Source organism: Chenopodium quinoa, unplaced genomic scaffold, assembly GCF_001683475.1.
Source record: "Chenopodium quinoa cultivar QQ74 unplaced genomic scaffold, ASM168347v1, whole genome shotgun sequence".
NCBI classification, from domain to species: Eukaryota; Viridiplantae; Streptophyta; class Magnoliopsida; order Caryophyllales; family Amaranthaceae; genus Chenopodium; species Chenopodium quinoa.
The window spans coordinates 6,949-78,473 of NW_018745538.1; the positions used below are offsets into that span (position 1 = coordinate 6,949).

The 71,525-nt window shown below is 34.8% G+C and overlaps 6 protein-coding genes and 1 pseudogene across 10 annotated transcripts; 4 read left to right on the forward strand and 3 right to left on the reverse strand.

Moving 5' to 3' along the window:
* Positions 1 to 2,889: 2,889 nt before the first annotated feature.
* LOC110715994 lies at positions 2,890 to 10,560 on the forward strand. Of its 5 annotated transcripts, XM_021894616.1 has the most exons (9): positions 2,891 to 3,860; positions 4,043 to 4,165; positions 4,744 to 6,891; positions 6,976 to 7,085; positions 7,169 to 7,333; positions 7,739 to 7,824; positions 7,911 to 8,010; positions 8,350 to 8,463; positions 8,835 to 10,560. In XM_021894616.1, the coding sequence occupies exons 1-3, from the start codon at positions 3,315 to 3,317 to the stop codon at positions 5,980 to 5,982; spliced, it is 1,908 nt and encodes a 635-aa protein (XP_021750308.1). In that variant the 5' UTR covers positions 2,891 to 3,314; the 3' UTR covers positions 5,983 to 6,891; positions 6,976 to 7,085; positions 7,169 to 7,333; positions 7,739 to 7,824; positions 7,911 to 8,010; positions 8,350 to 8,463; positions 8,835 to 10,560. The 5 variants fall into 5 exon arrangements, with proteins under 5 accessions (XP_021750310.1, XP_021750308.1, XP_021750307.1 ...); XM_021894615.1 differs by having other exon boundaries at positions 7,911 to 8,463; XM_021894617.1 differs by having other exon boundaries at positions 7,911 to 8,463; positions 10,074 to 10,560.
* Positions 10,561 to 21,365: 10,805 nt separating this feature from the next.
* LOC110716000 (protein FAR1-RELATED SEQUENCE 5-like) lies at positions 21,366 to 24,641 on the forward strand. Its single transcript, XM_021894624.1, has 4 exons — positions 21,366 to 21,519; positions 22,875 to 23,389; positions 23,485 to 23,797; positions 24,384 to 24,641. The coding sequence occupies exons 1-4, from the start codon at positions 21,465 to 21,467 to the stop codon at positions 24,392 to 24,394; spliced, it is 894 nt and encodes a 297-aa protein (XP_021750316.1). The 5' UTR covers positions 21,366 to 21,464; the 3' UTR covers positions 24,395 to 24,641.
* LOC110715989 (protein FAR1-RELATED SEQUENCE 5-like) lies at positions 24,514 to 26,321 on the forward strand. The gene is made up of 2 exons (XM_021894609.1): positions 24,514 to 24,947; positions 25,211 to 26,321. Exons 1-2 carry the CDS (start codon positions 24,514 to 24,516, stop codon positions 26,205 to 26,207), a joined length of 1,431 nt encoding a protein of 476 aa, XP_021750301.1. The 3' UTR covers positions 26,208 to 26,321.
* An 8,570-nt stretch (positions 26,322 to 34,891) lies between these two features.
* Positions 34,892 to 37,506, reverse strand: LOC110716001 (glutamic acid-rich protein-like). The gene is made up of 2 exons (XM_021894625.1): positions 35,987 to 37,506; positions 34,892 to 35,696 (listed from the first exon to the last, which is right to left on the reverse strand). Exons 1-2 carry the CDS (start codon positions 36,064 to 36,066, stop codon positions 35,288 to 35,290), a joined length of 489 nt encoding a protein of 162 aa, XP_021750317.1. The 5' UTR covers positions 36,067 to 37,506; the 3' UTR covers positions 34,892 to 35,287.
* A 1,514-nt stretch (positions 37,507 to 39,020) lies between these two features.
* On the reverse strand, positions 39,021 to 41,099 carry LOC110715990. The gene has a single exon (XM_021894610.1). It carries the CDS (start codon positions 41,097 to 41,099, stop codon positions 39,021 to 39,023), a length of 2,079 nt encoding a protein of 692 aa, XP_021750302.1.
* Positions 41,100 to 46,424: 5,325 nt separating this feature from the next.
* LOC110715991 lies at positions 46,425 to 46,832 on the reverse strand. Its single transcript, XM_021894612.1, has one exon. The coding sequence runs from the start codon at positions 46,830 to 46,832 to the stop codon at positions 46,425 to 46,427; it is 408 nt and encodes a 135-aa protein (XP_021750304.1).
* A 15,285-nt stretch (positions 46,833 to 62,117) lies between these two features.
* On the forward strand, positions 62,118 to 62,916 carry LOC110715992 (annotated as a pseudogene).
* The last annotated feature ends 8,609 nt before the right edge of the window (positions 62,917 to 71,525 follow it).

Here is a 71,525-nt window from a genome sequence, read left to right on the forward strand (position 1 = left end):
AACACCCCCCAAAAAAAAGGAGTGATGTTACAAGGGGGATTCGAATGCCATATTATCTTGTGATGTTAATTTCTTAGCAAATATTTTAGTCTTGCTATTTTGTGATGTTAATCATAAAATAGCAAGACTAAAATGGGTTCTTAGTCACATCACTCCAATTCCAGCTGAAGGGGACCCTTCATTTGAAGACATGCAACAATGGATACACATTGATGAGAAGTGGTTTTTTATAAACCCAGAAACAAGGACATTCTATCTTCTTCCAACAGAAGACAATCCATACAGAGCACAACAGTCCAGAAGGTTTAAGGTGAAGGCTATGTTTATGGGCATGATAGGGAAACCATTGTATGATGCAAATAAACAACTTTTACATGATGGGAAGTATGGTCTATTCCCTTTTATGAAGTATGAGGAAGCAAAGAAAAAGAGTAAAAACAGAGACAAAGCCAGGGGACCATAGAGGCTAAGGCAATCCAGAGTATAAACAAGGAGGAAATAAGGGACATGCTAGTTAATCATGTGTTGCCCACAATACATGCACAATGGCCCCCACAGCTGCCCAAGGACATAACTATTCAATGGGACAATGCTAGGCCTCACCAAATACCACAAGATCCAGAATTTCAAGTAGCATGTCAAGCATATGGATTCAACATACAGTTTGTTTTTCAACCAGCTCAATCACCAGATATGAATGTTCTAGACTAAGGACTCTTCAATGTCATTCAATCACTGCAGTATCAGTCATTCCCTCAGAATTTAGATGATCTTATCAAAGAAGTTGAAATAGCATTCAAAGGATTTGATCCAGAGTTGAACAAATACAGTTGGATTACACTACAGTCATGCATGATTGAGGTATTAACAAGAAAAGGAGGAAACAACTACACACCATCACACATGAAAAAAAGAAGTCTATACAGGCAAGGTATTCTACCAGATTTGCTAGAGGTAGACAAGGAACTAATTGCAGAAGTTGTTAACTATCTTAATTCAATCACAATCCCAAGTACTGGTGCAAATGAATTCCAAATGGAAGTTGATGCAGATTGAAGAATACATGGAAGCAAACTCATACCAGCTAAGGCAAAGACTGCCACACATAACCAGTACAATCTTAACATGTTTTTTTGTTGTTTTTGTTGGTATTGGTTAGGTGTATTTTGGTACATAATTAAGTTACACATTCTTAGACAGTCTTGTATGCTACTTAAGTTTGGTTTTGTAAAAAACACAACCTTTTGTTATTAATGCAAACATAACCTTTTTTTCTCACTAATCATCCATCAGAAAGGGTTACAGTTATCTTTCAAGGCATCAATGAGTTATGGTACCTCAATAGAAACCTCAAACAGAGGTAACTAGAGCAGCCATGACACTCAAATAGCTATCAGATGAGTCCCTTCATCATTTGGATGGGTTTCAATACGATGCAAGTTGTGTGGAGGGGACTCAATGCATCACACAAAGGGGACTCGTCAACAAAATCATACCAGCATTCCACCAACGCACCAGCACAACTAATCAAGTCAACCAATAGACCAATTCATATCCAAACAACAATTCATACCCAAACAACCAACAATTCATACCCAAACAACAAATCCAAACATAACAGGGGACTCATCAATTCATACCCAAACAACCAACACTAGCAGAAATAGCATAACAAAAAACAAGGGTCTCATCAATAGCATAATTAACCACAAATTGGAACAAAAGAAGAAGATTAGGGTATTAGAAATTACGCTGCCCAATTAGTATGGGGGAAGGGACTACTGGGGGTAGTAGATTTGGAGGTAAGCCACCAGTACGTCATCTGGATCCTGTCCCCTTGGTAAGCCGGATCTCAGGCGCTTAGTACCAGCGCTAGGGCCAGACGTACTCCCACCCATCATGGGATGGGAACCGGTGGCTGAAGGACTTCCCCAGCAGTCAGCTCCTGGAACAAAGAAGACCAAGTTTCAGAATTGGCGTCTAGTGGTGGTGAAGCAGCTGGAACAGCCACCACAGCAGCAGATCCACCCTCTTTGGTGGAAACAACCTCCCGATCTAGGCCGAGAGATGGCGGAACAGGCCTTTTAGACCCAGAACACTTTGTCGGCTTCTCATCCTCGTCGCTTGAGATGTATTCAGCAAGCTTCGCCCCTACAATCTTTCTACGAGCAATTACAGAAGCACGACGGAGTGGCTTCATCACACCAGAACCACGACGAGGTATACACGTGGTAGCACCAGGTTTAGGTGGGGATCGTGTGGATCCAGAAGAAAGGGACTCATGGCTTACCAGATCTATAATTTTTGGTTGAGAAGAAGACATTTTAAGGGTGAATTAAGGTGAATCGTAGTTGAAAACCTAGAAAACGAAGAGAGAGAAAGAGGAAAAAACCCAGAATTTTTGAGGAGAAAGAGGAGGCGAAGAGGAGAGAGAGTAAGAGAGTGACAAATTTAAAAAGGTAGGGTTTGGGGAGGTGGGGTTTCTGGAAAAAAATTCCAGAATTTAATTGACTCAACCATTTTTAATCTGAATTGAATGCAGATTCAATGAAGGTAGTTGAGTGATGAAGGAATTTAAAGGAGAATGGGTAAATTTGGTGGGAATAGTTAGGTTAATTAATTAAAACATAAAACTAAGGGTTCGTTTGGCATCGCTGTGGTTTTCTGTTTTTTTGGTTTTTTTTGTATTTTAAAAGTATATTATATATGTCACATAATGAATCAAAAAATATTTAGACTTATTAAAATCATGATAATTTTGAAAACTGACAACAGAAAAGTGGAAACACCTTTTTCTTATTTCCTGTTTTTGGTTTTTAGTTTAAAAAAAAAACAGGAAACTGAAAACTAAAAATGATGTCAAACAAACCCTAAGCAAATGAAATTAGGAGTGTTAATAAGATAGATTAGGAAAAAAGTAAGGGCATATATGTCATTTTACAACCCAAAAGTTACCAAATAAGGGAAAACAAAAAATTTGTTGTAGGTAATTTGAACCACCCAAAATGAAAATTGTTGCAAGTAAAATGAACCGGAGGTAGTATATAATAATTAAAGAAAAAAGAAAAATCAGACTTCATCTCCGTTCTCTCTCATCATCGTACACACTCGAACTTACAAAGTACAAACCCTAATTAGCAAAAACTCACCCTTTCATTAAATCTCCCAAATTCCGATTCCAATTCCAATTCGAAACTTCTTTTCCCCCAAATCACTCTTCAAAACCCTACATTTTCGTTTTTCAATCGAAATTTCGAATCGAACTCAAAAAAAAAGCAATCGGAATCCTATTCAAATTTGAGGTAATAGATCGAATGATGGGTAACACTAGCGAAAACACAGAATCACAAAAATTTCGATTGTATGGGAAGACGAAAATGCCAGAGCTTCAACGTGGAAATTCAGTCAAAACGACGACGAATAAGAAGCAGAAGAATATCGTTGATAATAATCAGAAGAAATCGACTCATTTGGTTGGTAACTACATTCGAACTCGCGCAGCTGTTGCGAGAGAAGCAGAAGCAGTAGCAGTAGTTGGTGTTGTTGAAGAGGAGAGAGAAAAAGTTGTTAAGGATCCTCCGAGAACTAGGTTAGCTGTGAAAAAGGGCAAATTTAAGGAACAAACAACAAACAACAACAAAAGGGTAATCAATAATACTAAGAATAATAGTGGAAAGAAGAAGAAGGTTGTTGATAAGGTTGTACCAGTGGTTGTGATATCGGAGAAGGAAAGTGAGTTAAACGAGAGAGAATCAGAAGTCAGAGAAGAAATGTTGGGAGATGATAGTGGTGGTTTAAGTGCTAATAATAAGGGAACTGGACATGATGATGATGGAAATAAATCCCCTTTTCCTGAAAGGGTAATCTTTTTTAAAACGAATTTCATTTGATTTTGTTAAATGAGTTGATTTTGAATAATGATTTTGTGGTTTTTTGATTGATATATGTTGATTTGAATTGAATTTGTGAATCGAGTCGATTTTATATGAATGATGGTGTGATTTTTTGATCGATGTTTTTGGTTTTGCTGTTGTTTTTGTAGGTTCAAGTGGGTGCTTTTCCTATTTATAAAGTAGAAAGGAAGAAAGGTGGGTTTGGTCAGGTGTTTGTTGGCCGTCTTGTTAACGGTGGGAATGAACGCGCCACCGGGTCTGGGGCTTTGGAGGTATGTATCATGTTAATGGTGTTTTGGAATATCTGTATTTTTTGGCATGTTTATTGTTATTCATGTTGATCAATTTTGGGTTTGTTTTGGATGCACAATGAATACTTTGGCAAAATGGAAAGTGCTTTCTTTTATAAACATTATCTGCTCAATTTGAGTTCTTTTTGTATTTAAGAATAAAAGTAATATCAAGGTTGATTTCAATTGTATGGGAATATCTTGACTTTTTGTATTATAACAATAAGCTACTGAATCACATGATTAATATTTAGCTTCAACTGGGTGGTTCTAGAACAATTGAATTAATATTAGCAAAAGCATCTACAGGCCCGTCCCTGAGGCCGGGCAGGAGGGGCCTAAATTGTTCATATATCCTGGTGAATTTAGGCCGCATATGAGTATTAATCCTAATATTATTAAAAAGTAAAATTATAACACAATATGAAACTAGGCATGCATATGAGTATGTGGCAACGGCAATATACAACCACCATATCCAACCATGTAATGTAATTAAACTAACATTATATCATAGAATGAATCGATGATTGAATGGGTGAATTTATCAAAATTTTCAGGTTTCAGGAAAATATCCAACACTTGCTCCTTGCAGCAAGAGGCCGAGTTGGTCTTGGTCTATTCCCAGAGAAATTATGTTTCACATCTTTTTATTTCTTCGTGCTTCACTTCTTCAGGAGATTGTGAGGTTCGTTTGCAAGGAGTGGAATGCTATAATCTCTGACCCGCACTTTATTAGAGCCCACCTTCTTCAGTCCATGTCATCTCCTGCTACTACTGGTTTCCTTATTCAAGACAATGACCTGGATGATGCTAAGCTAAAACAGGCCTATTATGTTCACCCATATGATCGTGTTGTCAGTATACTTAAGCTTCCATTTGAGGCCTTCATTTTGGCTTCTTGTAACGGACTACTCTTGCTTCAAAATGCCTTCATTCCAAAAGAATTGTCTGTAGTGAATCTTGTAACTAAAGCCAACATCAGTCTCCCTCCCCTGTCCCTCACCCTGCCAAAGGTATGCATTTATCGTAAACCTTCTGCTGTTCTAGCATTTGCACCTTCTTCTGGTCGATACAAAGTCTTTTGTCCTTGTTTCGTCCCCAAATATCCACGTTCACCATATCGTCAACGTGAAAAAAATGATGATCATCTTGCCAGATTTGAAGTTAAGGTTATGGTATGGACAGTAGCTGTTGATGAAACTTGGAGGGCTATTGACATTGACTGTCAAGGCATTACTATGAGTAACAAGGCAAAGCAGACACTACTGAGTCATCCGTTTTCTATTGCAGCGGGGTATGTCTATTGGTTTGATATATGTCACTCTCTTGGTTTTGCCTTGGATATAGATGCTGAAACCATGTATCAATTCGAAGCGCCAGAAGATAGCGTTATCAACAGCAAGGTGAAGACTTACTGTATACCAATGGACACCGGTGGTGCAGGTATAATATATTGGCAAAACCCTAGTAAGTTTTGGAAAGTCTGGGAAATGATAGGACCAAAAACTGGCCCTTGGGGTAGATGTATGAATTTCGATGCAGCTGGTATGTATTTGGCGCTTCAGAGACATTTCAATCCCTCAAAGTTTGGAGTCGCTATACCTCTTTATATGAGCTTGAAAACTGGGGAGTTTTGGTTTTTTGGCTTTGTGGAAACCAAGCATAGCATGTCCTTTGCGTTGGTTTGTTATAATTGGAAGACGGGAAGTGTTTGGTCACCTCCCCCTAGGTGGCGAAGATATTTTGACTTCCCACATCTTCACGTAAACAGCTTGCTATCACTGAAGAATCTCTAGTTGTACGTGGAACGGCGATCACTTTGAAGAAATGAAGTGCAAGTGTTGTGTAGTTCGATGGATACATGCATGTGGATATGGAGACTCAACAAATTTGACGTTGCTGTTTAAGTTAAATATTATTCACCCCCTTCCCCCCCCCCCTCCCCCCAAAAAAAAATTAAAAAATTGTTGTTCAGGTCGCTTGGACCTAATGTTTACAATTTGATGTAGACTTGATTGACATCATCATGTAAGTTATTTGTACTTCTCTTCCCCCATTTGTTGTTACTGATCACTTTGTACTCAACAATTTAATGTATGTGGGAATTGGAGATTAGATTGATGTCTTAATGTATTTTACTGCTTTTCTCATTTCAAGAAGGCCAAAATGGAGGCATTAATAACTAGTAAGTAGAGCGACACAGAACAATTTTACACAGGTGTGCTGGTGTATAGTATGCACATGATTTAATTTCTTGGCCGGTGCTGGCTAGAATGAGTTCTTATATGTCTTCTGCCGCCCTCTATCAGTCCTGGACGATCCAATGTGTTTCAAGGAATGAATCAGTAGGTGGTTCCATTGTCCAGTTGCTGTGAAACTCACTTGGATGAAACACTCTCTTCTTCACTGTCCACAGACTTTACACCTGATTCAGATCATCGCTGCTAAGTATAAGTTCTCCTTCAGATCAGATAGTATGCTCCCAGTAGCTTATTCTTTATCAGCAGCCTGCTGCTTGCAACAGATGGGCAAAACACTAAATTGAGTCTTTCATTCGGAATGAAATTGAAGTGGATTATCTGGAGGTATTAGGGAATATAACAAGCTTTGCTGATTGAGCTACAAGCGGGTTCGCTGAAGGGAATACTTTCTGTCTTTTTATTGGACTTTGGTCAGAAAGGCAACTGGTGAACCAACTGCTCCAGGTGAATAAATATATCTAAGTGTGTTACTTTCATTGTAGTGTTTCTGCATGTTGATTGATTGGATTTGGTGATTCTTTTCTACAGATTAAAAGATGTGCGGAGATGGCTCTTAGATTGCGATATTTCAAGAAACAAGTTTTGACTCCACCAAGTCTTTCTCTTGGAATATTGAAATCAAAGTGGATTATCTGGAGGTATTTTGGGAAACCTTCTTTCTTCTTATTCATTTTTATGGCTCTACTCTTCTCTTGAATACTTGTAGCATTTGTGTTTGAAGGGAATATTACAAGCTTTGCTAATTGAGCTACTAGCGGGTTTGATTTTGTTCTTAGTTGAAACTTGCGCGAGCTAGAAGCTGTTCATTGTGATTTCTGAGATGAATTTAAGCAATGATAAGTTATAGTGCACTTATAAGGAGCTTTCTAAGTATAAACTACAGGAGGTAAGTTAATCATGATTCTATTAGCTCGTTCTTATATAAGGTTTTTTATATTTATTTTTTCTTATAAAATAGATTAAGTACCAAAATATGAGTGTAGTGGTTAAAGTGGCAGGATCATGTGTGTTACTGTGATGATCAAATTGAAGCCAAACAACATAACGTCTATTAATCCTGTAGTCTGTAGATCTAAAAGGAAGTAGTTCAAGGGGTTAGACTTTAGTATAAGAGACTTGATTATCTGATAAATGAAACTAGTATTATCATCATCATCTTATTATCCTTTGCAGCAAACTTCTGGAAAATGTTAATTATTTAATTTGCAGGATCAGGATACATAGTCTGGATCATTATTCTTGTGTTATTTTTATTGGTTAAGTCAATTTGTGTGTTTCTTTTATCCTTCAGGCTGGAGATTTCTTACATTCAGCTCAAAGTAGCGCGGTTCTAGCAAAATGAAGAGTCGTTGGACACACCTTTATTTTTGGAACAAGGTAAATTAATTTGTATCACTATTCATATGTTAATTATATTGGTTAGGTCAAATATCGAAACTTATGTGTTTTTATATGTCCGTCAGGTTGGAGAATTCTTCTATCCAGCTCAAAGAAGTGCGCCTTTTTAGTATGGAGAACTGGAACAACAAAATGCAGAGAATACTTAATTTGGTCATATGCGTTGTACTTTTCATGTCTTCTATCCTTTTTTATACCTTTTCATAAATTTCAATTAATATGTGTTTAGGACAAGTCGATTGATCCATCAAAGTCTGTGTAGCTGGGGGTTCTTTGCAGGCTTGGTACCCATAGAGAAATCTATGGCATTTGAAAGGATCTTGCTTCATGCAACTAGGGATAATGTTTTTATAAGGCAGACTAGAGTAGAGAATCCTGTGATGGATTGTTTTAGACTAACATTTGTTTTATTCATGTTCTATTGTTGATGCTTTTGGACTTACTTCTGTCTTCTTTCAGATTTTATCTAACTCAGTTCTTTGTTACTACTGACATTTCTTACAGTTCAGGAAGAAAGTAAAAGGTAAGAAGAAAATGCCGATGAAGTAGTGGAAGGTGCAGTGGGAAGTCTCTGTCTCAGCTCCGATGTACCCTCTTTACTCTTTTCAGTCAAGAAAGGTAACTTCTTGGAAGATATTTTTTGTGTTATTTATGTATTTAGTTGCATCACATTAAAAATTAGAATATGATGAATAATATATCTCATTGAAAATGAATCAAACAACTTAGCCGCCCCCTCTCTCTCCCTCCTTTCTCTGTTCTTTATTCTCTCCTAGGGTTCCAATTTCATAGCCTTTTTAAGGCAGAAATAGTCTATTTCCGCCGCTTTTCTTCTATCTTTTTTTTTTTTTTTTTTTTTTTGGTGTGTGTGTGTTTTTAATGTGTTTTGGTCCCAATAATTTGATTGGGTTGGTCCCTATTATTAGGGTTCCTCCTATATTCAAGGTCTTGTTGTTTCATCTATGGAAGAGTTTTTCTTTTCTTTTTAGGGTTTTAATAATTGGGAAATGCTCTGGATTCATTTAGAATTGGGGTTTTTCATCAACTTTTCGCTCAGAAGAATTTGTGCTCATTTTGCGAAGGAATTTTTGAAAGCTGTAAAGACATCAATTGAATACCTGCATCGATGCAAAGACATCGAAAATTACTGCCTACGTCAAGACTGAAGCAGTGGGGTATGAGTTGTGCTTTAGAAGGCTTATTAGTAATTGTTTTGACCGTAAGAGTTGTGTATTTTCTCTAATTCTATTGTTTGTAGATTTGTGTTATTATTGTAGAGATGCCGTATGGCTTATTATTAATGATAATGTTTCTTCCTCGTCAAAAAAAAAAAAAAAAAAAAAAGAATCAAATAAGAAACTACATAATGGAAAAACACAAATGTTCACTTGTTTAAATGATTGAAAGAGTATTATTAATCAATTTCACTTTGACTAGCAACAATTATTTATACAAAGAAAAATACTATAACAATTAGTATCTCGTTGAATTCACCTCATTATATAGAGATATTTAAGTATAAGGAAATTGTCCCTCGGAAAATTTGAAAAGTGAAGACATCTTTACCTTTATCTTTACTACTATAAAAGCCAATAGGGGGCGTTTCTCAATGTGCTGCCTCTCTATTCTAGAGAGAGAAGTTCCTTCTAGGGTTTCTCTCTTGGAAGGGGTTTTGTGCTTCTGATTCGAAGCTTCTTGCCTTTAGGGTGGGCTCTTTTCTCTCTTCCTCTTCTCTCCACTTCCTAATCCATTTCTTGGTTCTGCCTTTTCATCAATTGTCGCCCTTTACTTCTCCCGCCCACCTTCCCTGTCCTTTTCTCTCACTGCTGCTGGTTTTATCGGGGGGCTCGCCGGCCGAGGTCGGGTTATAGCCCTTCCTTGTGCGCCAGTGAGTCACCCACCCTAGGCCTCATCAACGTCGGTTTATTGTCGGCCGGAAGAAGCGCGATCTGAATCCATCCGTTTCGTGCGAGTCAAGGTCTAGACTTGGTTGATTGGTTTTAAGGTTGCCGGTTTTTGCAACGGGTTAGGTTTGTGCCGTTATCCTTAAGTCTGATCTGGTGCTTGTTTGGATTTCGCTGGCTTCTGACCGAGTTTTACAACTCGTGTTTTTGGGGATGTTCGTCCTTTTAATTTTATGCTTCTTTCAATGTTTAATCTTTGTTTGGTGAATAAGACCCAGTTGATGATCTCTGAGTTGTTCATAAATAATTTTCATTTTGGGTCAGTTATGGAGCCACCCACCATTGCTTCCTCTGTTGTTCGAGCGCTTCCTGCGGCAAATGTTTTAAGACGGGTCGTCCATGAGTGGACCTACGGGGCTGGCTTTATAGAGCAGTTTCCGACTAAGGACCCAAGGGCTTCGACTGTGGGTTTCCGCCTGATCTCAGTTTTGGTTCATTTGGTGGGTTTGGTATTCATGGTTGTTGTGTTGGGGAAGATGAGTTTGACTCAAGAAGATCTAATCTGTAGTGCAGTTGCTTACTCCATAATATCTACAGCGCCGTTGGTGAAGGAATTATTGAAAGATGCAATGACATCGAAGAATTCACATGGTTTCAAGATTGGAACCACCTTAATGGAGATGAGCGTGAATAGAAACAAGTTTAGGTGTTGTGGGTGTAGTTTCTGCTTCAGTTATGTTCAAATGATGATGTAGATGCCGAGATGGCTATTGTGTGAATGAAATCATCTATCCCTATCAAAAAAAAAAAATAAAATAAAAAGCCAATAGGGGGTTTAAATTGTTGATGTCTACAGTGTTGTTCCTTTTTTGCCCTTGCTGCTTCTACCTTATTACACCGTTGCCTTTCCCCCTTGCAATGGCTATTGTGTGAATTTGTATTGCAATGGCTTGTAGCAATCGCAAGTACTCCCTTTGTTCCCAAAAGTTGTTCCTGTTTGAAATCTTGTGACCAAATCTAAACGGGAACAACAAGGAGTAGAGGGAGTATATAATACTAGTCAAAATTAGCTTAGGTTCAATTGAATAGCAGTGTTCTGTTAAACTTACTCTGGAATTTTAGTACTAGTCTAGATTATTGTCCCTATGTTTGGTTGTTGAATGTCACTTGGAACACCAGACCATAAGTTTTGGTGCTCGGAATGGGTATTGGAATTTTGGATTCTGAAATTTGATTCCCTAAGGCAGTTCAAAAATGTACTACTATACAATGTACCACAAGCCAATATGCTCGTGATTGTGATTTCCGGGGTGTGGGGATAACGAATAAACGAATTATACATTTATTGAATTAGACAGCATGATCCTCCCCCTTTAAAAGGTTACTTTATGTTAGGTTTGGTTATATGTGGTGGTGCTTGTGATCTCGAGTACTGACATACCAAGTATATCTTTTTTTTTTACTTGTATCATCAATTTGATGGTGATATTTGATCTTGAGAGTTGCACCTAGATGTATACATCCCCTATATATGTTGCATAAGTTTTTATTGTATCGACAATGTGATAGTTAATCATGTTCCATGATCAAGTATACTTCTACATGTTTAATGTTTAAATACTGAATTTTAACTTCGCAGAAATCTATTGCTTCTCCTGCACGTGGCATTCTTTCCATTGATGAATCGAATGCAACTTGTGGGAAGAGACTGGCATCAATTGGCTTAGATAACACTGAGAACAATCGTCAGATGTATAGGCAGCTCTTACTGACAACTCCTGGTCTTGGCGAACACATTTCTAGTGTCATTCTGTTTGAGGAAACACTCTACCAGTCTACAACGGATGGCAAGAAATTGTCGACTGCTTACTTGATGAGAATGTCGTGCCTGTCATCAAGGTCGACAAGGTATGACAGTTTGAACGTCTTCCACATTCGATTGTTACTTGTAAATACTGATCAATGACCTCATTTTATGTCCTCACTCTTTGCATTGCAGATGTTGGTTCCTCTGCCAGGCTCAAACAATGAATCTTGGTGCCAAGGGTTAGATGGCCTGGCTTCAAGGTCTGCTGAGTATTATAATCAGGGTGCTCGATTTGCAAAATGGTAAGCCATCTCAGATCCACTAGACCTATGCCTCCATGAGATTAATGGTTGGCGATATTAAATCTTCATTTACATGTCCTGAAACGTCTTTCTGATTAAGAATATGATATTTCTCTTATTATGCAACTTTTCTGTGTTCTGCAAATGACTTATGCTTGTTTGGATGCAATAATGTAGGCGTATTCCATGTGAACCTTTTGCTTTGGCAGTTAAGGAAGCTGCTTGGGGAATCGCTCGTTATGATGCTATCTCTCAGGTTCATACTAAGCTTTCTTTGCTTTATGTTCCATTCTCCATGCTTCAGTTTGAGGTGGAAGTGGTGGCCTGGTGGGTGGTGAATTGGTGATGGTCTGATGGTATATGGTAGATGTCTTTGTTCAACCTTTTGGATCTATTATTCTATATCTGGCGTATCAACTAGCTTCAAGACTAAACAACCTACATACAAACTTTTCAACCTGTACTGAAGAATGGATCAGTTGCTTTCAGGCTGCCACTATGCTCCCTGAATTCTGCTTAAATTGAAATTAACCATCATGGACTCAATTATTATGCAAAATTGACATGGACACCATTGGAAAGGGGTTTAGGTGCCAAAGTATACAGTTAAGATGATACAGCTTAAGAAATAGTAGTTTGGCAAGTTTAGAGATGTAGAGAAATCACCAATTCTTCTTCCCACCACGCTTCCCAACTCTCCTCACCCTTAACACCAATTCCACCTCTATAAAGAAGCCAATCTGTCCAATCACTGAAGTCTTCCACAGTCCTAGACATAACAAATGGAAACATGAATTAGTATAATTAAATTAAGCAAAGTTGTTGATGTCCACAAAAGCTAGATAGCTTTTAAGTCACAAACCCCCCAACTTACTTTTGCCACTCGAAACCGGATGGATTGAACAGGTAGGGAGCAAATAGCCAAGAGAGGGCCATAAACCAACTGCTGATAGAAAGCAGAATGTAGCCTATCACACCACCATCATTATAGCCATAAGCAAGAAAAACAATCAACAAAAGCACAACTTCAAGCCTGCAATGAGAAAGCCATACAGCTCAAAGACTGTTCAAGACACTATACGAGCAACATGACAAGGAGAAAAGGATATACCCTTTGACAAAATGACTCCGGGAATAAAGCCTGTAGTTTTCGCTCAACTTTATATGCCGGACAACAAAACCCCTCCCAGTTGCTTGATACTGTTTTTCTAACAATAATGTTTTTCTATAAATGCCATCTTAAGAGTGAAGAAATTTCTAGATCAATAACCTCATCTCAAGCTTTAAAAAAACAATTCATGTCATAATGACAAATGATATAAATAAAGTTGCCTAAGTAAATACAAAACCATCAAAAGTATTATTTAAAATTAATATAAAAACACTATAATATAAAATCCAGCCAGTCACACACAGCATGATATATCTGCCAGGTAAATGTGGTATTGACACTAGTAGAATTGTCAACCTACCAGATAAAGAAAGATGTACACTGTCAGCACCGTCAACTGCAGAAAAATGAAAGGAAAAAGATAACTCAGTAACAGCAGGTTGCTGCACAACTTGACAGTAGAAGTTCAATGAGGAAAGGGCAAAAGGTCATCTGACATGGAACATTAGAATGACAGTTGGAGATTCATGAAAAGTGAGTACTAAGCCAAAATAAGTAAAGAGGCCAATAGAAACCACATAAGATGCATACATACCATAGAGCTGCAATTTACATGTCATAAACTAAAATTAAATTTATAAAGTACATATCATAAAGTTGTAAGGTACAAGTTTGAAATTTTGAACCTTGATTATGAAACAAATTATACACACACACACACACAAAAGGGCAGCCCGGTGCACATTGGCATCCCCGCGAGGTGAGGGTCCGGGGAAGGGTCCCACCACACACACACACATAACTATAAAATTAAAATATATATCTTAAAAGTATACCAAACAATTATAAGGTAGTTCTGTAAATGTGTCAAAATTATAATAATAATAATAATAATAATAATAATAATAATAATAAATAAATAAATAAATAAATAAATAAAATTATAAATTACAAATTTTGGTACAATTCAGGAGTTCATTTCTTATATCTATAATGTACACGTCCTAAAAGTACAAGGTATATGATAATATACAAATTTGAATTTTAAACCTTGATTAATGAACAAATCACACACACAAATGATGAGTTTGAAATTTTGAAGGTACAGGTCTTAAGAGTATATAAAAATTAATTAAGTTACATGTTTGAAATTCAAACCCTAGTTATTTAACAAAACACATGGACCAAAAGTATGCTATTAGTAAGAGACCCTTAAAAATAACATAAACCTAACCTAATAGACTAGTATAACTAGTGATTCATAAAGTACAACTCCTGATAAGGGTTTGAAATCTTTGAATGTATCTAATCTTGTTAGAAAACCTACCTGAGAATATATCTTCACTGATATTTATAACACGAGAAGCCTTGCTTATACCATCACGTGTTATATTATCGAAAACATCTGGGTGTCCATAATGGCATAATGCAAGATATTTGGTACCAGCTCATCAGTACTAAATACAAGTGTAAAACCATAAACAAAGTCCCTTTTAAAAACAGCTTACTTCAGCGGATTAGACATGAAGGAAGCCAAAGAAGAAACACTGCATAACAATGGCAAAAATGGTCGAATGGAGATCAGTATAATTTTAAACAAGGAAAACTATGGAGTTTGGTGCGTGGGAATTGCAGACCAAGAGGAGAAAGATGTTGTAGATAGTGGGCCACTAGATTAATCAATACTCTATACTTCTAATTTTTTTTATTTCTCGTACTACTACTAACTTCGTATTAGACTATTAGCTATACGAGTCAGACTAATTTAGTTTTATCATCTATTTATTTGTAGACGGAGGCTACTAGGTGAACGTTTCGGAGGTTACTTACCTTGAGTTTTACGCACGATCAAGGTAATTTTCAATGTCCATCATCTTTAGAATCTCGTTAGGAATTATTTGTGTGCCAACTATGTGATGAGTGTATCAGTATGATATTATGGTATTATATTTTTAATACTGTTATATTTTGTGTACTAGTATAAGTATTTTCGAAAATTTAATGATATCGTATGAGTTTGTAGAATAATTAAAATCTTGGAAATTGAATGACTGATTATATGTATTTGATGGCCTCCAATTAATAATTAATATGTCATGCAGAATGACTCTGTTCTAACAATATTGAAATCGAAAATATTGCTACCTAGGATTAAATTAATTTTTGCAATACTTGTGTGCAATGTGAATGGGGAATTTAATCTATTAAAATGTACATTAAATTTAAGAAGGGAGATGAAACCCAAAAGGGTGAAGAACAGGTTGCCCACTAGTAGTTGTGGTTGCTACTAGTTGGTTTAAATTAACGTATATTGTTGTTTAGTCTTCCTCCTAATCAATGGGTATTAGTGAGGGGTGTGCACACTAGGGACATTCTGTTTTATTTATGGCCATTTAGGGTTACGTGTGACCCTCTGTAAAGTAGGTGGTGACAGGGACTAGTCTCGGCTTACTGGCGTTCTCTTTCCCTTTCTTAACTAAAGTAATAAATTGTTATGTGACAATTTAATTTTGGCTTAGTATTATAATGTCGATGAAACTGTGTTGTGTAAAATGTTTTTCGAACTAAAATTATTTATTTTACGGGATGGAGTTGGAATTACTCAGTTCATCTGAATTTGGGAGTTTTCTCTCTTTTCTTGTTTCTGATTTATTTTGCAGGTTGGTAAGAGGGTACTCGGTTACGTGTGAGGAGACGTTAGAATAATCACGTAGCTACGACAATTTAGTTTAATTCCGAACTTATTTTTTTTCGTTTTAATTAATGTTTTTAAAATAATTTGCAGTTTTGATGCAATGACTATTTTATTTTTGCCACCACTTAGACCACTTAGTTTATTAAATTGTATTTCGTTTTGCTTTGCATTTATTTTCAACGGAAAATAAGTGTAGCAGTAACACTCCTAGGGTTCGATGGTTGGGTTTGAAAGTTAAAAAGGTTACTCTTATTATTTAAAAAGACTCGAATTTTGGGGTGTTACATCGAGAGTCTATCTGATCTGTACAATGTATCTTGACTTTATGCTGCATATTTAACTTCATGGGAGTATGGAGTGAAACCCAGAGATGTACTGACTATTAAGTATTGACAAAAATTATGTTGTTCTCATCATGTGTTCTAGAGTTTCCTTTTTCTTTCTTTCTTTCTTTCTTTTTTTTTTATATGGCAAAAGGTTCTAGAGTTTCAGTAGCTATGTTACATGAATCGGGCTTCACATCAAAAAAAGCCAAAAAGGTATGTTTAAGGGTTGAAATCTGCCATTTCCACATATTCTTTCTGTTTCATGTTAAAGCTCCATATGCTTCAGCTATGCATACCCTTTCTATTCACACACCTTCCAATGTTCACCCTGAACATTCTCCTGGCTAGACATAAGTTTCCTCATTGGTTCTGCACAGCTGTTGATAATCAGTCAACAAATGCTTAACTTTTCCTTTGATAAATTTTAACAGCCTAATAGATTTTCCGCCTGTATTTTCTTTCTCTTACTTCCAAAGATTTTAGGATTTGTAGAAGGGTGTGAGGTAAAATTTTGCTCATAAGTTAGCTAATGGTTGTTGTTCCGGGTGAGCTCCGATACCGTGATGTCTTGGGGTTGGTAAAGGTTTACCGTCCAATTTGATGCCTGCACAGTCAGCACAGATAATCTAGCCCGGGGGATCCGGGAATAACCGCTCCGATGCTAAAATTAGTAATCTGAGGAATAAAGTATGAAGAGAGAGAAAGAGTATATATATATATAGAGAGAGATTGTACCTTCATTATGAAAATGTGCCTGGATATATATAGGGGGATAACCAAGCAGGTGCCACCTATCCTTATAGGTGGCACACCGACCTTGTAGGTAGCAGGTGCCTACGTGGTTTTAAGCAGCTCTCCACGTGTCCGAGATACCGGCCGTTTGTAGATATTAAGCTGGTTTGCTAATTGCTGGGTAGTTAGTAATATTCAAGCCGCTTAACGGTCAAAGAGGTAGGTTGTCGGTATTATCCCGTACAACTAGCCCCCCAAGTGGGGATGTCGGAAGAATCCGACGTTCGCACTTTATGGCACCAGCTGGGTTTTCTGCCTAAAGGACTGATAGTGCTTTGCTCAGTACAAATTAAATGTGAGATTTAAAAAATCTCCGATTTGCCCCCAAAGTGAGCAAAGTACCGATAGTGCTTTGCTCAGTACAAATAAAATGTGAGATTAAAAAAATCTCCGATTTGCCCCCAAAGTGAGCAAAGTACCGATAGTGCTTTGCTCAGTACAAATAAAATGTGAGATTTAAAAAATCTCCGATTTGCCCCCAAAGTGAGCAAAGTACCGATAGTGCTTTGCTTAGTACAAATAAAATGTGAGATTTAAAAAATCTCCGATTTGCCCTCAAAGTGAGCAAAGTATCGATAGTGCTTTGCTCAGTACAAATAAAATGTGAGATTTAAAAAATCTCCGATTTGCCCCCAAAGTGAGCAAAGTACCGATAGTGCTTTGCTCAGTACAAATAAAATGTGAGATTTAAAAAATCTCCAATGCCCTCAAAGTGAGCAAAGTACGGATAGTGCTTTGCTCAGTACAAATAAAATGTGAGATTTTGAAAAATCTCCGATTTGCCCTTGAGGTTTGATATTGTGCTTAAGTATTAAGGCTTAACCCCATTGGACATAGTGATGGGCGGGAAAAATTGAAATGAAGTAAAATGAAGTGGGGCACTTGTCAAACGTCGAGCGTAGTTTGATGAAGAGGTGCTTTTATCTCCACCGTTGTATTTCATGCACCAAACGTCAAATCGAAATATTGTTCACCGGGGGTATAAATAAGGAATACGAACAGTTTCCTCATTTGATCCTAGGTTTGCGAAAAAATTTGTCAAAAAATTCTCTAAAAATTCCCAAAAATATACTTCTTTTGCTGTTTCGCGTAATCTCTAGTACGAAGATACTCTGGGCTCATACTCTGGTCGACGGATTCCAGTTGCTTCAAGCTTTAGTTGCTTCAGTTTGTTTTTTGCGATTCGTCGAAGTTGTTCGCTTCGTGTAGAGGTAAAAAACTTCGAATTTCTCTTTTTAATTTGTTTGTTCGATGTTTGTGACTTGCATGTAGTGGGTTTAGTGATGTTTCTGCATTTGTTGAGTTGGTTATGCGTAAATCTATAAAGAATTCTGTTACGGGTGAGGCTTGTGAGGTTGACCCGTTTGTGCACTTGTCCTCAGCGTCAGAAAAGGAAGCTGAAAAGCCTTCTCAGTCTGTTAACATTGGTATATTAGAAGACATTGATCTTGTTGAACTTGAGTCTGTCAGTGTTATTGAGGACGTTGATTCATATATCTTCCTCGACGAATACGGCTCTAACCTTGGTAAAATCGGCGTCAAGAATATAGCAATGCCGAGTACTAAGCGTCCTAGCCTTGACCCTAATCAGGCTGAGAGCGCTGATAGGCGTCCTGGCAAAGAACCCATTGTTGACCTAGAAGCTGAAGTGTCCGACATCAATGAAGATGATGTGGAATCTATTGAACGCAGCATACCATCCGACAGGGACGAAGACTCAGATGAGGAAGGCTGAGGGAGTGAAGATCAAGGGGAGGATGAAGAGGCCGGTGATAGTCAACAACAGTCTGGATCCAATAATGAGGAGACAGATTCAGATATAAACGAAGACATCAATGTCGGCGAACAAATCATTGCCGAGGAAGCATTAGATGAGGGCTACAACTCAGAAGATGACGATGAACAACATCGACGTCCCCTAGAGCTAGCTAAAACATAAAGGTAAAGACCATTAAGGTTGACGATAAATGGCTAGTAACCGCTACCGAGAAGGATTATTGTGGTGTTGGGAAGAGATTCTTCAAGCTTCCTGACGACTATGCTCTTACTCTATCGCCTTCTGGTAGCACTGTGTTTGATTGCCCAGAGGGGCATATTGTCGTGTATGCTAAACATCTGGAGTTTGGACTCCGTTTTCCGCTTCACCCCTTTATCGAGAAGATATTTAAAGCCTGGAATATATGTATTGCCAGCTAACACCGACATCCGTTCGCAATATTGTGTCCTTAGTGTGGACCATGGTATATATGGATTTCCGTTAACTCTAACTCTTGTACGTAAGATTCACCGAATCAAGAAAGACAGCCAATCACCTGGCTGGTGGTCTCTTTATATTGCTACCGGTAAGATTACAGTGTGGCCAAAGCTGACCAGCTGTATGAAATGGCAGAATCAATTTTACTTTTTGAAGGTTCCTGATAACTTTGGGTTACGAAGGACCTTCCATCTTCCTCATACCTGGTTTGATACACTTAGGGATAGGAGTTTAGGCAAGCTTGAACGAAAAGCCTTTCGGTTTTTTGAATGTATGTATGTTAACGAAGGCAGTAAAGTTAAGGCCGTTCCAAGGGAGTGGCTGCCCAACTGTAATTATATCCTGGGCAATGCTCCCCTGTCTCATGTCGGTCTCTGCCATACTGATGCAATGGGTATGATTTAAAGTCATTTTATTTTTAACTTTGTGTCTGCTATTTATGTTATGACTCTTCTCGTTATTGACCTTCCGAGCCGTGGTTAACCTTTGAATGTTTTAGAAAACTTACCCTTGTGTATCATGTTAATGTCGTCACTTCATGTTTTTAAATGGTATTTGTATTACGTTTATTGCCGTTTGGTTTCACATTAATTTGTTAATATTTTAACCAGGTGTCGACAAGCTAGATAACACACGGATCGGACTTCACCCTGACGGCAGTGTCAAGCATCAGTGTCCGCCCAATCCCAAGAAGAAGCTCGACAACCTTCCCAAGTTTGCTACCAGGGCTAAAAAAGGTAGGCAAAGAAATTGAAGAGACATGACTGCTCTTTCGCAATCGAAGCCGGCGGGATCCTCTATTCTCCCCCTTAGAAGGGGTGGTGGTGCTGGTAAATCTAAAAGGGCTTCTTCAACAAGCAGCCGTGATCAATCTAAGAAACAAAAGACAACTCCTGCCTCTGACCAGCAAACAAATCAGCTAAAGGATTCTGCTGCCGAGCTGAGTGTTGTGAATCTAGACGAGGACGTTGTCGGTGGTGCTGACCTTTCGTCCCTGCAGCCACCTCATATAGACGCCGAGAAGATCATTTTTGTTACGAAGGTGACCCCCCAAGTGAATATCGGCTTATCTGGTCTTAGCGGTCAGAATGTGTTTGTTCCTGCCTCTGTATCGGAATTCATCGAGGTACCACATGTGAAAATTCCTCAGGAGGTAGCTGATGAGTTTTTAGACTTTCCTATTGGAAACGCCAGTGAACCTTGGCGTCCAAACTTGACGGTGAACAAAGGTGAGTTTGTTTACTCTGATGATCCGTCATCTGGGGGTAGCCTTGGCTGGAGAATGTTGAAAGATCTGCCCACTCCAGCCGATAGGCCTACAGGTCGGTTCGTGGCTCCCTGTGGTGAAATGATGAACAACCTGCTCAAGGTAAGTTACTTAGGTTCTTTTATCCCGTTTCTTTCTCCTTTCTGTTTTTTACTCATTTATGTGGACTCAAGGTTTATTTTACACTTTTTTTTTTATTTTATATATTATTATTATTATTATTATTATTATTATATATATATATATATATATATATATATATATAGAGGAAGGCTCATATAAGAACCCATTATATATATATATATATATATATATATATATATATATATATAGAGGAAGGCTCATATAAGTACAATTAGTTTGATCTGACCGCTGAAAATAAATGATTAGTAATGGCATTTTAGTAATTTTCGCTGTTCTTTTCCCTTTCTTTCTCCTTATTCACGTTTCTTCTTTCCTTTTTTTTGGGCTTGGAACATTACAAATTTACAACTCTTTCTCTCTCCTCTCATACATTACAACTCTCTCTCCTCTCATACTTTTGGATGCAAATTCCTTCAAGAAATTAAGGTTTGTTATTCAATTTTTATAATTTTGATTATCCTTTTAGTTAATTTATTTATTGATATCTATTTTTTGCGAATTTTTGTTGAATTTTGTTTATTTTGGCGAATTTGTGAGAAATTTTATTTTTTCTAATTATTTGTGGATAAGCAATTCATCAATTCGAAAATCAGCAAAAATCTGTTTTTTTTTTCTTTTTGCGATTTCATCATTCAGTTTATGTTGATTTTATCTTCTTTTTTTTTTTTTTTTGCGAATTTTCTTGAGTTTTTTTCATTAATTTCATCAATTTCGATTTTTCATTTCCAGAATTTTTCGATGTTATATGTTTTTTTGTTTTTTTTTTTCCGACTTTCGAGCAATTATTTTCTGTTTTTTTCGATTTTATCTGTTTTTTTTTTTTGCGAATTTTCTTCAGTTTTTTTTCATTAATTTTCTGTTTTTTTTTTGTTTTTTTTTTGCGATTTTTCATTTCCAGATTTTCTGTTTTTTCCTTTGCTTGAGTTTTTTTCCAGATTTTTGATTTTTAATGGATTTTAATTTCTAGTTGCTTTTTTGCTACAATATGTGTTTTTTTAAATAGGTTTTTGCATATTGATGGATTTAGATGGTGTTCAACCTAATTGTCCTTCTTCTTGTGTTACTTATTCAGGTAATTTTATTGTTTTTAATGTTTTAATTTCAATTTACTTACATGTTCTAAAGTTTCTTTACTACGTTCTAAAGTTTATCGGTAATGTTCTAAAGTTTTCTCTATATGTTCCCATCCGAATGATAAGCGCAAATGCCATGTTCCGTTGCCTGTTGAACTCCTTTTAGAATGCAGAATACATCGGAGTATGAAAGAGTGGTTGATGAAGGATTATAAAAAGTAGTACGTGTTAGATGCTTCATCCAAATATACCATAAATGTACCAATCGCAATTGAAATCTGCTACTGACACTGTATATTTACACATGGAATTGAATGTGTAGTAGTGAGTCCTAGTGATAAGGGTAAACGACAATACTAATTTAGAATTGTCATGAGTCACATCTTTATGAAATAGCAGAGATATTTTCACAAGCTATGTTAGAGTGTAGAGTCTATAATTTGCAACCCCACACATGCACTTGCAAATCACTGATTTAATATTTCTTCACTAGGCTTTTCAAACTTTTTTGAGATTGTTTGTTCTCTGTTGGAGCACTGTTTAGTACTACAAACTAAAATTAGATGGATTTTATCCACTATTTTTATTTCTTAACATGACTATATTGCTTGGCCAAAACCAAATACGGAGTATAATTCAAGTAGTGCAAAAAATAACATGAGCTAAAATAAAATATTATGGTACTAATCTGAGGAAGTTAAATAATTTGATAAATAAAAAATATCTAATCCATTTTAAATAATTTGTAATGATTCAAAGTAAACTGTGGGTAAACAATATCAATCATTATCGGATAATGCCACAACAACCTCAAGGCTCGTCTTGGAGCTGGGCATTGGGGGCTTGGGAGTTGGGAATGCTACTTTATCCTAGCAATCTGACATAGGGATAGTTGATGCATGTCACTGCTACTGGAATCACCGAACCATGGCCCCACCAATCTGACATAGGGAGTAGGGAATCCTACTTTATCTTTATATTCTAAAACTTTCATTCTATGTTCTAAAGTTTACCTTCTAGTTTTAAATTTTACTTTTTATGTTCTAATGTTTACTTTCATTGTATGTTCTAAAGTTGACCTTCTAGTTTAATTTTTTCACTTTATTCTAAATTTTATTATGTATGTTATAAAGTAATTCACTATGTTCTAAAGCAATATGTTATAAGTATGTCCCTAATTTATTATGTTCTAAAGTTTATCCTTGATGTTCTAAAGTTTTCTATGTATGTTCTAAAGTTTTCTATGTATCTTTCTCTTTATATTATAAAGTTTTTTTTTTATGTTCTAATGTTTTCTTCATATTCTAGGACTTTCATTGTATGTTCTAATGTTTACTTTCATGTTCTAATGCAGTTGGTGATATTTATCGTACTCCAGAGGTTGTTGGATCATTTAGCCCTGGTGGTACCACTAAGGAATGGATTCCAAGTGTTCCCGAGGAGTTAAAACCCAGTTTGGGGATGATATTTAAAGATCCTGAAGAGGGTCTTAGTTTTTATAAAGCATATGCAAATGCCGCTGGGTTTACTTCTAGGAAATCTACTACTAAAAGGAAGAAGAATAACAAAGATATAATTGCTTTTCAATATGGAGTTTGCAATAAGGAAGGTTTTAGGGAAATAAGAAAACCTATTGCTCAACAAACAGTTTATGAAGAAGGAAAAGTTCGTATTACTAGGAAATGTTTAGTCACTCGTGTAGGATGCAATGCTCACATATGTATGAGATATGATGCTGGAAAGTATGTTGTAACTCATTTCAAAGAAGAACATAATCATCCTTTATATACTCCAAGTTGTGCAAAATTTCAGAAGGATAATAGAAAAATGCATATTATGCATAAAAAGTTGATTGTTGATAATTCAAAGGTGATTTATTTTTATATACTAAATAATGTTTTTTTTTTATTTACTATGTTCTAAAGTTAATTCTTAATCTTAGTAATATTTTTTTTTTCTAACAGGTAAATGTTGGTCCTGTGAGGTCTTATACTATGATGAAAGAATTAGCTGGATCACATGATAATGTTGGTGCATCTAAACAAGATTTCAAAAATTTTTATAGAGATTTGAAGGCTTTTATTGATGGATCAGATGCCCAAATGTTTGTGGATAATTTTCAAAATAAGAAATTGCTCTGGAGTGCATTTTTTTTTCCTATGATGTTGATGAAGAAGATAGACTTTGTAGAGCTTTATGGGCTGATCCTATCTGTCGAAAAAATTATGCACTTTTTGGTGATATGGTTTCTTTTGATACCACATTCAAAACAAACAGGTGATGTTTTAAATATAAATTTCTTTCATAATGTAATTAATATTTTACTTTTACATATTAATTTTTTAAACATATGTTCTTATATTCTAAATAATATGCCTTGTGTTCCTAAACAAATATCCATCATGTTTTGATGTTCTAAACAGATATTCTTTATGTTCTAAACTATGTATGCCTTATGTTCTAAACATATATTGCTAATGTTCTACCTTATGCTTTAAAATATATCCATCATGCTTTTATGCTTTAAACATTATGATTTTGTGTTTTACACTTTATTCTTTGTGTTGTAAACTAATATCCATCATGTTCAAAACATTATGTCTATATGTTCTAAAGTTTACTTATAAGTTTTTAAAGCTACATTGTATATTTTTAGTTTAGTGTTTATGTTTTAGAGTAATTCATTATGTTTTAAAACAACTATATTACTGCCACGTTTAATAATTAAATTAAATTACTATCCTCTAAAGTTTATCCTTAATGTTCTAAAGTATGCCTCTATGTTCTACAATTTACCTCTATGTTCTAAAGTTTACCTCTATTTTGTAACATTTTCTGCATAAATAATTTGTGTATGTTACAGATATAATATGATCTTTGGTCCATTTACTGGAGTTGATCATCATAAAAAATGTGTTACTTTTGCGGCTTCTTTTGTAGCTCATGAGGATATATCATCTTTTGAATGGGTTTTCAAAACTTTTCTTAAATCAATGGGAAATAACGAGCCTGTGTGTTTGATTACCGATCAAGACCCTGCAATGAAAGTTGCTGTTCGTAATGTTTTTCAAACTACAGAACATAGGTTTTGTATGTGGCATATTATGAAAAAGGTGCCTGAAAAAGTAGGTCGGGAGATTGCCCAAGACACTGATTTCTTGAAAAAACTGTGTTCATGTGTTTGGCATTTAGAGATTGAGCCGGCAGAATTTGAAGAAAAGTGGAACAAAGTTATTTCAGAATTCCATTTGAACGATCATGAATGGTTGGCATACATGTACAACATACGTGATATGTGGATTCCAGCGTATTTCAGAGATTTATTTTTGGGTGGCATTATGAGGACCACATCTAGATCAGAAAGTGAAAATAATTTTTTCACTATGTTCACAAATCCCCATCTCACTTTGATTGAGTTCTACATGAGGTAATAAGTAATTGTCTATATATGTTCTAAAGTTACTCTTTATGTTCTAAAGTTTTCCTTGTATGCTCTAAAGTTTTCTTTTTATGCTTTATAGTTTTACTATTTATTTTATAATTCTCTTTTATGTTTTCTTTTTCTCTTTATGTTTTAATAATATTTAGATCATAATAAACATGTCATGTATATTTATATGTTCTAATGTAATTCACTCTATGTTCTACAATTATCTTCTATGTTTTAAAGTTAATTTCTATTTTCTATAGGTTTGAATGTGCATTGGATGCTCAAAGGAACACTCAAAATAAAATGGATAATGATTCGAAGAATAAGCGTCCGGAGTGTAAGACTCCATTTCCTTTAGAGAAAGATGCTTCTGAATTGTTTACAACAACAATTTTCTATGAATTTCAATATGAGCTTGAAATTGGATGTTTTAATTGTGGTGTTGAGGAGATGAAGAAGGACAATGAGCTTTACATTTTCAATTTGAGGGAAGGAACTAGAAGGAGGACTTTTGATGTTGTTTTTGATCCAACTACCTTTGATACCAAGTGTTTTTGTAAAAAATTTGAACGTGATGGTGTGCCTTGTAGGCATATGATTTGGGTGTGGAAGGCAAGGATGTTAGAAAAAATTCCCAAGGCCTACGTTCTAAATAGATGGTGTACAATGGCTTATAAGAAGCCCATTTTTGATTTAGAGGGTAATGTGTTGGAGGAATGTATTAATGCAGTAGATAAGAAAATGTTATTAAATGATTTGTGGTCTGAAATTCATGCTTGTGTGAGTTTAGTGCAAAACAATGAAGATGATCTTAGTGATCTTGTCAAAAAACTTCGAGCCATGAGGGTAGATTTGGAACAGAAGAAAACAAATGGAAGCAACAATCTTTCGAGCAAAGTTAAAGACATTGAAATGCTTATTGGAGCTAGTCTACCTTCTAATGTTTTAATCAAACCTCCTAAAATTTCGAAGAACAAAGGCACGGGGGTTCATGTTCCAAATCAGGTCAATGTTCCAAATGATGTCCATGTTCCAAATCAGGTTCATGTTCCAAATCAGGTAAATATTCCAAATGATGTCCATGTTCCAAATGATGTCCATGTTCCAAATCAGGTTCATGTTCCAAATAGTGACAAAAGAATGATGAGTGACAGAGAAAAGTCTATTGAACAAAGTCAAAAGAAGAAGAGATTATGTAGAGCATGTGGGGAGCTTGGTTATCATGATAGTCGTAATTGCCCTGGAAAAGTCAAGTGATATTGTAAGTAAACTTTATTTTTAATTTTCTTATGTTCTAATTTTCTAAACTTTAAGTTTTAAGTCAAAATTAATATATAATTTATACTTTGTGTTCTAAATTAATATTCTTATTTTCCAAACATAATCTTTAGTGTTTTAAACTAATATATATGTCATGTAATATTATTTTTTTATGTTCTAATGTAATCCATTTAATGTTCTAAAGTTACTTTCTAAGTTCTAGAGTTACTTTCTTTCTATGTTTTAAAGTTTATTATTTATGTTTTAAAGTAATTCAATATGCTCTAAAGTAACTATGTTCTAAGCAAGTTTAAAACATAAAGTTATTCATATATGTTCTAAAGTAATTCAATATATTCTAAAGTTACTTTTCTATAATGTTTATTCTTTCTGTTTTAATGTAATTCAATATGCTCTAATGTTAAGAACATAAAGTTATTTATTTTGTTCTAAAGTAATTATGTTCTAAGCAAGTTTAGAACATAAAGTTATTCATATATGTTCTAAAGTAATTCAATATGTTCTAAAGTGTTTTCTCTATGTTCTAAAGTTACTTTTCTATGTTCTAAAGTGTTTTCTCTATGTTCTAATGTTTATTCTTTCTGTTTTAGTGTAATTCAATATGCTCTAATGTTTAGAATATAAAGTTATTCATTTTGTTCTAAAGTTTTCCTTTATATTTTAACTTTTCTCTTTATGTTCAAAATATTTTCTTTATATGTTCTAAAGTTTTCTTTATATGTTTTAAAGGTTTCTTTAAATGTTCTAAAGTTTTTACTCTATATAATATCATGTGTTCTAAACTAATAGAAATGGCATGTTATAACATTTTTTAATGCTAAATTATGTGCTTATGTTCTAATATTGTTTTATTTTTTTCTTTACAGGTTGATGAATATACTATTAATCCAGTTGCATGAGATGTTATATATTTAGAAACAATATCTCATTTAGTAGCACGTAAAATATTATTCATGTAATTCTTAAAATATAAGAACTCAATTTATTTACTTTTAGAAACAATATATTTTTATTTCTTTTTTGTCCAATTGTTATTCAGAGTATCTCTACTAGTGTTTTTCTTATCAATTTTTATGTTAATTAAAGTTGATTATAATGTTTTATAACATCTCCTGTCTTTTCATCTTCCCCCCTTTTCGTAATTATAAGTTGTTTTATTAAGTCAATTTGAACTACGAGTAATGATAGTACAAGCATTTTAGATACCTTTATTAAACAGCATTTAGTTGAATCTTGCTTTAATCAACTTTTATTTATTCAAGTTTCTTAACATTGATTTACATATGCCTTCTTAGATATGCACTAAAGAGTGTATGCATTGTATTCAAAAGGAAAAATAAAGCAAAAGTAATGGATTAGAAGCAGCAAGTTTAGAACATAAGCAAATACTTTAGAACATAGATAAAAATAATTAGAAGATTAGCAAAATCAATAATTTGGACATGTAATAAGAAAAAAGTACAACATAATAAGATATAATTAGAATCAAGTTACCAATTGAATGCTTTGGAATCTTGTTACTTTGGCTGTTGTCATTTCTTGTTACTTTTTTTTTTAATTTTCTTATGTTCTAATGTTCTACACTTTAAGTTTTAAGTCAAAATTAATATATAATAATATATTCTAATATCCTAACTTTATAAGCATATAATTATTAAAACATAATCAAAAATACTTTAGAACATACCCATATAATTTAGAACATGAATATAATTTAGCATATAAGTTTATATGATATATTTTATATTAAAATTTTAGCATTTAATATGATTCAACAATATATTTCTTGTAACAGGTAAATACATAGAACATAAGAAATTACTGTTATATTCTTTGCAAATATCTCTCTACAAATATAAACTTAAGATCTTAACAATCATATATCCATTTTGTTCTCCTTTGACCACTTTTTTGATCTCCTAATCACTTTGTTCCGTTCTTCATTTACTTCTGCTGTTATTATCTTCCCACAATACTCCACTCTTAATTTTTTCATTTGGTCAAACTGCAAAAAAAAAAAAAAAAAAAAAGAGTAACTTTTAGAACATAAACAGAAATACTTTAGAACATAAGCATATAATTTAGAACATGAATATAATTTAGCATATAAGTATAAATAAATATAATAAACCATAATATATCTAAACAATAACCAAACCAAACCACAACACTAAAACCATAACACCAAAACCATAAACAAAACTAATTTAAAACATGTATCTTATGTTTTAAACTTACATTGTCTAATTCTAGTCCCGAATTCCATTGTTTTACAGATTCTCCTTCATATGTTTCCATGTGCTTCAACAGGAACACTCCACAATCATGTTTGTTCTTATTGCTCTTCCATGACATACTCAAGTTTCTTGTTTTGAAGGAGGATACAAAGTCACTCTTTATATTTGAGTCAATTGAGTGAACGAAATCACCAAATGCATTCAACTGAAAAATTGGATAAACTTTAGAACATATAAGGTAAACTTTAGAACATAAAGAAAAACTGTAGAACATAAAGGGAAAACTGTAGAACATATAAGGCAAAAGTTAGAACAAAAGTATAATTAAAAAAATGTAAACTTTGATGTCTTACCATTAATCTATGGTAATTTCCATATTTATTATGAAAAGGAATATTTGGTGGAAGAAATCTGTTGTCAATCAAATCAAATGTTCCTTCCACAAAGTTGACACACAGCAAATAGTAGTGATCTGGTAAAACGACCGGGAAGAAAACCTAATAGATAAACAGAATTAGAACATAGATAAGCAAAATTAGAACATAAGCATGCATTTTAGAATATAAGCATATAGTTTAGAACACAAGCATATAATTTTTATAACATGTATTTTAGAAAATAAGCTTGTAGCTAAGAACATGTAGTTTAGAACATAAGTAAGTAGTTTAGAAGATAAATAAGTAGTTTAGAACATAAGTAGATACTTTAAAACATAGATAAAAATAATTAGAACATAAACAAAACCAATAATTAGAACATATAATAAGAAAAAAGTACAACATAATAAGATACCAAGTTACCAATTGAATGCTTTTGAAGCTTGTTACTTCGGCCGTTGTCATTTCTTGTTGCATTCTATCAAACAAAGCCTTCATTCTATCATCTTGCCTTTCATTTGATTTGAAGTATTTTTCTGTACAACGTATGAGCTGAAAAAGAAAAAGAAATTAAAACATAAGTAATTAGAACATAGGTGCATAGTATAATCTATATGAGAAACAAAAAGAATCTACTCTTAGAACATAGTTATAATTTTAAGTTCGAAAACATACATAGCATTCAGTAGTGAAAAAGAATCTACTCTTCTTGTCTACACCACGTCTTTTATTTTCAAAATTCAATAGGCAAACATAAGCATCCACAACATTGTTCAACATGTGCTTATCTTCTATGAGACTATGAATCTCATCTCTCGTAATCGTTGTCCCCATGTTATCAGCATACAAAAGCTCCCTAAAATCAGAAAAATAAAATCAGAACATAAGCATGTAGTTTAGAACATAAGCATGTAGTTTAGAAAATAAACACATAATTTAGAACATAAGAATATAGTTTAGAACATAAGTACCTATTTTAGAACATAAGCATATAGTTTTAAACATGTACTTTATAACATAATCTCGTAGCTTAGAACACGCAGTTTAGAACATAAGAATGAAGTTTAGAACATAATTTATAGCTTAGATCATATAGTTTAGAATATAAGCATATAGCTTAGAACATAAGCATATAGCTTAGAACATAAGCATATAATTTTAAAGTTTTAAAGTCTTACTTATTATCTCCTTGAGCAAACGCATACTCAGCTACCTTTCTATTGTCCACATTCTTGAAAAGTTTTTCATGTTCAACCATGAAAGGTGAACGCAAGTACATTGGAAGCTTATCCTTTCCTCTTTTTTTCCGTGTCTTTTCTTCTCCTTTTTCTTCTCCTTGTTTCCTACTTAATTCAATTAAAAAATATCACATAGATAACAAAAACCATAACTAAATCAAACCAAAATTTATTGATAACAAAAACCATAACCAAATCAAACCAAAATTTATTATTACCAAGTTCTAAATTAAAATTTAACTAAACCATAACCAACATTTGTTTTAAAGTTTAACCTAACTTTTCTAAATATTTCTAACCTAAAGATCTAATGTTTACAAAATGATTACCCTTTCTTGTTCTCATTTTTTTCTTCTTTGTTCTTCTCTTCATTCTTGCTTCCTTCATTTTCTTTCTTCTCCTCTTGATTCTCCTCTTTTTCCTCCTTTTTCTTCTTCCCCTTTTCTTTTCTCTTCTCCTCTTGGATCTCCTCTTTTTCCTCCTTTTTCTTCTCTCTTCTCCTCTTGGATCTCCTTTTTTTCCTCCTCTTTCTTCTTCCCCTTTTCTTCTTTCTTCTCCTCTTGCTTCTCTTCTTTTTCTTCTTCTTTCTTCTTCTCCTTTTCTTCTTTCTTCTCCTCTTTCTTCTCCTCTTTTTCCTCTTCTTTCTTATCCTCTTTTTCCTCTTCTTGCTTCTCCTCTTCATCCAATGTAGGTGGATGATCTGGATTCAGAAAAGCACAATTTAGAACATTTGCTGTCACTTCTTCGTAAGTGAGTTCTGCTTCATTATCTTCTTGATTTTCTGGGACATCAAACCATAAGTAGAAACAATAAGGACACAACATAGAAATAGTTGGAAAAAATTTAGAACATTAGAAATAACTAGAATATAACCAGAAAAATTTAGAACACAAGAAGTAACTTTAGAACATAACTAATTTACAACATAATTATATTATTTAGAACATATGCACATAATTTAGAACATAATCATACAATTTAGAACATATGCACATAATTTAGAGCATAATTAATTTCGAACATAATCATATTATTTAGAAAATATGCACATAATTTAGAGCATAACTAATTTAGAACATAATCATATTATTTAGAACATATGCACATAATTTAGAACATAATCATATAATTTAGAGCATATGCACATAATTTAGCACATAATCATATAATTTAGAGCATATGCACATAATTTAGAACATAAGAAAGTAGTTTAAAACATAAGCATCTGATTTAGAAAAAATTTAGAACATCAGAAATAACTTTAGAACATAACAGAAAAAATTTATAACATAAGAAGTAATTTTAGAACAAATCTAGTAATATTAGTTCAAAAGAAAAGAGTTTGAAAATAATGTAAAACTACCAACTGCTGGTGAGGGGGTCAATAAGTTGAAACTTGGAGGAGTTATATCAAAAGGTTGCTTCTTTTTTGGAGGAATTGGGGTTTTTGGTGACTCCTCATTCCTTTTCTCTTTCTTCTCAATTTTTTCCTCCTCGTTTCTCTCTTTTCTGTCCTGCTCTTTTTCTTCTTCTTTTGATCCCAAATCTTCATAGCAATTACACCATAAAAATTAAGTATTATAGCAAATAGCAAAAAATAATTAGAAAATAAAAAGTAACTTTAGAACATAAGAAATATATACAATTAGGAGACAACCTAGAAATAGTTAGAATATAAAAAATTAAGAATTAACTTTAAAGCATAACCAGAAAAAATTTAGAGCATAAGAAGTAATATTAGAACATATCTAGTAAATATTAGTACATAAAAAATGAATTTGAAAATAATGTGAAATTACCAACTACTGGTGAGGGAATCAACAAGTTTTTGTCTTTATTCTCTTCATTTCTCTCTTCTTTGTTCTTATCTTTTTCCTCTTCCTTTGATCTCAAATCTGCTTAACAATTAGAACATAACTAATTTAGAACATAATCATATAATTTAGAACATAAGCATGTGATTTAAGCGCATGTTTTAGAACATAAAAAAGTACTTTAAAACATAAGCATCTGATTTAGAACATAAGTATAATTTGGAAATTAAGCATGTACATGTGAAATTACCAACTGTCGGTGACTTTGGTGACCTTGTTTCCTCGAATTTCTTCCATGCCTTATCCATAACCATATCCAATTCTTCAATAAACGCCGGTTCATCGAAGACATGTTGATCTTGGCTGAGTATAGAAGGGCTTTTCTTTTCTTCTTGGTTCACGAATGTCTATAAAATAAGAATTATAATTTAGAACATAATATGCATAATATTTATATAAATTTATTATACTTTAGAACATAAGCTGAAAATACTTTAGAACACAACCAGAAAATACTTTAGAACATAATTATAATACCTTTGTTGTGTACTTGCACCATATGTTGTCTATGAGATGTTGCATTTTTCCTGTTGTTTCTTCCTCAACAAAAAGATCTTTTGCTTGTTCTAACATGCCATACATCTCTTTAACATTCGAGGCAAGTGTTTTTGCCAAATCTCCAAATTTGCTCAAAAAGCCCTTCATTAGAACACAAAAATATTTTAGAACATAAAGGACATAACATGGATAATTTAACAGAAAAGGATTAAATGGAGCATAAAATATAATTTAGAACATAAACTAAATCATACCATCATGTCATTTCGAGAAGTTGTAGAACTAGAACCTATTGATGATTTTTCCATTCTCTTCTCTTTTTCCTTTTGTTTTGGTTGTTTCTTTTTTCCTTTTGGTGCCTTCTAGTATATAAATTATAAAATTTAGAAAACAACAACATAAATTTTAAAGATTAGAATATAAAGGTTAGAATAAAGTGTTTTCAATTTTTACAAGATAAGCATATGTAGTAATAATTTAAAAGGTATAATTACCATTGATGACTCTTCCTTTCTCTTTTCCTTGTCCTCTTGTCTTGATTGTTTCTTGTTTTCTTCCTACACATTATAATATATGAATTACAAAATTTAGAATATAAAGGATAAACTTTAGAGCATAAAGAGAGAACTTTAGAACATAGGCAAAAGTAAGTTGAGTGATTAGAACATAAAGGATAAACTTTAGAACATAATGGGTAAACTTTAGAACATAAAGTGTAAACTTTAGAACATAGGCAAAAGTAAGTTGAATATAAAGTTTAGAATATTTAGGGGTAAATGTTAAAATAGTTTATCACATAAAGTATATAGTTTAGAATATTTAGGGGTAAATATTAAAACAGTTATCACATAAAATATATAGTTTAGAGCATAAAGGGTAAACTTTAGAACGTAAGCAAATATAGATAGAATATAAAGTGTAGTGTTTAAACATAAGCATATACAAATATCATACCACAATTGATTCCATTCTTTCCAAGAGTTTTCCATATCCAAATCCATGATCTTTTTCAAACTTATATCTCACTTGAATCCTTTCCTTTGTCCACACCGAAATTAGTGGACATTTTCTTGGTTTTTCTATCCCTCCTCTTTGTAGACGATCAAAATAGAATACCTATTTAGTACATGTTAAAATTAATTAGAATATTTTTCACACATTTTCAACATAACAAGAATAATATATATACATAATGGTAAGAATTTAAAACTTACCATTAGAAAAGGTAAAGGACCTGTAAAGTAAGAATTTCCCTTCTTCCATACACTTACAGAATCTTTCAAGTGCTCAATCACAAATGTGCACCAATCCAATTCAGCAATTTTCTTTACATCCATACAACTATACAAGAATTTAATGTGTAGTTGTGGGTTGTTTGTTGATCGAATGCAACAATTGACAACACATACCACAAAGTTCCAAAGAAATTCATCAGAAACTGATTTTTCCTTCTTCAATTCTTGAATTCTGTCAATCAATCTCTTGTTGGTTGGACTTCCCTTTTAGAGGTAAAAAAAACATATAAATTAAAACCTATGGAGATAATAGATCTATTTTAAAGCAGAAAACACTTTAGAACATAAGCAAAGCACTTTAGAACATACAATTTATAACACAACCATCTTATACCAATATAATATCATAAAAATAGCTAAATATAATTTTGAACATTACAAGTCAAATAACTACATAAATGATCTACGTTTTAGAACATAAAATTCATACTTTAGAACATAAAATTTAAAACATAACCACATTATATCATCATACTTTTTTGAGGCCAAACTTGCTTCTCCAAGCTTTTAGAAACTTGCTCCATTTCAGATTTGACTCATCATTTGGTTGCTCAATCCTTTTGCCTCCCAATGGCAACCCATAAGCCAAATGAACATCAATTGCCTCCAAAAAGATTTCTTGTTTTCTCTTTGGTAACATCAAACAACATCTCTCCGTGTCAAAATTCGTAACCAAGTTTTCTGTCAACCTAGAATTATAATGAAAAATGTAAGATTTAAAGCACAATACAACTATATTTAGAATATAATAGTCAATCTTTAGAACATAGAAGATTAAAACATTTAGTATAATATTTAAACTTTTGAACATAATTTAGAACATTATATAATAAAAAAAGTCTATTTTAGAACATAATAAACATACATTAGAACATAACAAAAAATTAATTTAGAACATTAGTGTATAGCAATTCAAACATGAGAGATCATAATTTTAGAATACAAGAAGTAACTTTAAAACATAAGTAATTTACAACATAATCATATTATTTAGAACATATGCACATAATTTAGAACATAATCATACAATTTAGAACATATGCACATAATTTAGAACATAGCTAATTTCGAACATAATCATATTATTTAGAACATATGCACAAAATTTAGAGCATAACTAATTTAGAACATAATCTTATAATTTAGAACATTAGTGTATAGCAATTCAAACATGACAAATCATAATTTTGAACATAACATTGATAATACTTATGATTTTAGAATATGATTTTAGAACATAACATTCTACTACTTACATAGAATTAATATGGATTGGTAAATCCAATTCCAAAAAGCCTCCAAAACCAATGTTCCGAATAGCTTGCTTTTGTTTTTCCGAAAGATTTATCAACACATCCTTCATGAATTGAGTAGGAGGTACTCTTTGATAAGGTTGCCTCTTAACTAGTTTATCTTGCTCATTAGCTTCTACTACTTGGACATCCTCACCATCTTCTTCTTTTTCAATCTTTCTTTTCTTCTTCTTCACATCCTCACCATGAATAGATAAACATAATTAGAACATAGATAAGCAAAATTAGAACATAAGCATGCACTTTAGAACATAAAAATAAAGATTGTAAAGATTAAAGAGTATTATTACCTGAGGTTGATTTTTTTTATTGATTTTTTGTTCCTCCTCACTATCATCTTCCATCTCCTCTTTTTCATCTTTCTCTTTCATCTTTACATCACCCTTATTATCATCCTCACCATCATCTTCACTATCATTATTCTCGTCATCATCCTCAACATTATTACCCTCTTCTTTTTTTTGATCTTTTCCTTCTTCTTGATCTTTTTCTCTTCCTTCCTTTTTTTGCAATTTTCGAGGTGGTTGAAGCCTTGTTGGAAGTTTTCTATGTCTTATAGCAACACTTTTACTTTCAATATGCTTCTCAAATTCCGATCTATCAATTACTTCCGCTTCAACGTTTTCAACTTTCCTTTAAAAACAATAAAAAATAATTAGAATACAACTAACATTAAATAGAGTGCAAATATAAAGGGATAAGATGAACATAAACTATAATGGATACATATTAGAACATAATACAAATCTTCAGAACATAAGAGAAAATTTTAGAACATAATGGAAAACTTTAGAACATAATGAAAAACTTTAGAACATAATACAAATCTTTAGAACTTAAGGGAAAACTTTAGAACATATTGGAAAACTTTAGAACAAAATTTAAAACATAATAGGTAAAGTTTAGAACATTAGTTTAGTTACCTTTTTCTTACATAAGTAATTTCTTCTTCTTGTATATTAGTAACTCCTCCTTCTGATTTTTCTTCATTTTGGCCTTGCATTTTACTGCAACATTAAGAAATCAAAAACATTACTAACATTCCAACATTATTATTATATTTTTGAACATAGGAATAATTTAGAATATGCTGAAAAATAGTTTAGAACATGCTTAAAAAGAGTTTAGAACATGCTGGAGAGTGAAAAACCCAAAATAGAATGAGTAAACTAGAAATTTAAAAGACAAATGAAACAGAAACATGATAAGGTTTGATTGAGTTTATTTTCAGCCCATGTTCTAAATTATTTCAACCTATGTTCTAATTTTTTCCTATGTTCCAAATTTTTTCTACCTATGTTCTAAAGTTTATTTTCAGCCCTGCAATCACAAGTTCACTACCCACAACCCCTAACCAATTAGCTGCTGCTGCATAAATCAACCACCACACCACAACCCCTACAAACAGGGGCAATGGCACCAACATCACCAATTTCGAAATCAAAATTCAAAAAAATCACTAATTTTTCCAATTTTCCTTAGCTTGGTTTGTAAGTGGATGAAAATAACTTTCCAGGTTGGAATAGTTTTTCTAAGGGGGGGAAAATAACTAATTGTAAAATATCCAAAAATAAATAAAAAGAGCAAGTGGAAAATTTCATAAGCAATTTATGTCAAATTACAAATCTGGTAATCAAGATTCATTTAAAATGCAAGGTTCTAATATATCAACTGAAACTCAGGACCAATTTCAGTTGCAAAGCACAAAACTGACAATCAAAATTCATTTAAAACGCAAAACTCTAATTACCAGCAGAAACTTACCACCAATTTCAGTTACAAAGCACAAAATTGACAATCAAAATTCAATTAAAAACCTAAAATCAAATCAAAATATCGGAAAACATAAAATCGCAAAAATCAAAACAAAAAATCGCAAAATCTACTTGAACAACATGCTAAGTTCATGGAAATTTGAACAAAATCAAAAAAAAAAAACGCAAAATCAAATCAAAAAATCGGAAAACATAAAATCGCAAAAATCAAAACAAAAAATCGCAAAATCTACTTGAACAACATGCTAAGTTCATGGAAATTTGAACAAAATAAAAAAAAAAAAACGCAAAATCAAATCAAAAAATCGGAAAACATAAAATCGCAAAAATCAAAACAAAAAATCGCAAAATCTACTTGAACAACATGCTAAGTTCATGGAAATTTGAACAAAATCGAAAAAAAAAAACATACCTGAGTCGAAAATCCTTCAAATTGCAATTTCTATGGAGATTTTTGGGGGTTTTCAGAGAGAGAATGTGATGAGCACGAAGAGAGAGAAAGTTAGAGGAGAGAGAAAATTTTGATCGGGTGGTAGGGCCGTAGGGGGTATGAGGAAAAATACGTGTTTTAATCTTAACCGTCTAAATTACCTTAATCCTACGGCTGAGATTGGTTCTTATATAACTAGGGTTCTTATATAAGGAGGGGTTCTTACCGGATCCCTCCCCTATATATATATATATATATATATATATATATATATATATATATATATATATATATATATATATATATATATATATATATATATATAGCTGATGAGGAACGTAAGGCCCATAATGCTGAGATTGAAGGTTACAAGGGCAAACTGAAGGTGCTGGAAGGCAAGGTTGCTGACCGTGATGAGTTATTCAAGAAGCTGGAGGACCAAACTCAGCTAAAGGCTCGAATTGCTGATCTTGTGCAGAAATTAGAGGCTGAGAAGGGCAGTAGAAAAAGGGCCGAGGACAACCTTGAGCTTATGTGTTCAGAGAAAACGGCCATAAAGCGTAGGGCTGTCAACCAATTTTAAAAATCAGATCTGTACCGTGATAAGCTGGTTGACCGCTATACCGGTGGTTGGGTTGCTGCGCATCGGTGCATATGCAAGGCCGAGGAGTGGGGTGAGGACAAATGGCAGGTAGTGGAGGATGCTTACAATTCCGACTGACATCTATCTCCCACCAGCTACGAGAAAGATTATTTTGATGATCCTCCCAGCCTTGATACTATGAAGAACCTTGATCCTCGCAGCCTTCCCGACGAGGAATTTGATGACGCCATTCTTGCCACTCCTTCTCATGATGACGGTTTGGAGAAGAGGTCTGAGGCTAAGCAGGTTTGAAGCGTCTGACAGTCATCACCAAGCTCGTCATGTGGTTCTTGTTCTGTTTATGATTTTTGACTGGACAATTTTAGCTTAGATTTTATGTATTTAAGACTTATATCTGTATCCGTTTTTGTCCGGTAAGGGACTTAAGCCCATCTGGGTGATGGCTGTCGATTGCAGACAATTATATTACTTTTGTTTTTTGCTTGACATATCTCAAACTTTGTATGTGCTTTGAATGTATCAATGTTTTATCTGCGTATTATCGTTAAAGTACGTGTGCTTATATTTCATCAACTCTACTAATATCGCTTTTCAATATTATTCTTGCCCCTTAGTTTGACGAGTAAATGTCTTAACATTTTGTCGTGAAACTTAACATAATGTTTCATGCCGATACCAGTATTATTACATGTTTGCAAGGTTTACTTCCCAATCTTTTAGCGGGGCTCATGATACACAACGTGCCGCTATTTTCCTTGAGTAAATCTTTTCGATTATACTACAACCTTTAGCAGGCTGAGCAACGACAGTGGATCAGACCGTCTATTCAACTCACCTTTAGGTGCATTAGTTATCCAACCATCTCGGCACTTGAATGGCTGCTATGGCTAGCTAGGCCGTTTGCACGTCCATATCGAAAGTGGGCAGATGGTTCTAGTTATCACTGCTGAGTATTGTGTTCTTATTAACGGCTTTTAGCCAAATTAAAATTTGCGTACAAATTAGCCCCCTTAAGAAACACAATTTACAAAATGTGTGTCTACTATTTATGCCTATATCTTACTATTACAAAATTAATCATTACTAGTACAAATTAGACATAACTAAACATAGTATTTTTTCAACACAGTTGCGTTCCAGACATTCTTTCACTGGACCCCTTCCAGTGTCATGAGACGGTAAGATCCTTGGCGTATTGTTTCATATATTTGGTAGGGTCCTTCCCAGTTGGCCGTGAACTTACCATCGGCGTTTCCCTTTCCTGTTGCCGCCGTTCTACGCAAAACTAGATCTCCAACTTCTAACGGCCTATGATTGACGCGCTTGTTGTAGGCTTGACTCATTCTGTTTTTGTAAGCTGCAGATTTAATAGAGGCCATTAATCTTACTTCCGGTAGGAAGTCCAATTGTTGCCGTAATAGGAGGTCATTCTGATCTTCGCAGAAGTGTTGAATTCGAAATGTTGGTAACCCTACTTCCGCAGGAATTACTGCCTCTGATCCAAAAGCAAGATTGAAGGGCGACTCGCCTGTTGTTTCTTTGGTTGTCGTCTTGTTAGCCCATAATATTTTTGGTACTAAATCTGCCCATAGGCCTTTAGCATCTTCAATTTTCTTCTTTAGGGCACTTAAAACCTGCTTATTAGCGGCTTCAGCTTGGCCGTTAGACTGAGGATGGCAGACTGCAGCATAAGCAAACTTTACTTTGTATATGCCTAGAAAGTTTTTTACCGGGTTGCAGACGAATTGAGAACCGTGATCGAACAACATTGCTATCGGTAATCCAAATCTGGTGAAGATATTTTTCCAGATAAACTTCTTTACCTCGTTTGCTGTTATCTTCACCACAGGTTCTGCTTCTATCCATTTTGTGAAGTAGTCTATCCCGACTATCAAAAACTTACGCCCTCCAGTTGCTGAGGTAAATGGGCCGACAATATCCATACCCCATTGCGCAAATGGAATCGGATTGAGGATAGGAGTCAGGTCATTCGGTGGTTGATTTATCGCTGGTCCGAATTTCTGGCATTTATCACATTTTTTGGCGTAGGCTAGAGTGTCCGTATTCATTGTTGGCCAGTAGTACCCCCTTTTCATTGCTTCTAACGACATTGATCGGCCCCCTGAGTGATTTCCGCAATCACCCTCGTGTATTTCTTCTATTAATCTTGCTGATTCATATGCCGTTAAACATCTCCTTAACAGCAGTGAGAAACCCCTCTTGTATAACATGCCCCGGAACATAACAAAACAAACGCTATCTTTCTTGATTTTTTGCGCCTCGTTCTTATCTGTGGGGAGTACACCTTGGACTTTGTAGGCCAATATATCTTCATACCATTCACGGCCTTCTGATGCGCAATTTACTTGTTTGTGAGTCTCTTCGTCTATACTTTTTTTCTTTAGAACTTCAATCATTACCGTGCGTTCTAAGTCATTAAAGCTAGAACTTGCAAGCTTTGCCAGTGCATCTGCTTGAGTATTTTTGCCACGAGGTATCAGGTTGATTACAAAGTGGTCAAGTGCTGTTGTTATGCTTTTAAGTTTAGCTAAGTATGCTATCATCGTTGGTTCACGGGCTTCGTATCCACCATTGAAATGGCTAGCTACCAACTGCGAATCTGTGGATAACTCTACCCTCTTTGCCTCTGCTGCTATGCATAACTGAACTCTTGCTAGCGCCGCTACATATTCAGCTTCGTTATTGGAGGCCTTGAATTTGAACCGGATTGCATATTCGAATACATCTCCTTGTGGGGAAGTCATGATGATACCGGCCCCAGACCCAGTTGAGGCCGATGAGCCGTCAACCGATACCTTCCACGTGCCGATTTCATCTTCCTCTTTAGTGTAAGAAGTTTCTACTATGAAGTCCGACAAAGCCTGGGCTTTAATCGACACTCTTAGCTTATAAATCAGTGCGTACTCCGATAACTCTATTGCCCATTTCAGCAGACGACCAGAGGTTTCCATTTTCTGAAGGGATTTTTCTAACGGTTGATTTGTCAGAATTTCAATGGTATGCGTATCAAAGTATGGTCGCAATTTTCTTGCCGCTATGACTACTGCATACGCGGTTTTTTCTACTAGAGGGTACCTCCGTTCCGCAGCATTTAGCACATGGCTCACAAAATATATAGGCGTCTGTAATTTCTTGCGCTCCAATAATAAAACTGCCGCCACCGTTTTTGGAGACGCCGAAATGTAAAGCTGCAACGTTTCTCCCATTTCTGGTCTGGAAATTGTAGGTAATGATCGTAAATGGTTCTTAACTGCCTCTAGTGCTTTGACCTGCTCCGGCCCCCAAACAAAAGTTTTGTTTTAGCGGAGAACAACAAAAAATGGCAATGCCTTGTCGGCTGATTTGCTGATGAATCTCGTTAACACTCCCATTCAGCCCGTTAACTTTTGTATGTCTTTAATGGATTTCGGCTGTGGAAGGCTAAGGATGGCTTCAATTTTGTCGGGGTTATCATCTATTCCCCTTTTCTAACCATGAAGCCCAGGAATTTTCCAGATTTGACTCCGAACACACACTTCTCGGGATTCAACTTCATTCGATACCGTCGAAGTGTATCAAAAGTCTCTCTTAAGTCTTCAATATGGTCTCTAGCCAGACGGCTTTTTACGATGGAATCGTCGACATAAACTTCGACATTCCTTCCCTTTTGGTCTGCAAAAACCTTGTCCACCAGTTTTTGGTACGTCGCTCCTGCATTTCTCATTCCAAAAGGCATGGCCTTATAACAATAAACTCCGGCATCCGTGATAAATGCCGCTTTGTTTCGATCTGGCTGATAGAGGCTGACTTGATGATATCCGGAAAAAGCATCCATAAAACTCAAGAGCGCATGGCCTTACGTGGAGTCAACCAGGCGATCTATTCTCGGCAGCGGATATCAGTCTTTTGGACAGGCCTTGTTTAAATCTGTAAAGTCAACGCACATTCTCCACTTCCCTGACGGCTTTCTGACCATTACAACGTTGGCCAACCACTCTGGGTATGTCCACGGCTCTATGAAACCTGCCGCTAACAACTTGTTAACTTCTGCCTGTATTGCTTCAATTTTTTCTGTGGAGAAATTCCTCTTCTTCTGTCTTACCGGCCTAGCTTGCCTGTCAACATTCAATTTGTGAACCATTACATCGGGGTGAATCCTCGGCATTTCGTCGGCCGAGAAGGCGAAAACGTCAGCATTCTCTCTTAGGAGTTCAATCAAGTGGCATTGCATGTCGGTGTCCATATCGGATCCGATCTTCACTTTACGATTTGTGACTCCTAGTTGCAATTTGACATCAATAGTTTCTCCTCCCGGCAGCGGTCTTGGGACAGTTATGGGCCTTGTACCAAAGTTTGCCATTGCCAAATCTTGGGTAAGCGGGGATCGCTCCCTTTTCTGACTATGCTGATTCGTTGGAGTCTGTCGACAAGGCTGCTTCAATGCCGACACGTAGCATTCTCTTGCCATCGTTTGGCTCCCTCTGACACGTTCTGTTTTGCCGACATTAGAGACATACTCCATCGTGAGGTGATATGTCGATACTACCGCCTGTACGTCATGAATTAATGGTCTACCAACAATGACATTGTACGCTGACGACATGGCTACAATCAGGAACTCAGCCATCACGTCCCGTGCCCTTGATCCTTCCCCAATTCTAACTTGTAAGATTATACTACCTTCGGGTCTGACCGTTGAACCATTAAAACCGATAACCGGGTACGACACCGGCGTTAGGTACTTTCAACCTATCATCATGGCATCAAACACTCTTGCGAACAAAATATTTGCTGAGCTGCCCCCATCTACTAACGCGCGCTTGACGTCGCACCCATTGATTGTCAATATCAATACCAGCGGGTCGTCATGGGGAAAAACTATACCCTTTGCATCATCCTCAGAGAAGGATACAGAAGGGATTGTAGTTGGCCGAGGTCGTTCATCCACCCCTAATGCGTTTACCATGTGTTTGTACTCCGATAGAATTTTCTTTGCGCCGCTAACATAACCCCCATGCACGGGCCCTCCGGAAATTACCTCTATGGTAATTTTGCGCCCCTGAGGAGCTGAACCTTGTCGGTAATGTAATACCCCGTATTTTTAATGTATTTTATAAGTTATTTATTTAATTATAAAATATATTTTGGGTCAAACTATTTTAATTATTGGATTATAGATAAAGCAGGTATTTATATTTGGGTCAATAAGTATTTAATCCAAACGTAGCGCATCTTTATTGAACCCAATCATCTTATTTTTACTTTTGGGCCACATACTTCATCATTTAAGTCCATTATTTTTTTATGAAGCCCAAACCTACCCTAACCTACTCTACACTATAAATACTCCATTTATCCCCAAAATTTCCCACACAAAAAGTCAATTGGTCAGGTAATTATTTCTCCTCTTATTTCCCTTTTCTTATTCTTTTTCCTTTTTCCTTTTCTCTTCTTTCTTTTCTTATTTTTTTTCCTTTCTTTTGCTTGTTCTTTCACGCTGCCACTGCTGCCGCCAACCCACCGCCGGTCTGCCACCACCTGCCGTCGGCCAGCAGCCGCCCAGCTGGTCGGCCACCACCCACGGTGGTTCTTCCCTTCTCTCTCTACTTTTATTTTGTTTTAATAATTATTCCTATAATATATACTTTGGGGTTTTGATTTTAATTGTTTAATCATGATTAGTATGTTTGATAATTATATTCTAATGATTAAATATTGTAAATTTTAGATTATAAAGTGTTAAATTTTCAGATTTTATGAAGTATTAAAAGTTAGGGTTTTAATTATTAAAGTGTTGATTTTTAGGTTTTTATGAATAATTGATTTAGGGCTTTTATCGTAATGATGTTTTGAAATTTTGGTGATTACAACTACTTATTAGTTTAACTTAATTCCAGATTTATTTTGAACACGCAAATTCATGTTTTAAGAATTAGATTTCTGTTCGTTAATATTAATCTCGTTTTAATCCCGATTAGGTTCTAAACTCCTCCGATTTTGATAAAAAAAAGTAGTGTTTTTCGAGTGGAAACAACGTTTTAAGAAGAACCACCCTCTCGTGGCCAAATTCAGCCTCTAAATATGATTTTCGGGCAGTTTTTGATTTTAACGAAGTTTTTTTTTTATGCTTTAAATTTTATCTTTGAGTTTAAAAGGGGTAAGAGATAATTTAATGTTTCTATGGATAATTTAAGTATAAAGATGTATTTTAAGAAGTTTTAAAGGATTTTTGATTAGTTTAAAATGTTGGAATTTTATTTAAAGTAGTATAATTGTGATTTTTAAAAAAAGGGTGTAATTATCCATTAAAAAGGAGTTTAATTAGGGGTTTTTAAATAATTTTCAGATTATTATAAGTTATTTAAAGTGAGTTTAAGTTGCTGGAAATTGTGTATACAAGGGTAATTAATATAGTATTATTGTCCCTTTATGTAGGAGACTTGGTTCGAGAATTATTGTAGAGTAATCGGTTATTTTAAGAGCTTATTTGAGGTACGTTCGCATACTTAGCATATTTTGGTGATGTAGAATCATGCTAGGTTTGATTTCAATTAATTACAAGTAGTATTATGCTAAGGTTTATGTATGGAATTGTGAATTTATGATGTTTGTGATTGAATAGTGAAGCATGAATTATTTGTGATGGTTTATGGATCGGAAAATTATATTTTGGGCATGTTGTGTTTGAACCACATTTTTATTTATGGCATGTTAGAAGGCATGATTAATTAAACTACATGTTTAATTATGTTTGGAATATTGAAAAGGAATTTTATTATGGTTCAAATAATTTTTATTGATGCTTTAAGCATGAGGAAAGAGCTATATAAGTGTCTATGTACACAAGGAATAAATTGTATGTTGGTGCCTTTGTGCACTTAAGGTGTTTTTAACACCGAGGGATATGATTTTGGCGCATTATGCGTTTAAGGTGTCTTTGACACTGAGGTAGAATTAAAAAGGGTTCAACAATAAATAATATGTGGTCACTAATTATTTAAGAATTAAATTGGTATGTTTGTTTGATTGAATAATTATTGTTGATTGACTTATTATGCTTTGAGAGTCATCACCAAGTCTAATAATATGTAAATAACGTAAAGTGAAACAGATTACGTACCAAAACTCTTGGAACGTATATACCTTGAGTATGAACAATGGGGGGAGTTATGGGGTTTTATAGTTAACCATAACTTCCAATGGAGTACAGGACGCTGTATATTCCTTTTTTATTATTTATTATTATGTGCAGGAATTCCGCCACCTTTGTGTGGTTTTGTCGCTGGCACGGTTAGCTCCCGTGCTAGTTAACCTCAAATTTATTTGGGGGAGGTTAATAGGTGGAAACCCGTTCGATGCGTAATCAATGCAAAATGAATTAATTAGTGTCTAGTCATTGTGTCTTGTTGATTGGTGTGTGTGCTTGTGAACGAGTGCAATGAGGTAAGTGTGTGTTGATAGGTGAAAGCATGTTAGTGTGGCTAATTTACGCTTATGTACTCAGCTTTGCTGATTGTGTGTGTTTGTGTATTTGGCCATGTCTTTATCTTGACCCTATGATGACCCATTTTTAATGGAGAGTAGTGGAAACAAGTAGAGATAAACTTTTCAGGTATTGAGGCATATTCATGATGGGGCACGAGTGAAGAGCGAATCATGCTAGTTTATATTAGTTACAATGTGTTTCTGCTTTAATTATTTATGCTAATATTTATATGTGGAGCTAATATCAAGTTTGGATTTGGGTTGGTTTTTAATAAGGGCCTTTAATGGTTCCAAGTTGTAGGTTGATTTTCATTTTACTTCGCTCATTTTGGTTTTAACTTTACTTTCGTTTGGCTAGCTTTTCAAGTTGGATTGTTTTGGAAAGGTTTTTAAAATTAGTCTTCCGCTGTGTATCTTTGATATTTGCCTTAATCGTTTTCACGGTGGCGGTAATGTATTAGATATTCCTATTTAAAGTTTTATACAGGGCAAAACAAGTATTTTAAAATAAAGGAATTTCTAGGGTGTTACAGGTAAACATCGGCATGACCCGTCGGTAAGTATCGTCTTGCATTGACGGGTCTCCTTGTTTTCGATACTCTGTCTATCTTGCTAACGGTGCTGGCTGTCGGCTTGCTCCTGCCTGAGACTGGTAAATGCCCCTTTCTAATAAGGTCCTCAATTTTTTCCTTCAATTGGATACATTCCTCGGTATAGTGGCCGACATCTTTATGGAACATGCAATACTTCTTTAAATCTCGGCCTTTCGTTATCATTGGCGCCGGCCGATTCCACTCTTCCTTGTGTTGATTTATTGAGTAAATAGCGTCCCTTGGTGTGTTCAGCTGAGTATAATTATTATATCATCCCAAACCTCTAGCAGGCCTACTTGCCTTTTGCTGATTTTGTATGCTAATCCCACCTACGTGGGTCTCGGGTGATGAGTAAGTGTTTTGCCGCCGAGACGGCTCTGTCGATGCTACCTGATTGTCCGCTCTCAGAAGCTCTTCACTCTTGATGTATTCATGAGCCTTATTAAATGCTATGCCGAGGTTGGGAAAGGACTTTCATGCCATGTACCTCTTAAAATCGCTATCAGCTAAACCACTCATTAAGGCCATGAAGGCTATCTCCTGCTGTAACTTTGGTATAGTGTTGGCTTCATTATTAAAACGTCGGACGAAATCTCTCAATGATTTGTCCTTCCTCTGTCTAACAGACATAAGTTCCCCTGAGGTTCTTTGTCTTGCGCTGTTGCCTATATATTGTCTTGTGAACAATTCGACAAGAGTGTCGAAGCAGTCAATGGATCCAGGTGGGAGATTGGTGAACCAGTCTGAAGCTACCCCTACCAATGTCATTGGAAATACTTTACACCACACGGCGTCGGTGTCGGTGTACAACAACATTTGGCTTTCAAAGGCCGCGATATACCTCTTTGGATCACCCTTGCCGTCATATGTGCATGTCGGCATTTTTATTTTTTCCATTTGCTAATCGAGAACCTCTTGCCACCGCTGGCCTCCTGTCGGTATGATTCTGACTCCCCCCTCTGCATGGTTTGTGTGACCTGTCGCTCAGAGGTTATCACCATCTCTTGTGGCGGTGGTCGTGGCTGAGGTTGCTATCCAGCCTGATTGAACTGATCTTCGAGGTTGATGATTACGGGCGTTGTCGGCTTACCCCGAGGTTCCTTCGTGGCCGCGATCTCAGCCTCCTTCCTTTTCCGGGACATTGCTTGCATGACCTTAGCCGTTATCTCCAACTCTTCTGGAGTAAATTCTTCCAAGGGATCAGGGGTTGGTGCCCGAGTTCTTTCCGGTGTTAGCGGTACATTTATGGTGTCTTTATGAAGAAGGTGAGTTTCGTCCTCCACCGTTATCTCTGGTATGTTGTCTACGGTTTTGTTGGCATTGGTATTTAAAATGTCGCTATCGTAATTCCGGTTTTCTGATTTTGGGACGGGTGTAGTTTCATTATTTCCTTCCATGACTGTTGGAGGTCTTTTTTGGACGATAGAAGTTATTACTATCCCCTCCTTCTAGCGCCAATTGTTTCGAGTGAGCTCCGATACCGTGATGTCTTGGGGTTGGTAAAGGTTTACCGTCCAATTTGATGTCTGCACAATCAGCACAGATAATCTAGCCCGGGGGGTTATCCGGGAATAACCGCTCCGATGCTAAAGTTAGTAATCTGAGGAAGAAAGTATGAAGAGAGAGAAAGAGTATATATATATATAGAGAGAGAGATTGTACCTTCATTATGAAAATGTGCCTGGATATATATAGGGGGATAACCAAGCAGGTGCCATCTATCCTTATAGGTGGCACACCGACCTTGTAGGTAGCAGGTGCCTACGTGGTTTTAAGCAGCTCTCCACGTGACCGAGATACCGGCCGTTTGTAGATGTTAAGCTGGTTTGCTAATTGCTGGGTAATTAGTAATATTCAAGCCGCTTAACGGTCAAAGAGCTAGGTTGTCGGTATTATCCCGTACAGTTGTGACTTAGCTCTTTTTTCTTCCAGCTTCTGTTTAGGAATTATTTCAGTGTTGCGGTAACACAGTTATATGTTGAGTCATTCTTTTCTGAAGCAAGTGTGCCTTGTGTAGTCTTAAAGTCTTGGCTCATGTCGCTTGTCAACTGTCATTAACAACCAATGATAAGTAACCTCCTGGCAGGTAGTGGTCCACCATCCACATCGATTCCAAGTGACTTCTTTCAAATAGTCAAACGTAGGGTAGGGGTGAAAGTAATTCGGATTAAAACCGAACCGAATTATTAATTTGGATTGGATTTTTTTGAAATTCGGTTCAGATTGGATTGGAAAAATAAAAAATATGGATTTTCGGTTTGGATTCGATTTTGACTTGTTAAAAACCGAAAACCGAATTTTAGGCCCAAATATACAAGTCCATCTCACCCTTTCACATAAACCCTTTAGGCTTTAGGCCCTTCACATAACCCCTATTCTTATTTTCTCCTTCTCCTAACAGCCGCTCCTCCACCTTCTCTCTCCTCCCTCACTATTCATCTCTCTGATCTCATGCATTCTATCTCTCCTCTCTCACTCTATCTCCTCTGTTTTTCATTCTCTCTTTTGATCTTCTGTATCAAAACTTTTGAGCTCTTCTCCTGCACCAATTTCCTCTTTCTCTAAGCTTCGACCTGAACGGATTAATCAACACCAAATAAGTGATTTGCTGCTGTAGACACCTGATTGTGTCTCCCCAAAAACCAAACCCAGTGATGAGAACCTTTCGCGTCTTTGATTATCGAGTTAGGTGAAGTGTTAAAGAGTCTCGTAAATTTCCCTTAATCCTTAACCGTTTCTAACCTTTCCTAAAATGTTTTAAGCCAAAAGCATTTATTACGTTCTTTTAAACCCAAAATCATTCATTTCGTGTCCTTAAAAATCATTCATTTCATGTCCTCTTTATAAAAACGTCCAAACCGGTCTATTTTGGTCCATAATACTAGTCCAATTATTGTGTGCTTGGGTGGGAGTTGAAAAGAGCTTTCCAACGATATATTATAAGCCCAAATCCGACTTAAAACGAATAAGTTATGACCAAAATACTAAACCAAGCCCAAACCGAGCCTAGGTCCACCTTACCTACGACCCAATGATCATGTGAGGGTCCAAATACCTTAAGCCATTCCCTAACTAATTAGGATTCATTAGGAACTTCTAGAAGTCTCTAGAAGGTTCTAATCTATCCTTTTTGAAAGATAAAGATCAAAAAGTTTGAAATTGAATAAAACTCCTCTTTTTGAAAGTCCTTATTTTATTCTAATTCAAAGATGTTCAAATATGATTCTCGTGCCTAATAATTTTTGTCCAAATATTAGATGGTTGGATAGCCCTTGAAATTATCTTTCCAATGATATATCATAATCCCAATTCCGAGCTATATGAACGAAATACCAAACTCTATCCAAAACTGACACCCTTCCACTATTTCGATCATATATTTTATTATACAAAATATATCAACATTATTCCAATTGGGTTGGAAATTAGATTTCCAGAGCTTTTCAACGATATATTATTTATCTTATTCCGATTTCAGGTTCAAAAGTTATGATAAAAACAAAAACCGCAAAAAATGTTGCCTATCGCAAGAGTTTTATTCCGATTCGAATTTGGATCTTTTCTAATCCTTCGACCCTCTTTTTTCTTATAAATAGAGGTCGTTTTCCTCCGTTTTCAATCATCAACAAGCTTGATCACCAACAATCATCATCTAATCCCCTCTCTCTCTAAGCTAAAAGTTTTTCTTTCTTTCTAGCCTAGCCTAAACACATCCCAACACCATCTTGATATTCTCTTCAATTACACATCATACCTCCTTCACGATCCTTGAATATTCCAAGCCAATCTCGTAGTTGCCTTCGACCTCGACGTGAAAGGCTGATAGTTCTGAGGGTTTGGTCCCAAATCTATATTTCAATTCTTATTTGATTTATTTATGTATTTAATCTTTCTTGAAGTTACTAACATGTGTATTGTTTTGATAGAAAGAGATACGAGGCATCAAAGTGAGTAGATCTACTATCTTTATTCCTTCGATATAGAAATCATGCTTATAATATTATTTTAATTTCCTAGTGTCATGTTAGGATGCTTTTGTGATTTCTAGTATCATGTTAGGATGTTGATTTTGATTCCTAGTATCATGTTTAGGGTGTTAATTAATATTCCTAATATCATGTTGATTTCTAGTATCATGTTTAGGCTAAAGCTTTAATCTTGATTATTATTTAGTGACATGCTAGGGTTTGTTATTAATCCGTTTAGTATCATGCCTAGGATCTTACTAATGATGTTTTGATTATGATGATGATTGTAGTGTCAATTAATAATTCTTTCATTGCTTGATTATTTATTATTCATTGTTATTGCTTGATCACGCCCTTTCTTGCAGGTTTAAAGGGAATTTGTACTTGAATCACGCTTAATAAGATAATTAATAATTTGATTTTAGGCTTAATATGTTTTTAATTTAACTGATCGCCAATAATAGATTTATTTGTGCATTAATAATCAACCAAGATAGATTAAACAGGTTTAGGGCTAACTTATTGTATGTATGTTGAATGGAAAGCGCACGTGAATATCATAAGAATTAAGTAGAGGTCGATTTAGGGCGGGTTCAATCTCTTTTAGGTTGGATTCGTACCATCATCCCCGAATATCCAGTCATGGTTACAGACCACTATGGAGTTAGCGATCTCCGTGATCGTGAATGGGGTGTAACCTTCACACCCGTGAACGGTTTACAAGTTCCTAAAACTTATTAGGGACTCTTTTATCTCTAGTTGCCTTCCCTTTGAACGTCACCATGCTTAAATGCATGATCACAGAAGGGCTCAAAATTGATGTTTAAAATATTCCCTACAGCTGCCGACGACTTCGTTCTTCATTAGGTTCGTCAAGCAAGAAAAAGGATCTGAGTTTTTCTTTTTCGTTTTTTTTATGTAATTTTTTTATTTCTTTTTCTTTTTTTATTTATGTAATTTTGTAAGTTAAAATTGTTGGACAAATTTAATCTTGAATATTTGTCAATTTATGTATGTTGTTAATTTGTCTTCAAAATAATATAATTTGCCTGTTTTTAATAATTAATATCGCGAATCTGCTAAAAAAATTTTGATTTTTGGATTGGATTCGGTTTGAGCATTAGAAATTCGGTTCGGTTTGGATTGGACCGAATTCCAATTCAGTTTGGATTTGGATTGAAAAATCTAAAACCGAATTATTTCGGTATGGGCTATAATCCAAACCGAAAACCGAACTTTCACCCCTAACGTAGGGCTCGAATGCAACAATATTGCGATGTTACCTTAAGTTCTTGGTACTGTTTGCTTAAAGGTTGATTTAGTGATATATGTGTTGTATATTCTATTTTATCCCCCGTCCCACGGTCATTTATTTGCATATTTGAGCTCTTTGGAGCTACTTTTAGTACTAATGTGTGGTTGCGAGTGTTTTGTAGAGTTGGCATTTGTTTTGTAGGAATTCCTCGAATTTGTCGGTGATTTCTATGTTCTTCCGGCCACTACGATATATCGAAACTTGTATCACATTCATGACCGTTGATTGTAGCCCAAGATCGATCATATCGGTGATTAAGGGCTTGGTTCGTGGAATTAGTCCGAGCTACGGTCCAAGGAAAATAAGGTTTGGGCTTTTTATGAGTTGAAGCCCAAAGTAAAAGAGGAGCAAATGTGCCTAAGAGAAAAGTCGGGCCCGATCGGGCGGATGCCCTGATTATGAAGGCGAAACACAAAAAGGCCGGCCAGATCGGGCGCGTGTTTATGGAAGGCGTTTTAGCGTCGATTAATTTGTTTAAGCTTAGGATTTTTTCTACCTTAGTTTAAGTACACTTTTGTTAAGCGAGTTTAGCATTCTTCCCCTTCATTCTATTCTATTCTGTTCTTTTATCTCTCTCTCCCTCTCTCCTTAATTAAACTCTTAGATTTAGTTTTAAGTTTTGGGATTTCTCTCTTGTTTTCTCTCTCTACACTCTTGGTTTATACAATTTCATACTTCCTTCTTTTGGTATTATCTCTTTTCTCTTTTATTAATTATTTTCTTTGCTTTAATCTTAATCATGTCTTGTTTAATTGCTTTGATTAGTTTAGATTTTAATATGCGTGAGTAGTTTAATTCTAGAGTTTTGGGGGATCCATAATTTTTATGAAGGGATAATTTGTTATTATTGATTGTTGATATGCACGATAATTTCTCATTGAATTGTTTTAACGCTTTACAATTAGATTATGAATCGAGCAGATGTGATTGATTGTAAAAGTATAGCAGTATTGAATTGATGAATCGAGCAGATGTTAATTTGATATTAAAGACTATTTTCAATAGGAACTTATATCTAATAAATTGCGAGAGCCTGTTAGATCTATGTTGATTAATAAATTGCGAGATCCTGTTAATCATGTTATCTATGCAATGTTAATTGTTGATTGTTATGTTTTATCCCGTAATATTAATTAATGGTGAACCTGTGACCCTAGGCCTTTTATTATTGATTTCTCCCTACTCTTAATCTCCGTAGTATAGTTTCCTTTTAATAACAATATTTTGGTTACTTAATACTACCTCCGCTTCATATTACTCGCAACAATTTCCTAAAATGACCGCTTCACATTACTCGCAACAAAGTGATTTCTTCCTTTTTTTAGTAAGTTTTTTTTGTATGATTTTACAAAATTACCCTTACTTTTTTTAAACACCCTAAAAAAATACAGATTTTATATTATTAACTTAAACTCTAACATTAATTAACTTAAGAATTTCCACCCAAATCAATCCGCTTCCCTCTCATCAATCATCCCAGCCACCTTCATCATTCAACCACCTTCATCATCAAATTTCTTCATCTTCTTCCTCATCCCCATTAATTTTCTTTCTCCTCCTCCAACCCCATTCTCAAGGCTTTCCAGATCTTAGGGTTATGTGGGTTCGCAGGATCGGTGGGTTCGTTGGGTTAGTGGTGCGCTTGCTTGGTGGTCTCGCGGGATCGGTAGGTTCGTTGGCTGGTGGTGGTGGTCGTGAATGGTTTCGTTGGGTTGGTGGGTTCAAGGGTTCGTGGTTTTCTGGGTTCGATTGTGGGTTTGATTGGGGTTATGGGTTCAATTGCTAGTTATGGGTTTTGATTGAGGGTTCGTGGATTTGGTTATGGGGTTTTGATTGTGCTGGGTACGGTGGGATGCTGCGGGGTACGGTGGTTTTGGGGTTTTGATTGTGCTGGGTACAGTGGGTTGCTCCGGCTAGGTGATGCTGGGTTCGTAGGTGGTGTTGGGTGTGTCGGTGGTGATGGGTTCGTTGGTGGTGGTGGTGGTGGTGGGTGGTTTCGGTGATGCTGGGTGGTGGCGGGTGGTTTCGGTGATGTTGGTTGGTGGTGATGGTTGGTTTCGGTGATGCTGGGTGGTGGTGGTGGTTGGTGTCGCTGCTGCTTGGTGGTAGTGGGTTATTTGATTTAATTAAGGTTGAATTTGGTTTTCCCTTTTTTGGGGTTGGATTAGTAGTTAAGCATATACCCTTATTTTTCAATAATCATACGTTCAATCTTTTGCCTAGGACTCCGCAAACTTGTACTTTGTTGCGAGTAATATGAAGCGGAGGTAGTAGTTTAGATTATAAAAATTAATTAGGAATAGAAAGACTTGTTTCCCTGTGGATTCGACCCTACTTCCCTACCTACATTAGTTAGAGAATTTAGGAATTACTTTTGATTAGGTGATACGACTTTAGCCTATCAAAATTTGGCGCCGTTGCCGAGGAAACGGTTTTATTTTTATTTCCGATTGTTTTTGTAGTCTAAATTATTTTCTCCCATCTCAGAGAACGCGAGTTCTTTGAGACAATTTTCTCATATTTGTTTGTTCAGTTCTCTGTTTATGCCCAGGAGTTCTAGGTCAGGTTACATTCCATTCGACCCTGAAATCGAACGATCCTTTCATAGGCAGAAGAACCTTTTCAGACAGGTACGAGACACTTCTGAAGGTAATCCACCTTTGGAACCCCCATCTGATTCTAATGCCACAGAAGTTTCTTCAGAACCAGAATCAAAGATGGCGGCTCAAACACCTCGCAAGCTCAGCGATTATTCGCAGCCATCATTGACGGATTTTCCACATCTCACTCCTACTCCGGCTCTTGATGGAGTGAAATTCGAGATTAAGCCCCAATTTATCACGATGATAGAAAGGAAGCAATTCAGTGGAGCTAAGGGTGAAGATCCTAATCTTCACATTGTAGATTTCTGTCAATATTACAATACCATTAGGCAAGCTGGGGTCACGCAAGACCAAATCAGGGAGATTCTTTTTCCCTTTTCTTTATGTGGAAAAGCTAAACCATGGTTTAATGGTTTGAATAGAACTGCACTTGGTATTACTGACTGGGAAACTCTTGCTTCAAATTTTTATAATAAATATTACCCTGTAGAGAGAACAGCTTTACAAAGAAGTGCAATTCAAAACTTTGCCCAAGAGCTAGATGAAACTCTATATGAGGCTTGGGAAAGTTTTAAGGATCTACAGAGAGAATGCCCCCACCATAATCTGGCACAATGGAAGTTGATTCAAGCTTTTTACAATGGGCTTGGAAACACATCTAGAACAATTCTAGATTCTATAGCTAGTGGGAGGTTCATGAATCTCAATGTTGAGAATGCAGGTCAAGTTATCGAAGATACGGCAATTCATAATTCTCAATATGGGAATCCGAGAGGGTTTGCTAACAAAGGAAAACATAATGTTGATTCTGTATCCTTTTTGCAGGCTCGGTTAACATCTATTTTCCAGAAAATAGATAATCTTAGTATTGTTATTCCTAACTCTGTAGCTAACGTTTCTGCTGTTAATAATACCAATGAAGCTTTTTGTGAAAATTGTGGAATTGTAGGACACTGGGAGCAAGATTGTGGGAGTTCCATGGAGCAAGTTAATGCCTTTCAAACCTATAGGCAAAATAACCCATACTCCAACACTTATAATCCTGGCCTCCGGAACCATCCATATCTTTCCTACCAGAGTACCAATGTACAAAATCCTCCACCTCCACAACAATCACAACAACAACCACCACCACAACAAAAATATTACTATCCTAACTCTGGCCAGAAAATCCAATCACAGCCCTCCTCATCTTCTGACCCTACCTTGTCAGAAATTAGAGTGATGCTAGGAAATATGCAAAAGCACATGGAGAGTAGGGATGCTCAAATTGATTCGATCCTAACCCATAATAAAATCATGGATAATCAAATTGCGCAGATTTCCTCTACTCTACAAGCCCGCCAACATGGAGCCCTACCATCGCAGCCAGTACAACTTACAGATCAAGCTTATGCAATTATCCTGAGGAGTAGTTCACACTATGATGGGCCTCCTATGCCCAAGGATGATGAACCTGTTTTAATGAAAATTGCTAATTCTGATTCTGTTATACCTAATGATCTTAACACTAGCCCTGCAGGGCTCCAGGGTAGTACTAATATTTCTAATGATACATTGCAGGGTACAAATCCAGAGAAGGTTGCAACCCAAGATAAGGGTGGAGATGTTCAAAAGCTAGTTATCAAACTACCATTCCCCAATAGACATTTGAAGACTAAGTTGGGTAAGCAGTTTGGTAAGTTCTTGGAGATGGTGAAATATTTGCAGGTAACAGTTCCTTTCACAGAGTTAATTACACAAATTCCTGCGTATGCTAAATTCATGACAGAAATATTGACTAGGAAAAGGTCTATTAGTGAGGTAGAGACAGTTGCTTTTACTGCAGAATGTAGTGTCGTGCTACAAAATAAATCTCCACCTAAACTAAAAGATCTGGGTAGTTTCTCTATCCCTTGTCATATTGGCAATCTGATGATTGATAAAGCATTATGTGATTTGGGTGCTAGTGTTAGTGTTATGCCATCATCTGTATGTTCTAAGCTTAATATAGGTAAATTAAAAGCTACCAATATTACTTTGCAAATGGCCGACCGTCCTCTTAAATACCCTTTAGGTGTTTTAGAAGATGTTCCTGTTAGAGTAGGTAAGTTTTATATACCTGTTGATTTTGTTGTTCTTGATATGGAGGAAGATTTGCAAACTCCAATTATTTTAGGTAGGCCATTCCTTCATACCGCAGGAGCAATTATAGATGTGAAAAGTGGCAAACTTACACTATCAATAGGGGATGATAATATTATTTTTAATCTGAATATTGCCCCTAAAAGCCCCATGATAGAGGAGAAGTGTTTTAGTATTGATGTGGTCGATAATTATTCTAATGAGCCCCAAGCTCTTGTTAAAGATCCCTTGGAGGCAGTATCTTGTGTGGCATCTTCCGCAAGAAAAGCCAATATATGGAAAGAAGAAGTGGATGCAATAGAACGAGCTCTATATTGTGAAGGGCTTGGTTTTGATGATGAGAAAGTGGAGAAAAGTGAGCAAGTTGCGAGGATCGAGCCCGTAATGCGAGTCCCACTTGATCGAGTGACAATAGCTCAGTCGAGTGAAGAACTAAGGCAATTTAAGGCCAAGGAGGTATCCCTTGCAAGCAATATTGAAGAAACCCCAGTTCAAGCCGCGGGATTTCCGCCCGACCGGACGAAGACGCGCCCGATCGGGCGCGAGAAGAAGACAGATTACGGTCTCAATTTCGCCCGACCGGGCGAACATCCGCCCGACCGGGCGCCAGAAGGGGTCGTATACGACGAATCTCGCCCGATTGGGCAAGATGGCGCTCGACCGGGCGCGTGAAGGATCAATATCGAGGACTAATTTTTGCCCGATCGGGCGAGAAACCGCCCGATCGAGCGCGTGGTTAGCGAGTTACAGTCCCTTTTCGCACCCGATCGGGCCAGAGGGGCCCCGATCGGGCGCGCCACCACCCTTCCCCCCGTTTTTTCTTTTTCTTTTTCTTTTTCTTTCTTTTCTCTTTTTATCTTTTTCTTCTATTTTCATTCTCTTTCTAAAACCAGGTGACGTTTAGCCGTGCTGGGCGAATTCCTAAGTCAATGAGGACATTGTCTGATTTTGACTTGGGGGAGTTTTTGGATTGAGGTATGGTTTCTTGATTTCTTTTTGTTTTTGGTGTGTTTAGTATAGATTTATTGCTTTCTAGTATAGATTTACCGCTTTGAAAAAATGAAAAAATACAAAAAAAATTAGAAAATAAAAAAATCCAAAAATACTTTCCAATGAAAAGATGAATCATGATTCCTTGTACCCCTAAAAAAATTGTTTTGACTCTTGGTTGTTGATGATGAACATTGTGGATAAGTTGGTCATGATTTGATGTTTGATTGCCTTGAATCTTCACATGCGTCAATTTTGCCCAACTACTTGTGAATTTAGTGCTTGACTAGTTGATTTAGTGAGGAATGTGTGTTACTTCCTGGTATATCAATGAAGTTGAGTATTGGTTTTTAACTATTAGTAATGTTTATATGATTCATTATTATGCACAATGAGGAGGACGAAGGCATTTGTTCTTTTAGGTAGCCTTTAGATGATATTAGATACATTTGTTTATTTAGCCTTTAGTTGCTACCCATGTTGTTTCCTTGGCCTTTTTATTGTTTATTTAGCCACATTACAAGCCTATATAAGCCCCATTGGTTACTAGTCCCAAGCTTGGCTTGGGGGAGCTAATAGTGAGTGAGGTGAGGGAGTTGTAGTGTGCACATAATTTGCATGATGTGGGTCGATTTGAGAAGTTATTTGTTGTTCTTATTTTGTGGATTGGAGAAATTGAAAAAAAGTGTTCAAGAGTTGAAAAAATTTCCAATGTGAGATAAAAAGAAGAAAAAGAGCAAAAGGAAAAGAAATGTTCAAAGTGTTCTAATAAAGGTTGCTCAAAAGAAAAGAAAAGAAAGAAAAAAATAAGTTTCAAAAGAAAAACTCAAGTTTAAAAAAAAGAAAAAAAAAAAGAAGTTCAAAGTTTGTTTGTTGATAAGTCTATTTTATATATATTTTATTCCCCGTCCCATGGTCATATTTGTGCTTATTTGAGCTCTTCGAGCTATTTTTATTACTAATATACGTTTTCTAGTGTTTTTGTAGAGTTGGTATTATTTTGTAGGAATTTGCAGATTTATGATAATTCATGAGCTTATTGAACCACTACGAAGATATTAGAGTCAGATCGTATTTTATGACCGGATATTTAAAGCCCAAGATCGAGTTAAAGGAATTTAGTTCGTTGATTAAGGATTCGGTTCGTAAGTACAATACTTTGTATTATTACGAGTCTAAGATATATGACGAAGAAGGAAATATCAAACCAAGTAACGAGGCCACGAACCATAATGACACTTAAATTATTGGCCCAGTTTGTTGGCCCAAACGAAGATACAAGCAACCCACTATCAGATTTGCTGGGTGTGAAGGAAGCAGGCCCGATCGGTCGGCCCAATGCCCGATCGGGCGAGTATGCCGCAAGTTAGTTTAGGTCGGTTAATGGGGAATTATAAAAGCCCAATCAGTGGGTTGTTAGAGAGGTTAGGCAAGCTTTTATTATTACTCCGTAGTTTTTAGGAGCAGCTTATTTTTTCGTTTTTGATTTTAGTGTTAGTTTTGATTAATTTCCATAAGATTAGTTTTTGGAGAATTAGTTTAAGTTGACTTTTTGGTTCCTAGTTTTTCCAAACATTTTTTGTTTTCTTTAGTTAAGTTTAATGCTTTTCATTAACTTTAATATTTATCATATATTTGTCAAAATCTGTCATTGAGTATGGTGATTATGCTAAGAATGTCTTTGTGGGGCAGAACTTCCAGGGGCAGCCATCTCCTTCTTCGTGGTCTCGACCGTGTAGGGGAATGGTGAAAGTTAACTGTGATGCTCACGTTTGGAATACGACTGGACTTGGGGTTGTTATTAGAGACGAGGAGGGGATTGTCCTTGCTGCTGCTGTTCGAAAGGAGAAGGTGGGGTGGTCTTCTGATGTTGCTGAAGCTGCAGCGTGTCGCTTTGGGCTCCAACTCGCAGCAAGACTGGGTTACTCTTCTGTAATCCTAGAGAGTGATGCGTTGAGTGTGGTTAATGGTGTGAGGAAGAAGGCTATCAGTTATACTCCTTTCTCGTTGCTTGTTGAGGATGTTAGTGTGTTGTCTAATCTTTTCGTAGCTTTCTCTATTCCTCATGTTAAGAGGGCGGGTAATACACTAGCTCACCACGTAGCTAGGTGGGATTCTAGTGGTTGTAATGAACGAGTTTGTTTAGGTCCTTTCCCCCAAAGTCTAATATCTTTGTCGGAGATCGACCTCTATTAATATTATTATCCGCAGGTCTTTCAAAAAAAAAAAAAAAAAAGAGGTTTGTTTTCATTGTTTTTTCGTATTTCTTTAGACTTTCGTTATTTCTCTGTTTTATTTTAGCTTGGTTAATTATTGTTTTAAATATGTTAATCGCTTTGATTAGTTTAATTTTAATTATGCACGAGTAGTTTTATTCTAGGGTTATGGGGATCCATGATTAATATGAAAGGGTAATTTATTATTGTTAATTGTTAATGTTTAATTGATTTTCTATTGATTAATTTAATGTTATGCAATTAGTTTAGCGCTGGTTTAATTGTATGAGTTATGCAATATTGATTCGAGATTCGAGAGATGAGAATTAATGTTTAGGCTTAGTGTCAAAAGGCAGGTTAATTTATAAATGGTTAAGTCGAGATTCGAGAGATGAGATTTAATACCGGTAGATTAATTCTGTGATTGTAATACGTAGCAAAAACCCTTTTTGATCTGATTAATTGATGCATTGATGTTTGATTATTATGTTTTACCCTGGAATATTATTTATTGGTGAACCTATGCCCTAGGTCTTTTATTCATTGATTTCTTCTATTTTTATTCTTCCTACTTTACTCTTAGTAGTTTATTATTCCTTCGATTATAATATTTTGTTACTCTATAATCTAGATTATAATAATTAATTAGGAATAGAAAGACTCGTTTCCCTGTGGATTCGACCCTACTTCCCTATCTATTTTAGTAAGTGGTTTTAGGAATTACTTTTGATTAGGTGAATACGACTTTAGCCTATCATTTGTTCACTCAAGTTTTATAATATCATATTTGTTTGAGTGAAGTTGTAAGGGTTGAAAATATTATTAATATTGGTTGGTTTGATTGGTGAATTTTTGTAGAGTTGAGTTATGTTGGAGATGATTGGTCATTATTTATTTTTGGCCTTGGTTTTATTAGTATTTGGCTCCCCTTAAGCATGGTTTTTCTCTCCCTTTTTCCAAAATATTTCTTACCCTTTACCCTAGTCTTACATTACAAGCTTTGAAGACCTTCCGACCTTTGTGCATAGAATTGTATGGGTGTGAAAGTAGTTGTTTATCAATGCGAAGGATGACTTGATATATTCTGAGTCGACTATCTAGGCTGAGTGCTTATCTCTTTAAACACACGAGTGTTGTGAGTTTGGGAGGGAATTGTTCACATTTAAAGGGGTTGGTTGGAGAGCGATCGAGTACATCTTTTACTCGCCACATAAATGAGAGTTGAATGTGTGAGCACTAGTCTTGAATTCTATATGCTCTTTTGGTTTGCTCTAGTTGACAATTGTTAGGGAAGATAGGTAATTGGATGGATTTGAGTGATTGATTATGATGCTTGTTTGTTGGATTGGCTTTGAGTTGCGTTATGGATTCTGGATTTTATTCGGGGTGAAGTTATGATTTGTTTTGATTCATTGCCTTGCTTAGGGACAAGCAAGGGTTTGGCTTGGGGGAGTTTGATATATGTGTTTTATATGCTATTTTATCCCCCGTCCCACGATCATTTATTTGCATATTTGAGCTCTTTGGAGCTACTTTTAGTACTAATGTGTGGTTTCGAGTGTTTTGTAGAGTTGACATTTGTTTTGTAGGAATTTCTCGGATTTGTCAGTGATTTCTATGTTCTTCCGGCCACTACGAGATATGAAGCTTGTATCACATTCATGACCGTTGATTGTAGCCCAAGATCGATCGTATCGGTGATTAAGGGCTTAGTTCGTGGAATTGGTCCGAGCTATAGACCAAGGAAAATAAGGTTTAGGCTTTTTATGAGTTGAAGCCCAAAGTAAAAGAGGAGCAAAGGTGCCTAAGAGAAAAGTCGGGCCCGATCGGGCGGATGCCCTGATTACGAAGGCGAAGCAAAAAGGCGGGCCTGATCGGGCGCATGTTTCTGGAAGGCATTTTAGCGTCGATTAATTTGTTTAAGCTTAGGATTTTTTCTAGCTTAGTTTAAGTACGCTTTTGTTAAGCGAGTTTAGCATTCTTCCCCTTCATTCTATTCTATTATGTTCTTTTATCTCTCTCTCCCTCTCTCCTTAATTAAACTCTTAGATTTCGTTTTAAGTTTTGGGATTTCTCTCTTGTTTTCTCTCTCTACACTCTTGGTTTATACAATTTCATACTTCCTTCTTTTGGTATTATCTCTTTTCTCTTTTATTAATTATTTTCTTTGATTTAATCTTAATCATGTCTTGTTTAATTGCTTTGATTAGTTTAGATTTTAATATGCGGTAAGTAGTTTAATTCTAGAGTTTTGGGGGATCCATAATTTTTTATGAAGGGATAATTTGTTATTATTGATTGTTGATATTGCACGATAATTTGTCATTGAATTGTTTTAACGCTTTACAATTAGATTATGAATCGAGCAGATGTGATTGATTGTAAAAGTATAGCAATATTGAATTGATGAATCGAACAAATGTTAATTTGATATTAAAGACTATTTTCAATAGGAACTTAGATCTAATAAATTGCGAGAGCCTGTTAGATCTATGTTGATTAATAAATTGCGAGAGCCTGTTAGCCATGTTATCTATGCATTGTTAATTGTTGGTTGTTATGTTTTATCCCGAAATATTAATTAATGGTGAACCTGTGACCCTAGGCCTTTTATCATTGATTTCTCCCTACACTTAATCTTTGTAGTATAGTTTCCTTTTAATAACAATATTTTGGCTACTTAATAGTTTAGATTATAAAAATTAATTAGGAATAGAAAGACTCGTTTCCCTGTGGATTCGACCGTACTTCCCTACCTACATTAGTTAGAGGATTTAGGAATTACTTTTGATTAGGTGATACGACTTTAGCCTATCATTTAGTTTATGCACAAATTTCTTGTAGTTAGGAAATTAATGTCTTTTCCATTACTAGTAGAAATTTGATATCTTGCTTACTCATTTGCGAACACATGGTCCAGGTTTATTCTGTGTCATGCTACCGCAAAGTAGATGCTGGTTTATTGTTGGTGCAAGAAAATTTGTTATTGTGTCATAGATAATTGTCTTTATGTGGCTGGTGGTGAATGTGAAGGAAACCAACGGGCTCTTCGACCAGTTGAGGTGTATGACCTAAATAGGAACAGGTGGTCTTCTAACTTAGAAATGAGCACAGGGATGGTCCCTTTCATTGGGGTGGTGTACAATGGAAAGTGGCATTTAAAGGGACTAGGTTCTCATCGTTAGGTTATGAGTGAGGTTTATGATCCTGAGAACAGCACCTGGAACCCTGTGACTGGTGGGATGGTTACAAGTTGGAGAAATCCAAGCACAACCATGAATGGTCAGCTTTATTCCATTGACTACAGGGATGGGTGTAAGCTTAGAGTATATGATGAGGCAACTGAATCCTGGAGCAAATTTATAGATAGCAAACTCCATCTTGGGAGTTCTCGAGCTCTGAAGGCTGCTGCACTTATCCCTCTTAATGGCAAGCTCTGCATTATTCGTAATAACATGAGTATTAGTATGGTTGATGTTTGCAGCCCTGATAAACCAGTGGAGAGTAATCCACACCTGTGGGAGAACGTTGGTGGGAAAGGTCATTTTAGGACGATGGTTAGTAATCTGTTGTTGAGCATTGCTGGTCGAAGTGGAGTAAAGAGTCATATTGTGCATTGACAGGTGCTTCAAGCATGAGAATCAGTGGATGTTTCATCTTTAAAACACACCATGACAATAACGACGCTCTCCACGGGTTAATCCGTTGATGACCGTGAATTTTTTTTGGTTTTAATGGGAAAAGTTGAATTTCGAGTACATTACTGAAAGGGATTGGCTAAACAATGAATTACGGAGTAATAATGTTGATGAATTCTATTTCACAGTTTATCATTAAGGGTTTTATTCAACTTATTTAAACATTCTAATGCTTATTTAAAAAAAGTTCAGATTAGATAAAAACAATTCAGATCAAAGTAAACCACATAAATTATGCTACAGAAATAACTACAATCTTAAAATATTCATATCAGATCATATTAGAAAAATTCAGACATATTAAACCTGAAATTTTCAAATCATGTTTGATAAGATAAAATAATTCAGACGAATCAAACACATCCTAAACTGTTACATAAAAAGAGATTTTATTAGTGAAAACTAACTCAATTTAATTTGGTCCACAATTTATCGTCCACGTCCCAAAAAATATTTTCACTAATATTATTGGGACTTATCTCAATTCCTCAAAAAATATTTTCCCTAATTTTTGGTCCACAATTTAGAAGTTCCTCCATGCCCCTTGCATCTTTCACAATATTGAAACTTTGCAAAACTCTATTTTCTCATTTTTGTTTCTCACTAGGGATGTCTTGCGCGCGTGCTAATTAGTGTTGTAGCTTAGTCTATTTTTACTCGGTTATCAATCATAAGGCATCATGTAGTTAGCCTATAAAACTTTATGTTTTTGCAAATTTTGATCTATGGATAAGGAGTCATAGAAATTATAAATGATTGCGATTTGAATACGTTGTGCTGAGATACAAGTTTTGTATAATGAAGCGTTTTTACGATGAAGTTTGTGTAAATAATTATGATGGGTCAATATTCAGTTTTGTTAGTTGATTATGTTTTTGGTTAATAATTTCTTGAGCCCAATACATAAGGTATTTGATGATTATGGTGTTATGGGTAATTCATTTTACAATTTACAAAGGCCCATTAATTGGCTTGTGAATGTGATAGGCTTTAGCTTGCTGATATAGTTGTCTTGGTTAAGTGTTTTTAGTTTTTGTTGTTAATTGTGGCGTAATGGATGTATCCTTGAAACTTATGAAATGAAATGAAATGAACTTTTGGCATATGTGACTTGGTTTTGTGAAGTTCTTGTATAGTTCTAGTGCAACAAGTCTTTACATTTTAAAGTTAATCTTATATTAACCATGTTGAAAAATCAACTTTTCATATCTGACATTGTACATCCATTATAATTAAATAATTTCAGATCTTAAAGAGTTGTCATGTGACTAAATTTAATTGCCCTTTATTAAATCATGGTTCATTCGGGACTTTACACTTTGTAATTAAACCCTCAAGATTGGCAATCAAATTAAGTACTTTCAAAAAGATTGTTATTATTATTTTATTTTATTTTTTACAAAAAGATTGACTTAACTCTATATGGCATGTACAATTTTTATGAGTGGTGTCTTTGACAGCTTAGCTTGTATTGGTAAGGTTTTCCATTTGCTTATTATTCAAGAGTTAATGTTTTTCACATTGGTTAGTAATCTGTTTTCTAGTATAAGAGTAGGCTAAGGGAAGATATTAGATATGCAACAATTTGCAATTAAAGTGAAGGATATCATCTATTAAGAATCAACAAAACCTTTTCATCAGAATAATTGAAGTTGTATCATGAAAGTTGCAGATAAGTACATGATCAGAGATTTAGAGGAACTAATGGGTATAACTCATATCAAGTGTATATGTAATTAGTCATGAAAACAACCAACATTGAATTGTGTTACCTTAAGTTATTTTGCTAGTTTTCTGGCATGCAAGATTGTAGTAAGTTTTGATTGACCATAAATCTGTGAGAGGTGCCCGTTCAGTAGTGTTTTTCATCTTACCTTGAAAAAAAAATACAGCAAATCTGGAGCATTCGCATAGTACTGATTACTAAGTGAGTGCAATCTATGTAAAGACATAACTCTTAGGATCTTAGCTATATACATATGGTAACCTGGAAGAAAGTAATAATGTTTTACCTTAATGGATTGTTAGGTTCATCAAAAAGGATTACTTCACAATATGTGAATCAATGGCCTTCTGATGCTTGTTCCAACAGACATATCTAATATTACAGACCATACGGAGTCACAAAGTTAGGATGTAAACAACAAAATGAATACCTTTTAGAGCAAACTTTGCAAGGTGATTACTTGAAAAAACTGAGGCAACTTTTATAATGGTAAGACCTCACTTTATATTGGCCTTGTTTGGTAGTTAGCTTATTGGGGCTATATTAGCTTATTTAACCAACTTTAGCTGATTGACTAGTCAAATAAGTTAATACAAGTGTTTGGTAGTAAGCTTATTGAATAAGCTTATTTACCTCAATAAGTTGTTTTCCAAAACGTTGGGTAACCCAACGTTTTCAAAGAGCTGATTTGCTTAACTTGTATTTTTTCTTCCTTAATTTCTTTGTTTTGATTATTGTTTTTCAGTTTATTTTATTATATTTGTCATGCATTTTTTTTTGTTAAAAGAAATTATCTATTTTAATCCAAATTTTAGCAATCCTTATCTCCTCCCCAAAAATTATCTCATGTTAACAAAAATTCGAAATCCTTGTTAGTTGTTACCCAGAACAATTCTGTTTTTTTTTTAAAAATTTTTTTAATTAAACTATATATGTGCCTTATTAACTGTTTTGGCTTTTAATTATGTGATTTTTTTTCTTTTGAATTATATATACGTTTATATTTTTTTTATTCTGAATTATATATGTATTATATCAGGAAAAAAAATTATACATCGGATGGCAAATAGGCAATCCAGAAGACGACGACGTATTTCTTAGACATAGATTTTTTTTAATTTAATAGACATTCTCATTTTCCAATATCAAAAGGTTGTTTGCATTGTAACATTACAAAGTTCAGCTTGTAATATTTTTTTCGATTTCATTGATGTTGTGCATTCACTATTGTTAATATAAAATTATTCTTGCAATGTTCATATAAAAAATGATCTTCTTTCAAAAAAAAAATATAAAAAATGATCTCACAACTTCATAAAATGAATTATGTACAAAAATTATCTCATAATATCATTGATAAAATTATATGCCCGATTATATCTACCATGTAAATTTGTTAACAATAAATACATATATCATTTATGAAATAACTACTTCTTCAAAGTTAAATATGCTAATGTCCTTATTGGTCATTTTGCAAACTCAAACAGCTTTAAGTAATCAGCTATTTACCAAACACTTTTATACAATCAGCTAACACAATAAGTTAGTCAAATCAGTTAATAAAATCAGCTAGTCAAAATCAGCTAACTTAATCAGCTTCAGCTTTCAGCTTTCAGCTTTCTCCCAAACAAGGCCATTATGTATTCCTTTTCAGAAGTGTAGTCCAAGTGTCAAAGGGCCTTATATATCATATTAAAACAAACTACCAATCAACTATAATTAGTAGCTTTATTAATCAGTAGCTTCATTTTTGTAATTTGTCTTTAATTTAAATGCTTGAATTTTTAAAATTGGAATATTGGGAAAAGGATTTGGTTTAAAGTGTATGAAGTTGTAAAGTGTACATTAAAAATAATAGTATATAATTTGATTTATTTGTAGGATTTGGCACTAACAAATAGACAAGATAAACATGAGTGGATGACTATCAATTGAATGCATAAAATTTATCATATATAATTTAACTTAATTCTAGGATATGGCACTAATAAATAGACAAGCTAAACACGACCCTTATATGTGTAAAGGCTACACATACAATTGTTGTATGTGGTCCCTACATACAACTCTAAATTGTCATGTTTTTTTTCTATTGGCTAAAATAGTAGGCACAAGTTCTATTAAATTCAATTTATATTTAAATCCTAATTTTCTCCCATTTTTTGTTGATGTGTTAAATTTCTAATGGTGTTGTATGTAGAGACAACATACAATGGTTATATGTGGTTCAACTTGGCAAGATAAATAAATGCATTTAGAATAATATTTGAGGTAAGTATTTCGTGACTTGAACCTATTTTTGCTGCCTAGTAGCCTGTAAATAGTTTTTTTTTTTTTTTGTTTTTTTTTAGGAAAGTAGCCTGTAAATAGTTGGGAAGGAGGTTTCATTTTGTATTTTATGTATTGCTACTACTGGCTAATACCTAGCTTCTAAAATTCCCTTTCATGATTCACATTTGAATATTAACTAAGAACGTGAGCATTTATCTATTAGCACGCCAAGAGTGATGTTCTAGCTTTTTGTGGAGAGGAGTCTATTAGCAAAAGATAAATCGGATGCTACCTTCTAACGGTGTGTTTGGATTAAAGGAAATGGATGTTCTAGGGTGGTAAACGCGCGCTCGCGCGCATGGCTAGTTTGAAGTATAAGGTGTAATTCTTGGTTGGAGATGAGGCAATGTGGGGGGGTTTATGTTTTGGTTATTCTTGGAAGTTATGAGTTTGAAATGAAAATTTTCATTGTCATTTTAAATACAAATTGATAACAATGTTTTATGTAAGGCTGTAGGGAATAATTTCAAGCCTTTAAAATCCCACTAGCTTGAACCCCACTGTGATCATACACTAAAATACGGTGGCGTCCAAAAGGAAAGAAGATAGAGCAAAAGAGTCGCCAACAAGTTTTTAAGGAACTTGTAAACCGTTCACGAGGTGAAGGTTACACCCCTTAACGATCCAAGAGATCGTCAACTCCATAAGGTCATGAACCAAATAAGGGTTCGGGGATGATGGTACAAATCCAACCTAAAAGAGATTGAACCTGCCCTAATAATATGCCTCTACTTTATTCTGCTCGTATTCATGTGCGCTTTCTGATTAACATACAATCAATAAGATTAACCCTAAACCTGTTTAATCTATGTTGGTTGAATTTAATGCACAAATAAACTATTATTGGCGATCACTTGAAATTATAATCACAATTAACCCTAACAAGATTATTAATTATCTTATTAAGCGTGATTGCAAATACCAAATTCTCTTTAAACATGCAATAAAAGGTGATCAAGCAATAACAATAATAAATATCAAGCAACATAATAAATAATCAACATCATTATCAATAATAATATCAATCATAATCATAATCATAATCATAATCATGTCAATCATAATTAATAATAATCATGTTAAAGCATAGCAAGATCCTAGGCATGATAATAACAAGATTAATAACAAATCCTAGCATGTCACTAAGCAATAAAAATCAAATCTTTAGCCCCTAACATGATACTAACATGAATAAGTATTAGGAAGAATATAGGAAGCATCATACTTTTAATCATACTTGATATTAAAGTTACCCTAGACATGATACTAGGAAGATCAAAACGCCCTAACATAACATTAGGAATCATAATAACAACCTAAGCATGATTTCTACATCATAAATCAATTAAACCAATTAAAGTACTTACTTGGATGCCTCGTACCTCTTTCTAATAACAAAATACACACATCAGTAACTTCAAGGAAAATAATAAACCAAACAATTAAATTAAATAATTGAAAGAGAGATTTGGGACCAAACCCTCAGAAATTAAAACCTTTCACGTCTAGGGCGAAGGCAACTTCGAATATGGCTAGGTGTATCAAGATCTTGTGAATGCGGAATTTTGTATTTGAAAGAAAGAATTTAAGAAAAGAATAAATTATAGAGATGAATGATTATTGATAATTGATTATAGAAGAATGATTTGTGAATGAGGAGATTTGATGCTTGTTGATGAATGAATATTGATGCTTGATGATTGTTGGTGAATGAAACCGGAGTTTTTAATACGATATTTATAGAGAAAATCATCCAAAAAATATAATTTATCAAAACAGAGTCTGAAGACCACAAAACCACCTTGGCGCCAGGACCAGTGGCTAGCGCCAGGCGCCAATGCTGGCGTCTGGCGCTAATCCTGATTCCAGGCGCCAAGGCCTGGGGTTGGACGCCAAACCGGCTTTTAACGCGTTTTCGAAATTCTGATAAATTTCCCGTACTGGAAGATAAAATAATATAATTTCAATCGAAAATGCTATTTGATCTGATTAAAACTCTGAAGAGCCCTAATTGAATTAAGAATGATAAGACCTTCTAGAATGTTCTAGAAGACTAAAACCATTTCTAATTACATTTAGAATGATAAATTATATTAGGCCCTCCCCTAGATCATAGGGCCGTACTTAAAGCTCAAACCAGGCCCAGTTTAGTAAATTGGCCATAAATTCCTCAACATTCATCGGAATTGGGCTTATAATATGTCGTTGGAAAGGTCTTTGCAAGCCCCATCCAACTACACCACTATTGGACCCATATCATGGACCAACCAAACTGGATTGTCTGTTTTCTTAAAAATAAAGTTTTCAAAAACAGAGAGAAAAGAAAAGAAATAAAACTTTCCGCAACACTTTCGTTTCATTCGATTATGATTCGACGTGAAAGGTACTCATCACCGGGTTTGGTTTTGGGGAGACACAAATGGGTGTCTACAAAGGCGAAAGAAAGAAGTGTGTTCTATTAAGGAAATGTAATAAATCGGTCATTTTGGTGTTTTTTTTTTTTTGTTTTTGTGCCACCAATAGGTGTTTAGAATTGGTTTTTAATTAATAAGTGTATAGTTTTTGTAACATTTTTAGTTTTTAAAATTTTCTTATGGAAGAGAATAGGTTTGTAAACCAATTCATATGGATTGGCTTTTGTAATGTGAATTGGGCTTGTTCATAGAAGGGAGAAAATTATTTCTTATGGCCCACTTATTAATTTGTTTATTTGTGTTGTCAATTGGGCTTGACTTAGCAATATGTTCATGAGTAGGTTCATTACTTGATATTTACTTGATTAGTAAGTATGTGTCAAGAATCAATGACAATTATAAAAATTATAATTTTAGATTTAATAATAGGCAATGGTTTTATTATTGCAATAATTTGTAATTTTTATAGTCATAGAGTGAATGATGGTGAACTTATATTATAAATACCAAAGTATAATATGCTTAGGTTTTTTTTTATTTATTTTTTTATATATATAAATAATGTTTAAAAGGGAGTCAAGTGAAGGAAAAGGGGAAATTACATATTAATTATATGCACAAAGTGTTAAAAATTTGTTAAGTAATCTTTCACAATTTGAAATTTTGATATGGATAGAGTGTTAGAATATTGTTGTAATGTTAAGGGTTAAAATGATATTATGGAGTTTCTTGTTTTTAACTTTGTATTTTGTTATTGAAACATGTTGAGATAAATCACTTGACCCTTTATTTTTTATTGTTTGTAGGTTGTACTTTGTAATAATTTTTTTTTTAAATCATTTGGTAAAAATATAATATATTGATTGTGTTTGGGTTTTAAAATACAATCATTTTAAGGTATAAAAATTGTTAAAAGTTGTTTGTGTGTGTCTTTTTTTGGACACCTATCTAAATTGTTTACTATGTATTTTATTTGTGCATAAAATGTTTGTTATGCATTTGTAACGTTACAAAGACTAATATGGGAAGGTGAGTAATATAGGATTGTGGACCTTTTTAGATTTTTTTTATTTTTTTTTAAATGCAAGGGAAATTGAATTTGATGGCAGTGAGAAATGTAAAGTTGATTGATGAATTTAAATCCAACGGTGTGTTTGGATTGAAGAAAATGGATGGAAAGCAAGGGAAGGGAAATGGAGAGATGTGATATCTTTCATTTGGATAACAAATGAAGAAAGAAGGGAATTGGAGGGGAGAGAAATGGAGGGATTAAATTGTAGGAAAATGATCCCTTCAACAATGGAGAGATTTGGAAGGAAAACTCACCATTCTTCCCTCCTCTCCTCTTCTCCTCCCTCCCCTTCTTTTCCTTCCTCTTTCTTTATCCAAATACACTTTAAATATAGGAAACTAATATCAATAGTTTATCTTGGATGATACTAAACTAATCTAACAGTTTGCCAAATGTTTTTAACAAGCTGTATTATAGAAGTAAGCTTATATTTCTATATAGGATAAGCAAAATTGCAAAATTGCTATGAGAGATGTCTTTAGCAATGTATAATCAATGACAAAGTTGAGAACTTTATTAAGTTTTAATTTTCATTTACTACTTTTAAGAGAGAAAAACTGAAATTTGTAATGGCATATGAAATATAAATAATTATGTATGTTTTGAAGTTGTTTGACTTGTCATTATTACTGCCATTGAATATTGGAAAGGAATATATAAGTTGATTTCTGTTTCTTTTTCTATAAAAGAATTTATACAGCCTTGTTGCGTGCGTGCTAATTAGTGTTGTAGTTGAATTAGTTTCTTTTTACTCGATTATCAATCATATAAGAATTATGTAGTTAGGTTATAAAACTTTAAGTTTTCAGTGCGTTTTTGGTACCCCCGGCCACACCGTATGGCATAACGGGATTCACCAAAATAACGGAGAATGAAAAATCTTTCCAAAAACGCGCGTTTTGGAAATTTCTGGAAAAACCAACCAAAAAGCGTCTCACGCACACTTCCCAAAACCTAAAAAACACGCCGCCACTCATTTGCCATTTACTCCAATTTTTTTAAAACTCTTTCACTTTTAACACCGGCGCTTTTAACACACTGATTTTTAACCTCAATTTTCATCTTTTTTTACAAAATTCCATGGCAGACGAAGAATACAATTTCCTGGATTCACA

What these genes read in the sequence shown, in the direction of transcription:
- LOC110715994 (XM_021894614.1), top strand. Translation starts at nt 3,315, where the DNA reads ATGATGGGTAACACTAGCGAAAACACAGAATCACAAAAATTTCGATTG. An exon ending in AATCCCCTTTTCCTGAAAGG is followed by an intron (nt 3,861 to 4,042) that starts GTAATCTTTTTT and finishes TTGTTTTTGTAG; the next exon opens with GTTCAAGTGGGTGCTTTTCC. An exon ending in CCGGGTCTGGGGCTTTGGAG is followed by an intron (nt 4,166 to 4,743) that starts GTATGTATCATG and finishes CAAAATTTTCAG; the next exon opens with GTTTCAGGAAAATATCCAAC.
- LOC110716000 (XM_021894624.1), top strand. Translation starts at nt 21,465, where the DNA reads ATGGATTTAGATGGTGTTCAACCTAATTGTCCTTCTTCTTGTGTTACT. An exon ending in TTCTTGTGTTACTTATTCAG is followed by an intron (nt 21,520 to 22,874) that starts GTAATTTTATTG and finishes GTTCTAATGCAG; the next exon opens with TTGGTGATATTTATCGTACT. An exon ending in TGATTGTTGATAATTCAAAG is followed by an intron (nt 23,390 to 23,484) that starts GTGATTTATTTT and finishes TTTTTCTAACAG; the next exon opens with GTAAATGTTGGTCCTGTGAG.
- LOC110715989 (XM_021894609.1), top strand. Translation starts at nt 24,514, where the DNA reads ATGGGAAATAACGAGCCTGTGTGTTTGATTACCGATCAAGACCCTGCA. An exon ending in TTGATTGAGTTCTACATGAG is followed by an intron (nt 24,948 to 25,210) that starts GTAATAAGTAAT and finishes TATTTTCTATAG; the next exon opens with GTTTGAATGTGCATTGGATG.
- LOC110716001 (XM_021894625.1), bottom strand. Translation starts at nt 36,066, where the DNA reads ATGCAAGGCCAAAATGAAGAAAAATCAGAAGGAGGAGTTACTAATATA. An exon ending in ATTACTTATGTAAGAAAAAG is followed by an intron (nt 35,697 to 35,986) that starts GTAACTAAACTA and finishes TTGTTTTTAAAG; the next exon opens with GAAAGTTGAAAACGTTGAAG.
- LOC110715990 (XM_021894610.1), bottom strand. Translation starts at nt 41,099, where the DNA reads ATGGGAGAAACGTTGCAGCTTTACATTTCGGCGTCTCCAAAAACGGTG.
- LOC110715991 (XM_021894612.1), bottom strand. Translation starts at nt 46,832, where the DNA reads ATGCCGACATGCACATATGACGGCAAGGGTGATCCAAAGAGGTATATC.